The sequence below is a fragment of the Magallana gigas genome, chromosome 9, assembly GCF_963853765.1.
Source record: "Magallana gigas chromosome 9, xbMagGiga1.1, whole genome shotgun sequence".
Lineage (NCBI taxonomy): Eukaryota > Metazoa > Mollusca > Bivalvia > Ostreida > Ostreidae > Magallana > Magallana gigas.
Window position 1 is genome coordinate 2,220,946 of NC_088861.1, and position 72,089 is coordinate 2,293,034.

Genomic DNA, 72,089 nt, shown 5'->3' on the forward strand with positions numbered 1-72,089 from the left:
CACGGGGATCAGCTTTTCCCATTTTTAAATAAAGAGCTCTAAAAGTAAAATTATTGAAGAATTTGGCAAGAATATTTAAAAAAAAAAGCTTTTAACTTAATATCTGCATTTTACATTATATATATATATATATATATATATATATATATATATATATATATATATATATATATATATATATATATATATATATATATATATGAAAATATTTTATTAATGTTTTATTCTTTGCCTCTAAAAAAGTAAAATCCTCCGCTTAAAAGACATCACAGTTGTCTTATAAAAAGGTATCACTTAAGGTTTACAAAAGTAATCAAGGAATTCTTCCATCTCTGCTCCCCCTAATGACTTACCCTTGTTTTGAAATCTTAATCAACAAATATTTATATTTAAATGTTTATTATGGAAACTTTTCTTATTCTGATGTTTGAAAGATTAACTTGTATCAGATTAAAAATACACAAAAACCACATTTTTTCAAATTCTTAACAAATTTTCCTTACATAATGATAAAAAATAAACGAGTTTAAGGATTTTTTTTCCATTAAAAAAAAGAAATCGAAATGAAATTAACAATACTAATATTTGTTACTTATTTGAACATTTTTCGGAAATTTTTACTTTGTTTAACATATTTAATAGTGATTCTTTTCAAACGCATTTAAAAAGAATATTTATCTATACGGTCCAAATTGTCGGAGACACTGCAGATTTTGCAGACCTAAAAAACGTTTATTTTTTTCATGATACCTCCATCCATTATATTCTAAGATATTTATTCGGTATTATTATACCGTTGTATGTAGAATGAAGCATACTTCTGGTGATATAAAGGACACCATATCCACTATCCCTATCATGTTTAATTCTATTAAATTTAGAATTGCATATGTACTTTTTGAAAACTAGAATAACCGGATCTGCAATATGGTAATTCAAAAAGGTTAAGCATGCATTTTTGTGCAAAATTATTTGAAGTGAAGACAATCATTTCTTGCAAAAAAGTATTTTTTGTTATTATTGATTTTTTTCAATTGAAGTTTTTTGTTCCATTTTATTTTTACAAAAAGTCGCTTATTAATTTTGTTTTGAAACATGCGCGATTATCCTAATCGAAATAATACGACCAATACACCCGAGACCTGTTTACATACCAATGTAGCAAAGAAAGATTGATTTAAAATGTTATTGCAACAAAATACTCTTCCTACTTCATGTCAAATTAATATGGAAAATGTGTGAACGATAATTATACAATTTCATATACTACTTTGAGTAAAGATAAATGAAACAAAAATCTATTTATATGTAGATAAAACAAAACCTATTTTCTCTGATACATCATGCCGTTTCCATTGGTTTCTTTATCCAATTCTGAAAATAGAATAAGTATCCATCATTATAGAATCCCTTGGAATTTTAAAATATTTTTTGAAGATTTAAAGTACTTCGTTTTGCATACTTTTGAATACTTTTTTATCTACTATATTTTGACCCGTGCGTGCACGGTTGACATTGCATATGTAATCGGACATTTACGAAATAGATACATCGACACAACGTATTGTTGACATTTACATAACCAAGCTTTAAGCCCACAATAATGCTATTAATTTTACTACACTCTGCTTAGTTAGAATAATCTAACAGTGTCTCGAGACAGGCCCCACCAAAGTTAAAATGGCTCCCATATACCCATAATGTAGTAGCAAAAGAATTGCAGAATCGCTCCAAAACGATTTTTGAAAAAATGAAGCTGCATTGAAAATAACAGTCAATTTATTCAGAACAAAGCATTTTGAGCCTGTAAAGACCTTTCATCTAAAAACTTAATTCAATTATATAAATGAAGAATTCAACACTTTTTCACCTACGTTTTATACTCGCTTCGAATTTACACCCCATGTTGACATTCAGAACTCTCGGGATTTTTCATATAAAATGCACTGAGTTAGAGTTATATCCCGTATTTCCTTTGATGAACAGAATAAATGACAAATTTTCAAGGAAAATTTACATATACATGTATTTGTAATATCGTTTCTGAGATTATCCATGCAAATGTGATATTGTGGAAACATAAACTAAAGAGCCTCTCATGATTTAGCGTGAATATAATGCGCATGCGCAAGATTGTAAAATCCAAATAAACCAGATGATTTCCGGATTTTTAAGGGAATTTTCGTTGATTATCAATTAGCGAAGCTTGATTGAAAAAAATAACAACAAATTGGTAATCTTAAGTAGCAATGATGTTTAAAATATATAAAACAAAAGACAGTACTCTTCCGTTTTTTCGGTATTTATGCCCAAAAAATTTAGTCTATTATTTTTATATAGTAGAATAGATATGGACATACAATGACATTCATTAAAAAGATAATGCCGTTTGTACAATAAGCCTAGAAAATTCATTCAGAAATTAAATTTTATTTTTCAAATTATTCAGGCAAAAAATGTATTTAAACATCATTAGATTGATTGTTTTAATAAAATACCATCCATATATTCTCAGTTATCATTTATGTTAGTTTGTTGGATTTAGGTTAATAGAGACTGGATGCAAAAAACAAGATACTATCTAAAAAAGGCATTGAATGCTTGAATGGCACAAATAGCAGTAAAATGTGTATTGTTTCCACATCCAAGACACGAGGCGAGTTAAAGCTGAAACAAGCGTATACTGACAAATCACAAGTGCACATATTAACAAATATCTACTTTTGAACATATGCATGTTTAGGTCTAGCACAAACAAACACAGAGTGCGATTGCACTGAAAATTTATAAGAAATTATAAGCTGACTTTATCAATGTTAAGACTGATGGGTAGGCGTGTTTATTTTAAAAAGTACAAATTAGGTTATTCTCCCTGCCAGTAATAGCTTTGTGTATGCATAAAAAGGGAAGAAAATATAAAAAGATATATTTTTTTTCGTTTTTTTTTCTTTACTCAGCGTTATAAATCATACACGTATTTACATTTTTTAGATAGATCTAAAGAATAATTTTCTGACCTTCCAGTCTTCGTACAATTAGGAAATAAATACAGGTATCTAACAAACGTTTCAAAGTTTAAAGAACTAAAACACGTTTCTAAAATTTAAAACAAGAAATGAAAAATGTTACCTGTTGTTCCCCCGAAATTGCTGGTTTCTTGTTTTTCTGTCAAAGACGTCACATTTTAAAAAAAAGAACCGGTTCAATCTCAGTGAGATAAACAAGATAGATATTGATTTCTGGCATACAAACCTTTGATATACAATGCAAGAATGACAATAAATGCGGTTATAAGTGCTAACAGCAAACTTCCCATAACAATCATGGTGATCTTGTATTTCCGGGCCAATGGACCATTATTGCTCTGTGCTATAAATAATTCAAACGATAAAACACAGGGGGATAAATACCATATTGCAATTCTTCTTAAACAAGAAATTGATAGTAAAAAAAAATGAAAGATATTTACCACGGCAATATTTTTTTTAATTCTTAAAAATTTATCAAATTTAGAATAAATATTCCACAGAAAAGAATAAAATTTATCAAATTTAAAATAAATATTCCACAGAAAAGAATAAATTTTATCAAATTTGAAATAAATATTTCATAGAAGAGAATACCACAATATTGTTATACCATCTACATTCTCGTTAGAGTTTTCCGTTTGTCCTGACGACATTGTGAGGTTGATCGTTTAACTGTATCTTCACACCCTTAAGCCTCCCAATATTAAATAAATTTGGCAAGAAGCAAATATATAGATATATTGACGAGAGTATATGTAATGCTTGAACTGTATTAAAAATAATGCCTTAAAAGTTAACGTTAGCATATCATATCGAATTTAAAACACAATTTCAAAACATGTAAAAGAATATAAAAAAAACTAATGCACATTTTAATTTACCATACCATGTAACAAGATCCAATATAAAGATTTTATATTGGTGCATTATTTTTCCACTTAGATTTTTAATAAATATAAAAATCTTACCGATTACACATTGTTTGTGATTTGTGAATGTTTCATTACGTAGTTAAACTTATTGATTAAAATATACTAAAATGAGAGGTGATATTATGCTGTTTACATTTGTAACTAACTTAGTAACTAAAACTGAGCACTTGTTAAGAACTGTTAGATTGAAAGAAAAAAAGAAAACCTGGCAATGATCAGGGCTTATTAAATGTTATAAGTTTTGTTTTAAATTTCGATAGATACTTGTACATGTACAAACGTACACAAATACTTAAAACATGCCCGAGTTACAGTTGATTATCGTTTATCTTATCTGAAACAAAATGATAAAACTCTTCAATGCGCTACATATTAAGTAAATCAACAGTTTCAACATAAGAAATACTCTACAGATGTTCATTTCAAACAAAAAAATAAAACTTACATCTTTAATCTTTATTTTATAGTTTTTCTTTTTCTTTTTTTTTTCTTTTTTTTTTTTTTTTTTTAGATTTTTGCAAAATCATTTACAAGGATATTGTTAGATTAAAAAACAAGAAGCCTTTTGACCACATCGGTCGACAGAGCAACATTGACCAAATCCTGATTCAAGTTAGTTAACCCTAGATGAAAAATGACAATAACAAGCTGTAAATCGTCTCAAAAATTCATATACCGAAATACAAGTTCAATGAAGAGCAAACACGATAGAGGTATGATAAATGATAGAGGTGGAATCATGTGATGAGGAGGCGTAAGCACCCCCTTCCGACCGGTCGCACCCGCCGGGTGCTCATCGTCATAATCATGAAAAACGAAAGAAATGTAATCAAAATGAATGCAGAAGTCAAATATAAACATTTCAGCCATTGTTGTTTTTGTGTCAACAATTAAGAATATTGATGTTTTAACACATAGTTACATTAAAATTTGTATCAATGTTGTTTTAATTAATATTTTACACAGTATGAATTAAAAGCGAATCATTTTGATTTGATTTACTATTTTTTATTTCAATAAGCCAACCGTCAATGAGTGCAAATGAAACAACATTTAAACATTATGAAAATATTCCTGCAAACAACTTTCTGCAAAGAGATAGACTATGTTATATTGATAATTCACCAAAATTAAAATATCATCGAACAACATGCTGACTTAACAAAGTGCTCTTCAAAATTTTCTATTTAAGAATGCTATAAGAAAGGAAATTCAAGCTACATATACAAATATAAGGAAAGTCAAACACATATATCAAAACAAAGAAGAATAAGAATTACGTTTAATAAAGGACCACATGTAGGCTTGGTAAAAAAAGTATTTTCATTTAAAATAATGTAGAATCATAACAAAGATCTTAGATAACATGTTCAAGCGTCCCTAGTAAAAAAGAAAAAACGCGAATATATTTATTGTATTGGATCTTTACCTCCGCCTGGCCGAAAGGTGTAATTTGTAGTGTAACTTTTAACAACGTTCGCGTGTGCCTGTGCATATAATATTGTTTATTTAAAAATAACAACCTTTCCTTTCCTATTTCTGATAGAGTTTATCAATGTAAAAATTATATAATTGTTCCCTATTACAGATTCACACAAGCATAAGGTGTCATTTAAAGGAAATAAAGTTAAGAAACGAAATATTTAACTACCGCGCAAGTGAAATACTGATTGATACCTTCATGGAAAATGGAACAAGGCATAGGCAAGGGTAAGAATCATTTTTTTTTAAAGATATAATATTTTATATATTTTTTGTGCCATTCTAAATTGAATTAATATGGAGTTGCCCCCCGCCCCAACTTTTATGGGATCATGTAAGAAATTGAAAATAAGGAAATAATGAGTGAAATTGAAGTTAAAGGTATACTCCCCTTCCCCCCCCCCCCTGGATTAGGATTTTCTGAATTTTTTTTCTTTTAGGTTTGTCAAATTTTATTGGATGAGTCTGCCCCCCCCCCCCCCCCCCGCCACTTTCAAAAACGATGCTACGTGTCTGTCTACATTGTTACATGTGATCAGGATATCATGAAAGAGGGTACAGAGCGGGTTTTGAAGAAAACTTTTGAAATAATAAGAACACTTACAGTTTAATTATCCTTAAATTATGCATTGCAATCAATTAAACTGGCTTTTTAAAAACAACATTTCAACCCATGAATCAATAATACCAATATCACAATTACCCGTAATGCACAAGAGATATTGTGTTTGCATTCACATCTTGATATAAGTAACGCTTTAATAAGGATATAAATTTTCATTTGATTTAATATTCCTTTAACAACAAGATACTTTTTTTTTATAATGCATGCATATAGATGTTCATATTAAGTAATTTTGTTAAACCTATCATATTCTAGGTGGTGTGTGCAGATGCCAACGAAACAAACTGACAGCTGTCCCATATCTAATAGGAGGAACATGTATTTTTGTGATGGTTTTGATATCTTTATCTGTGATAATGGTTGTATGCCTTATAGAGTATAATAGTAAGTATCATCAATATTCCTTGAAAGCCACATATTTGACCGTAATGTCGCTGATTTTTTATTAAAATAAAAAGAAAGATAAGCATATTTGTTTACTGACCAAGCTTAAATATAGTCAAGTACCTAAATTAATATAAATGACTGGGATAAAGACATAGAATCAATCATGAAATCATTTTTAGGAAATGTATAAATGAAAATGAAACATTTTTAAAATTATTTAAAAATGTTGATGTTTGGAAGAAAAAAACCATTTGAATTGTTTTAAAATCACAAAATAAAATTTAAACCCCCCAAAAACTAGAAAAGTTTAAAGAACAATTAACAGAAATCGTAGCTGGAAATAACTTTCAAAGCTGTTTTGATACATGTATGTTATAGCATATACAATGGATTCAGTTTCTTTAATCATACATATTCATGAGAGGTGATGCAGATTGTTAATTGTTTACAAGAGTTGTTCCTTCCTCATACGACCCTGTTATAGTAAAGCATGATGATTCCCAAAGAATTTACAAAAAATTGAATTACAATGTCAAAAAAAGTACAAAAAGTACAAAAATATAACAAGACTTATGATTAATAAAAACTTATATTTCGCCATAGCCTATGTAGCATAAATTCCCGACAACTTGCCAAAACAAGAAACTAATTTAAACATTTGATAAAAATTTTAAAATGTTGTTTGTATCTTTTTCGTTACTTTAGTACATATAACCTTTGTAACATGCTTATATATTTCTTATGAAAATCCTTTTGAAAGCACCATAATCTTTCAAAAAGTACATTTTTGTGAAATCATTCGCGCCTCTTTTGAAAGAATAAATAAGCAGCTATAAAAAATGTATGTTACTTAAAATCTTAAAGTATTGCTGGCGGTTTATGGAGGCATTTAAATTCACCATTTATATCTTTATCAGAAACAAAGATCTGTACCTGTCACGACCCTGATGTGAACATTGGTGGGAACAAAAGTGGTAGGTCTGAAGATATATGTTACATCTCATAATCTGAAGGAAGTAATTGTGTTTAATGAAAGGAAACCAGTACAACTTCATTATATAATTATATGTATCCTTCAACCTGTGAGAAAGTAATTTGAATATAATCGCTCAATATATTTAAAAAAACCAATACCAAACCCTACCGAAACCATTTGGTGTTAAAGGTACATTGTAGTTATCAAAAACTGCAGCTTCATCTCTGCATCAAAATTTATAAAGTAAACTAATATTTTTATAAGTTTAAAAGTAGCGCTGATTTCAATGTTAGACATTTTTCACCTTGAGATTTACTGAAACCATTTTAGCTTTTATGTGTTTTATGTTTATTGTCCTTGAAAATTGACAGCTTAAACCTTATTTTTTTTCAGACAGAGGCGTTATAGATATAAAACATTACAGCTCCAAAGAAGAAGGTAAATAGGAATTTAAAATATCGTCAATTGTACTTTACAGATTGTTTAATAAAGTAAATCAAGAACAGAAGTTATAAAAGTAAGAAAATATTTTTGCAGGATCCAATGGGACGTCCAAAACAGATTGTAAACCTATCTCCTGGATTGACACATGCAAGGCGTGTTTTAGCTTAAAGCAACAGAATGTTTAAATGTTAAAAAAGTTATATGTACTTGTTAATTGAATAATTAATCATAAACCTGGCAAAATAACAGGTAATAGTAATAATTTGTAAATATTTCGATTAATTACAGATATAATGTACATGTACATGAAATCTTCTGCTAGTTTGCTTTATTTATCATATTTTCATCTGTTTAAATTTTGTGTATTTTTGCTTAAATTTCAATGTGCCAGTAGTCAGCAATAACAGTAAAGATCTTGTGAACACAAATCAATCATGTCTAAACATGTTTTGAATAAAACCATTGCTAATATGGTCGTCATATTACAACCTACCTCATATATTTTGAATATCTTTCAAATTGCGATATAATTTGCACTTCTGAATAATAGTTATCTACACAGTGATACCTTTTCTATTAAATGTAATAGAATAGTTCCGTTCAATGCAGAAAAACGAACTATGTCTTGCTGAGTACTCATTCATTTGGGTTTTTTTGATGTGACATAATATGCACGGGCTAAACAATTTATTTTAAATCAACTTTATTGTGATTTTTCTAATATGGAGGGTTTTTTCTGGTAACAAATGATGTTTTATCTACGTTTTCTGTCTCCTTTTCAATGGTTATTAGGTGGATCAGAAGATAAATGTGTAATTATTTTTTTTCAATTTGTGTGTATGTTTACGTTTTGGGTATTTAGCTTTAATAAATTGAAAAGAATTGTCTTTCCTTGTACCACCAAAGCTGAATTGTAAATTATTTTACCTGAAATGTAATCGATTACATAAATAGCTTTTGTCATACAACGATCAAAAAGTGACGTAGTTTTTCTAACTGAAACTAAAAGCAAAATTGTGAAATATCATGTTTTCTTTACTTGAGTTCATTTGCTATCTAAATTTTGTTGACATTTCTTGCATTAAAGCACAGAAATGTTATTTGTATTTCATATATGTTTGCAATAGCGTTTACATGCCGATATTAACAATTGGATTGCATTACCTAAGAAGTGATGGAAAGATAAATATTTTTATCGTTAAAGGACAAGTATCTTGTTTACATTCTGTACATGGCAGTGACAGGTACACTGTCATTTATAAACATGGATAAGTGTAAATGTGCGATTAATAAAAATATATAAAGATACAATCAAAGTTTTATTTTTCATACATGAAGCCAAGATCATTTTATTGTGTTGAACTGTACAATTTTTTGTAGCATCTTGGCTACCAACTTCACCGAAGTAATTCTATCTCTATGTGATTGAACATTAAGTTGCCAACAATATTTTTTTGCTTTGATTTTCATGGTAGATTTAAATTGACACCGGAAATACCTGATTTTGTACAAATATTTTAAAATCATTTGAGCTTCAATTTTCATGAATTTTTTTTTACGAAAATGTTATTTTCTACTAAAGTGACCAAAAATATCATGATTTTTAAATTTCTGTTAGCTATACTTTGTCAGAAAAGTCGTTAAGAAGCGTAAATTGGAGCAGAATTGAATTCTTGTCGTCCTGTACAAAAGTTGAATTTCTATATAATCCTTACAAGAGAAATCTTTTCTTCTGACAAAAATTGAAGATTTTTACAAATCTTATTTTTTCTAAAAGTTTAAGTTACATCAGATTTAGCATACTAGCAGGTTTTTGCGGCAAAATAAAATTCTGAAAAATCCAGCTTATATTGCTTTAATGTTTTCCTGATCAACAAAGATTCATACATAACAGACTTTAAAAATAAATATACATTTAATAAATGACTTAAACAACACAAATTACAGAGTCGAAATTTTCAATTTTTTGTGCTAAAAATGTTTGCTACATAGTACATTTTTAAAGTTCACAATTCTTTTTTCTTTTAATTTTTTAATTGCATGATCATTCAGGAAAGTTTTGAGATGAATATCAGCAGTTTTGAGTCATCTTTTTATGATTAAAAGTTGTTGTTATGATCAATTTTCATTTCCTCATTATCTAACGTAAAAATGTAAATGCTATCAATTAGTTTTGTTGTAAATGTTAAACTGATCGATTTTAACACGAAGAATATTTTGTCGTTTAAAGCTTTTGACTTCTTTATAGAGGGAAATACCTATTTGATAAGGCAGTATATTTTATAAATTATTTTTAAGCGAATCTAACAAAGACAATTTCATGACTGTCTGATTACATGATAAATGTTAATGGAAAAGCCAAAGTAATTTGTAATAGTGTACATCACCATGCAAAGACTTAATTTTAACGGTATTTGAATGCAAACAATACAATTTACATGCCTGACTTCATCTTATACATGACTTTTACTTTACCACAATTATATGCATCTCCCATCAAAATAGTTTATCACGGATTTAATGTGATGCCATTTGGATGACGAATTCACAAATGAATAAAGTATATTTTTTAAAAAGGCTCCGTCGTAATATTTTTATTTGAATTTTTATTGTTTTTTGATATGTTTGGATATTAAATCTCCATTTTTCTTCCATTGAAGTCGGTACAAAATTGCTGTTGAGGTGATTTTAGAAAATTTATTACTAACTGCAAATATGTTAAGTATTTTAATTTATCCAACATCTGTGTCTGGTATAGTTACAATTCCAAAAAACTATCTGCTCGTCCAAATTTGTTTTCCAATTCATGTTCGACAAAGTTGCAATCTAAAAATAGGCTCAGTTCTAAAACATTATATTAATATACATAATGCAGAATATGTCGTGTAGATGATAGCACAGTACAAATGCATTTCTATTTTGACTGTCTATCATAACATGTTCATAAGTAGACTACAAAGTTGTATATTATTTTAAAATAAATAATAGTCTGTATAAGTATGAGTATATAGAATAGTCAACAAGGATTAATGACATAAGTTTATGTTCTTTATAGACGTTTAAAAAAATATGCTTTCAAATTACTACTATGTATAATAATCAAACAATCCAATGGAGAATTAAGAGATATAAATGATGTACAATTTCATTTTCAAACTTTTTTCAAATTAAATAATTACTGTATATGATATAGACTTTAATTATCAGGTTCTTTTCCTGTTCAGTAATATAAAAACAGCACAAAATACAAAGAGGCTTGATATTTTTCTATCTTAACAACTACTTCGTTAAAACGTATTCAATGATGGTATAAAGCGCCATCGGGCATTTTTTAAGGTACGAAGCATGCTTTACTCGTCACAAACCCCGATCATTTTCTTAAATATTGAGAAAAGCAACTTCCCCATTCTTTTTTTTTTATATCTCTGTGCCCACAGCTATGAGGATACATCATTAACATGCCGTGTTAATAGGTAGAGAAAAATAAAGGTCCCTAAAACATATTTTAAAACTGTACAGAAACGTTCTGATCAATTAACGAATTTATTGTCATGTTTATAATAGCTTAAACTGTTAAAATGTAAACTTAATTCGTCTAAGTGATGCAGCCATCATAAATTTATAAAGTTTTTAGTTTGCACTAACTCCACTCGGGATTTATTTAAAAATATTATTAACTTTTATGTACAATAATTTGAGGATCTTTTAAAAATTACAACCCCTATAAATATATAAAGAATATACAAAAAACATAAATAGTATACGCGTCAATTCTCATTCGTAAACTGCCAGTTGAGGAATGATCCATGGCCATTGCAAAAGTAAGTAAAAGTTGATATTTTATTTATTTGGAACAAAAAGAAAAATTGTCTGCGACAAAGAAAAAGGTCGTGAACATAAAGTGCAGTCGTATACATAATATGTTACAGTTTTTTTACTTGCACATAAAATCCAACATGCATTTGTTTATGAATAAAGAATTTATATGTATTCGGATTTCATGCCTTGTTGTAAAAGGACAATTAATGTCACTTAAAATCTTTTAAATATTGTTTGGAAATCCAGCAATGCACTTTAAGCTGAAAAATCGCCTACATATATTTACTTACGAAACTGATAGGTGGAACGAAGGGCGCTGGGACAGATTTGAAGGAGACGTTATCTCTTTCATTGCTTGAATATGTCGCTAATCTGCAATAAACCAAAATCAAAGTCAGTCCAAAATGACAATTCTTCCTCCTAACATTTTGTTTGTTTACCCTATCCCTGTCAAAATTTATTTTCAGCAATACAGGATATAAATATAGTGCATATTTGTAAACATGGACTTAATAAGTAAAAAAAAAACCGACGAAGGTCATGAATTAAAACAATATATTTGGCAGGCATGTAAACAAATAAATCCAATATAAAACGCAAAAAAGATGCATGCCGTTTAAGACGGACTTTAATTAATGTAGACATTTTCATTTTACGTCAGGTTAATATTGTTTGGCCACCTCGCATGAACATGTTCTCATCTACTACGTTTCACAAATACTATGCAACTATGTGGATATAAGTAGATGATCAAATAAACTCATTTTAGTTTTAAAAGACACATCATGCAAGAATTCGTCGGTGTAGATTAATTTTATGACATAAGGTTAATCAATTAAATAATGTTTATTACATATAATCTAAAAGAAGAAGAAAAAATGAAAAATAATAATATGATATAAAATATTGTTTGATATAATCATATCGTCTTATTTTAGATGATGTGTATAATACACACGATTCACGTTTCACTACGGTATGTTAAACTAGAATTATTTAAAATAACTATATGTGTTATGAAACTCCAAATGCCTTCATTTGTGACAGATGTGTTTTTGCATCTGTCATCTCCCTCTATAATATCCAGATTTTAATGATGAACTTTTACGACCTGTACTTCTCTCTGTCGTCGTTTAATGTTACGTTATCTAATGAATGATCATGAAAGAGCGCGCAAAAATATTAAGGAAGATTAGTAGATTTTTTGGAGAGGTAGCAGGTTCAATTTAAGCATTATGGTGATAATTAAAGATTATGTGTGCAAAATCATTAAACTATCGAGCAAATGAGAAGACGATATATGAATATCTGGTGTAAAAAAATTTGTAGATTGCTTCAAATGACTGAGATGGAAATTTGCCGAAACATTATTAGAACGAATTATGTAAAAACACTGTTACTGTTCCCCATTCGGAGCTCTTTTGAACCAAGGTGTTCAACATTCTTAACACTTCTACATATTGTTTTCATTTAATTTCACAGATGTAGCAATCAATCTCTTTATAATAAGAAGTCTATCTTACATGTATATGCTTTGAAATCAGATTTCGAACACATTCGAGGTCATGGCTAGATAGCACACATATTGATCAAATTATACAAAGATGCATTCTTTATATTTGACACATCTAAGTAAAATCGACACCCATCTCGACATCGCCTTACATAGGACCACAATATTTGTATGTAAAAGTTCAGAACCTTTATAGTAAGGGTCGTGGTTACGGCAAACTTGAAAATAAAGTTTCACTCTGATTTCCCAAGCTGTAGCCCTTTGTCCCTTGAATAAAACGTTTTCATTCCAAACATTGCGTGATGAACTTTGAACCCCCATGAGGTCTCCCTACTGACCTCCGGATTAAAAAAAAACTTATGAGGAAGTCAAATGCAAGCATTATAATATTAGTGCCTATATTTAAGCGTTTAGCGCATGCGATAAACGCTTAACGTCATGTAACCAAAACTACTTGGCAACTGAATGCTTATTCAAAGCGCCTACTTGTGATGAATCAAAGGATCGAGGGTACTGAAAGCTGGACCAATTACTGGATATGTGTATATCACATTTCTTTAAACAAGAATGATATATTGTCCAATTCAAAACTTATATAGCAATTGTTCTTCTTGATTTAGAGATGGACAATGAAACTAATAAATTTAATTTAAGAAGTATTTTATTCAAATATATAAATACATTGAAATGGATTGAACAGCAGGCACAATGCCTATTTATGTTCTCTCCTGTAGTCAAGGTATAATATGAGTAATTATATAATTTTATATAAGATATATGTACATATATATTGCAATGGAATTTTGTATAATAGATTAATATTATAAATAGCATTGGAAGGAGGTACAGTGCAAAAAAATAAACATAACAAATAGCTTATGATAGGAAAATGAAAATAAATAAAAATAGAAAAATAATGGTTAATTGCTAAGGTTGAAAATAAAAAAGTATATGTAGTGTAGAGAAAAAATGAGAAAGAAAAGAAAAAAACATGTAATAAAAACAAAACAAAAATTAATAACAGAGTAGAAAAAAATGGAAAGTTTGGGGGGATGGGGTGGGAGGGGGAGGGGGAGAATAAATAAGCAATAAAAAATGAAAAGAAAGGAGTGTAAGGAAAGTCAGTGGTACCCATTTTGATACATTTTTTATACAATGTGTACATTTTTACCTATACATTTACTTAAATCTGTTTGTACTTTTTATGTAAAAATGGATTTTATCAAATAATAGTAAGTTATTTTGAAATGTTAGTTTATCACTTCCAAAAAGTAGATTCTTAATTGTGATTGGTATGGAATTGTCGTTCATATAATCAAATAGAGATTTTCTTTGGGAGGCATATGATGGACAGTGTAAGAAATAATGTTTAGAGTCTTCCACTTCAAGAGAGCACTTCTGACATAGTGGAGAAGCAATAAGGTGGTGTGAGTAAAGGTCAGCATTTAAGTTACTACTGTTATTTCTCAACTGACAATGCCAAATATTTTCTAATCTTTTGCCATGGTTAAATAATTTAGGCATATACAGTTTTTTACTATTAATATTTTTGAGGCTGTTCTTAAATGCTGAAACTGTAGTTATATTTTTTGTATTTTGAGGTAGATTGTTCCACAATATAATTGTAGATGGTATAAAACTATTGAAGTAAGATGTTGTTCTTGCAACAGGAGTGCGATAGATGAAATTGTTTCGAAGATTGTAGGTATTATGTGGGGGGAAACATTCACCAACAATATTAGATAAGTATTCAGGGGTATAATTGTTTAATATTTTGAACAATAATATTAATTTATGGTTATTTCTACGTTTCTTAAGTGTTTCCCAGCCTAATTCCTGATATAGGTATTGTTTAGACGAGTTTCGTCTAAGACCAGTAATTATTCGTGCAGCTTCAATCTGTATACTTTCCAATAAATTACTTTGTTCATCTATACAATTGTCCCAGACTACATCACCATACTCTAACACAGGGCGAATAAATGCAAAGTAAATTTTAATCAATGATTCCCTATTTATTTTATATTTAAGTATGCGTAGCATGTTCAATCTTTGGCATGCTTTTTCGTAGATATTTGATATATGATGTGACCATCCCCCATTTGATTGCAAAGTAAGTCCTAAGTGACAATGATTATTTTTTTGGATTATATTGTTTAAAGTGTTACCAAAAGAGACCTGGGGATGGGTTTTTTTCTTTCTGGAAAAGTTAACATTTATTGTTTTGTTTGGATTAAAATCCACCAGCCATTGATTAGACCACTGTTTGATTTTTTCAAGATCAGCTGTTAATGATTTAGCTGAATTATTATCATTATCATCAACTACTACAAAAAGTGATGTGTCATCTGCAAAGAGTCTTATTTGGTTGCATAAATTTTCAACAATATCATTAATGTAAATAAGAAAGAGGAAGGGTCCTAACACTGACCCCTGGGGTACTCCTGCATTAGTGGTTTCAATTCCTGAGGAATAGCCGTCGATGACAACCTTTTGTGTTCTATCAGTAATATAGTTTTCTATCCATCCAAGGATTTCTCCTCTGATTCCATATTTTTGTAATTTATAGATGAGACCTTTATGCCAGACCTTATCAAAAGCTTTTGATATATCACAAAATATGAACATAATATCTTTACCTTTATCAAGGTTAGATATTATAATATTATAAATTTCAGTAAGCTGATTAATAGTGGAATCAGAGGGCTGAAATCCTGAATGGTTTTTAAATAAAAGATTGTGGTCCTTCATATAATTGTGCAGGGTTTTTAAAAGATTTTTTTCCAGTATCTTACATAAGGTGCATGTGAGTGCAACTGGTCTATAGTTTGAGGGGTCCTCTGGGTTGCCCTTGTTCTTATATACAGGTGTAATATGTGACAATTTCCATATAAAAGGTAATTCTTGATTCTGAAGTGTAAGGTTAAATAATTTAGCGATTGGATGTTTGATTGAAGGTATGATATTTTTAAGAATCTTAGGTGAGATACCGTGTGGGCCTGGAGGTTTGGTGATATTTAGATTTGATAATTGATCAACAACATCTTTGGCTGTGATGTTAATTCTTTCTATGCTGTGAGGGGGCCCTGGGCCCTGAGGTGGAAGCCCGGGTTCATTAGTTGTTTCTATATGTGATATGCTTGCAAAATGTTTGTTAAGTTCTGATGCTTTATCTAGCTACTGGGTGTATATGTATTTTACCATTTGAATTTATTGGAGGTGGTACTTTTTTTTTATTGTTACACTTTGATAATGATTTAACTATTCGCCACCATTTACCAGGAGGAATTGATTTATCTAGTATTTGTGATGTAAGTTTACATAAATAAATTAACTGAATGATTAGATTTAATGAAAATAGTAAAGCAAATAGTCCCACCAACTTATCAACAAGGTTGCTAACCGCTTTCCCGTTTTTTCAGTACTTTGATTTACTTCCTGATAAGAATATTATTTAAAACTCACAAATTATTATAATAATTTCCTCCACCGCCTTAGAATGGACCTTGTCCTTTGACTGTAGAAACTAAAAAGCCCTTCAACTAGAGATAGTGTGTTCCATGTTTGATTGAAACTTGCTCATTGGTTGGGAAGAAGCCGAAAATATGAAAAATAAGTTAGCAGACAAAGGTTGACATGCAAATAGAAAAGATTTAAACCTTCGGTTCAGGTGAGCTAAAAGCTCTGCTGCTTAAAACATTTATATACTCTCCTGTGATGGTACGTTATTTCATTTGAATTATCCTATAAACCAACTATGAATCAAATCATGTCTGACTGTGGTTTACCGCATAGCATGAATTCATCAAATTTGAGAGAGAGAGAGAGAGAGAGAGAGAGAGAGAGAGAGAGAGAGAGAGTCAATATATTGCAATTAAAATACACTAACCAATTAATCTTGACCAATCGATGTTTTTTACCGAATGTATTTATATGTAGGTGATGAGTTGCAGCTATTCTTTCGTTGAACCGATTACAGAAGTTTTACTGCCTCGCCTATGATAATGGAATACTCCTCTGTTACATTAATTTCATTGGTATTCTGGTCACATTGATGTACATGTGTATTTGTTTTCAAATAAGGAAACTATTAACTTGTTTGCTTGTTACAGCCTGAATGTTTTAAAACCACATTCCAGATTATGAAGCGAATAACAGCTAAGTTAATCAGCATAAATCTACAGCAACGACTATCTTATATGAGTCTTGTCTGAGAGATGCTAATATCAGAAATTTGATAATGTAATTCAATTTAATTATTTGTGATACACGTACAGTGAAATTTAATCTACTTTGAAAATAAAATCATGAAACAAAAAGTGAATTGAACCAAGATAAATAAATACTATATAAAAAATAAATAAATAAATACGGTGCTCATGCGTAGCAATTCTTTTTTTTTTTTTATTGCAGAGACTTGTTTTGTGCGGGTTTGTAACCAAAGTTGACCAAAGTGGTTGATGAATTTTCATTTTTCTAATAAAAATATACATTACAGCTTATAGAAATATACATCAATTCAGAAATGCACTAAATTTACATATTTAGTGACACATTTTATGAAAACCCAAATAACAGTTTTAAAAGGTATATCATTTTATCCCTAACTTTCAATTTTTTCTTACTTGTTTTATATTTTGAAAGTGTTGAAATTAATAGTTTTCAAAAAATACTGCAGTAAATTTTCATCATAATTTTTTTTTCTTTTTTATTTCTTTAAACGTCATTCTTTCTATTATGAATATTTTTCATTCTTATATAAAGAGAATAAGACGATTACATATTAGCTAATTCAAAATGAATTTCAGAATTTGCTGAAAAGGAAAATGAATGGATTAATTTCAAAAATATATTTCAATACCTTAAAGTAAGGAATTAAGTAAAGATATAGAAAGTCAGTCAATACGTACACTGTTCGTGAATACATAATAATATCGAAATCACTTGTCGATGTCACCATTAAATAGATTTATATATATTACACACGGACTTCAGATTTTAAAAATTAAAATTGCATTACAGTGATTACACGTAATGTGTAGTTATAGTGTTCCCTTGTATGATATAACCTTACGATTTAACATGATTTCGGAAATATTAATGTAATTATAAATCGCCCATCCTGTCAATATCTTTTATATCGTTGCTTTATTATTATATTTTAGGGAGTGGGCTAAAATAGGCTGTGACTGCTGCCCAATCCCATTCAATATGTTAGATTGAATAAAAATATTGTTTAAATCAAAATATCTTTAATTGAAAGTGGCCACCTGGTGAAAAACACAATTATTTATGAATATAAAAGCATTTTACTGTACAATTTGCAAGTTGCCTTTTTAATGTTTTGTGTGATATTGTACTCGCCCCTTATTACCAGACAATGGTGCATTACTTACAATAATAATGCAATATTATCACAAATTAATATTCCGTTGCACTGCAGAATAAACAAATCAAAATGCTGTTATTACACTAAATTATCATAAAGATAATTCTGATCCGGGTTTCATTTGAAAACATATTTGTCACATAACATAATACATGTATATTATGTATATTATACAGCATTGACATCTACTGATGCAAAGCATAAAACTGTTTTTTCTATTGCATAAAACTTTTTACAGGTTATGGATCTCAGCCAATGAGAGAGCGCGCACTGACGCCTGACTGGCTTGTGCCAATTGTCATGCATGACCACTCGCTCTTTGACCAAGAATCCGCCCTCCCGTCTATATATATTACTTAGTACCAGACCAGGTATAGTCAGGTAATTGAGACGATTTGGCGTTAATGTGTGGTGTTTCGAGCTTTGAGAGAGTGTGACCGCTTTTGTTCTTTACTTATTCGATGGGCCAGTTTAAGGATCCAGAATTAGCCTTGGCGAAGGTGAGATTTTCTAATCATTTAATAAAATATCATAAGCATTAATACTATGCATTGCAGTTTGATTTTTATCAATTCAAAAAAATTGGAAGGAGGGGGTTAAATTTGCATTGTAGATTTTAGTTAGAATACTGGTACATTTTTTTCTTTGCTATATCTAAATGTGTGCAATTCCTCTAAAAATGAAGGAATATCAAATTTTAAACTGTAGTTATTAGTTATAAGAACACCATATTTGGTATCATCTAATGTGTACGTTTTCTGTGAAAATGATACACAAAATATTTATTAAATATATTTTGAAACTATAATTGGTGTGATTACTTTAAATTGGTAGGATACTAATCATTTGGTATCAATATATGGATGTAAAATCATAATTGCGCATTTCAAGAAAATAGGATTAGCAATAAGTGAAAGAAAAGGACCATAATTTTATATTATATATAAATAGCTGATTGTTAATGCACAAATCTTTCAATTTCTGTTCAAATGCATGTAATTATATAATATACACATCCTATTTAAATATTCACACGGAAAACAAATATGAAAGGGCATATAACTAAGACTTCAGTACAAAGAAATGCAGATAGAACAAAGATAAATATATCAATGAATTCAAATAACTACGTGTATATAATTGGTTATATATAATCAATGAAAGATTAATTACTTTGCGCTTTTTCTTTTTTGTGTGTTTCCCTTTTTCAGCTTAATTTAATTTACTTCTGATATTGAATATGTTAAATACATGTAAGGTGTTTGGGCTAATGCGCTTCTTACAAAACTGTTACTTTCTTGCAATTCTTCTATATAGGAAACACAACATGTTTATCCAAAAGAAAAACAGCAACCCTTCACAAGTTATAAAACAACATGAATATCATCATCACAAATAACAAATATTTGCGTTTCAAAATAAAAATCTGCTTAGACGACAGTCCACATCGAGATCATACTTCCGCTTTTACTTTGGAACCCAAGGAAAAAAAATTGTTTTGTGGTCTACGATTTTTTTTGAACACGAAGACAATTTTCTTGTCGACAGAGAAAATCACAACTCTGCTGGCTTGTTGGTGAGAACTCTTTGGTCTTTTTGCGTGGTATTCGATGTGGCACCTTTTGTAACGTCCCTTGTATATGATGCATAACGGTGTTCTGTGGTAAAATTACTTAATTTGTTCACCTGTAAAGCATCCAGGTAACAAAATTCACATCAAAGGTGTGCGCAGACAAGTGCACAACGAAACATTAAGTAAGTGAAGAGATTGGGAAAGGAGAAGATACAGTTGTAGTGGGGGTAATTTATAAGGTGATTAACCGCCATTAACGCTTAATTAACATACCGATTATCTTTGTCAGATTAATCCACAAAACGATCTCGACATAATCACCTTGAATCTGTCTAATTACCTCTAAAATATGACTCGCGATCATCTCTGACAGCTTCAAACAATTAGTTGTTCATTAGCTATCATAAACCTTTACCATTAGAGAAAAAAAAAATACAATTTATGAGGAGGATTCAAGAAAATTTTGATTTCTTTTCCGCAATCTAAATCTTATCCTAATATTAACATACCAAACATTTCAAGCGACAGTAAATATTCAATATCGTGGCCACAGAGAGGTCTAATCTGTAGAAATAAAAAAAGCAATATATCAAAATAATATTAATCAAAAACATGATACGTAACATGTTTTATTCTAAATAAATGTTGATTTATTAGAGAGTGTCATTGTAATACAGGAATTTCATGAAGACTGAGCGTTCATCATAAAAAAAACTGTACGTCTATAATAAATATAAATAAATGAGAACCAAATTTTGTTCTACTTAAAAATACGACCGTTTTTATTTTTCAGGAGGTAATTCTCCAAGCGCAGGCGCAGACGACAAAATGGGTCACGATGACGTTGGTGCTTTCGTGTGTGGGGGTACTCGGGGTGACAGGGATCATGATGGGGGTCTACCTGTCCGGGAACCTTGGGAAGGGAGACGATTCAGATGATTCAGTGAGTAGTTTTCAGTGATATTCAAATTGTTCATTTATATGCAATTTTTCATATTGAATGACTTGGATTACTCTAACTCAAAACTTAATCTAAAGTATATTTGTAATATTGTTAATGTCACATCAAAATGTTTCCAATTAAAAGTACTAATTTTCTTTTCTTTTTTATAATCTACAACATTGTGTTTATTATGCCTTCGCCTATAATTGTATTTGTCATATGCATATCGCAGATATGAAAATGAGATGCGTAATTGTACAAACTTGTGTCACAAAACAAGAGACAATGCTCGATGAGACTTTAAACAAACAAATATGAAAACGGCAAACGGTCATTGGTTAAGAATAACCTATAGATATTTCTAGCCTATACAAAGAAAACCTATGGTCAAGCAAAAACCTATATATATGTATCGATCAGGAAGCTATCACCTGTGTCTAGCACGACCAATCAAAGATGTGGTGGTTTCACGTCTGTTGTAGGACATCAATACACACAGACAGGGCCATATTGCCACGAAATCGGTCTTTATTTGTCCTTGATGATTTACAAAGATATTGATGAGTAATATATTATATCGGGATCACGGTGATTGGTTTATTCGCAATGAAGACCCAAAATGCATTGTGGATTTAGCATGAATCAATACGATTTGGTAGATCTTTAAAAAAAAGCATGCAGAAAACCAAGTAAGATTAAGATTCGAAATATGCTTAAGATATTTTTATATATGAGTCAATTACACGTTCTTGTTCAAAATGCTTACTCAAAATAAAAAAGGTGTAAACGTTACAGTATAGAACAAACACATTTATATATGCCAATTTGATCGAGAAGAGTTAAACTTTTTACATTTGCACGAAAATTCACTATATATCGCGGCCAAAGTCAGCAACAAAAAAATAAGCTGGGGGTGGGGGTGTCAAAGTTTAATGAATGCTGCTGCGTGCTACCTAATAAAGAATAGGAACTGTGCTGCTTCATTGTGGATTCTAGCAGTAATTTGACAAACACGATTTATCCTGTCTGACGTTGTTTTCTGGGTTCTGTTTGCATAAAGTAAAGGTCATTACCTTATCATTACCAAATTAGGCATTTAATTAGTTTCTGTTTACCGAAATAAATGCAGCGACTTGCAGTGATAGACGTGTCAAGATTGCTTAATCATTTCTATATGACAAAATATGACAACAAGAGAAATAAATATTATTTTTCATCATTCTCATTACTCATAAATAATGCAGAAGAAAATCATTTTGATTTCAATTTAAGCAGGAGGAGACACAAATTTATTTTTAATCTTGTTAAAAATTATCATTATGGCAATGAGTTTAACAGATCTGATATTAAAAAATATATAGAGTAATATTCTGATTCGTTTTGACCCGAATTACTAATTATAAATACTGCATATATAGATACATAAACAATAACACAGGGGCTTAGAGCGAGATAAGTAAGTGTCCCTCGAGGTTTCACCAGACATGGTTGTATGCACCGAGAGGCGTCGCCTTTACCACCCCCACAATACACACCGACAAGATTTATCAATCCCGACTAATTAAGCCATTACCTAGGTTGATATTTTTCGTGCATTTAAAACGCAGACGTGTTCATGTTCGACAAGCAATATGAATTAAATGCCTCAATGTGTTACCTATCGGTATAATAGTAAAATACACTTATTTTGAAAACTACTTCAGCTATGGTGAACGTTCATTTGTTTGATATAACGCTAGTTGTAAAATGTTGTCTTCTAATTGCATACGATCATGGTTATATCTAAAGTCACTCTAGTGACCCGCTAGCTCGCCACGCTGTGTGCCTGTTCTCACAATCTTGTGTCTACTAAATATAAACATGACAACTACATGCACGGTGATGAACGCTTTATTCCTCTCATTAGTCGGTCATATTGGATTTTTCTGTGATTGTTTCGCTGAAAACGGTTTTGCCTTTGAAATACTTATAGTCTTATTATGTATTCATTCTTAATGAAAAGTATCAGAACGAACACCTTTATTGTTATTAAAGGGTATGAATATACATGTAAATACATCTAAACATATAACATGATCAAAAATGAAGGAGTGACGGGAAATTTGAATCTGAATTATGTTTGATTTTGACTAGGGCTTGACTATCCGACATTTAAGAAAGTTAAATTATTATATCATAAACCATTCCAAATTTATCCTAAAGGGAATTTCAATGACATTTAGATTCTGTTTCTTTACAGGTCAATCTTCCCGTATTATCACAAGCCATGAAAGGAGCCAATTTGGAGAGCGACGTATCACAGAATCACTTGGATCTCAGTTTATCAGACCCTGTAAGCTGAATATGTCATTGAATTGTCATTTGTATTAAAATCGATGAATAGAAAAGACTGCATACTCTACTTCAAAGGATATCATAATTTGATAATGCAATTATGCAAGCCAATAAGAATTGTTCTTAAAATTTGTCTTACAGATTAAAGCACCCAATCCATTGCATTCCACAACGCCTCATTCTGATGATGACGACGACCAACATTCGCTTTCCAGTTTGAATAAGCTGGATGCAAAACAGGATGACAAAGGTTTTCTAGCTAGTCAACTGAATCACTTGAACATGATAGGAAAAGAAATGCTAATGCTTCCGCATTTAACCCGAAAACCAAACGCAAAACCAATTATTTTACCACCACCTGCAACAAAAGAAGATATAACGACATCACTTCCCGTGGAAAAACTTACAGTTCCCGCAAATACAGCGCCGATGCCGAATGCTGTTACCTTTGACACAACGATAAGGGACTTCACCATCTCCTCGAACATTAACTCAATCACGAACAATTTTCTTGGTGATGTTCGGGACACGCTTCACGAGAGTTTCTTTCAGCAACTTTCTCCAAATAATTATGACGATAATAGCTATGAATTCAACAGTCAAGAAAAGACAAAGATATCAGGAGAAGATTCGGACCAAGAGGTATCGGTAGAAGACAACACATCGGAAGAGACTTCAATTAGGGAAACACCTGGCACAGTCAAGGATGAGAGCAGTTCGAAAGAGCAAGTCAACTCTGGGGTAATTTCGTCCGAAACTCAAATTGATGAGCAATCGTCAACGGAAAATGCAGACGATAAATCATCTTCAGAGGAACAAACTGCAGATGATTCAACTGGAGAGGATACCGTTGTAAATAACATATTGGCTACAGATTCTAAATCATCGGAAAATCAAAGCAACGACGAACAATCAGAAGCAAGCAAAGAAAAAGATTCGTCATCAGAGGAGGATAGCAATGAAAAACAAATATCAAAAGAAACTGACGATAACAGTGATATGTATGAAGGCAAGGACATATCCACACAAGATAATGGCAGTTCAAACGAAGTAGAAATAATAAAACAAGTAGAACTAGATTATGATGACAGTTATGAATTTGAAAACATTCTCACTGATGAGAAATTTAAATCATTTGTAGCTACATCTTTAACCTTACCTGAGAAGATAAAATCCACAGAAACATCAGAGAGTAGTGCTTTATCTGTTGAAAATGACAAAATTTCTAGTCACGACAGTTATGACTCAGCTGAACGAAATTCGGCAGGAAGAATTGAAATTGAGGGCAAAGACGCAAATGCAGACACATCAAATAGCTATGAGTTTAATTCTGCTGAGGCATCAAATAGTGGTGATCATTCTCCCGAAATAGCAATTGAAGTTTTAGAGAATAGAAACTCTAAACAGAGAGACAGTGAAACCATAGACAGCGAAAATGTCTCAGATAAAGTAAAATTATCTCTAGGCAATAAACATGGAAGATACAGTTATGAAGAAATAAGTTCAAAGTCTGCTAGTGATGAATCAGTTGCCACTGATCAAACAAATGATAAAAACCAACATGATAGTGCAGAATCCACTATCGAAAATAAATCTGATGAAAGCGAGAACTCATCAGAAGAACTTAAAGTCAATAGCAAAGAAAACGACAAGCAGGAGTCTGGAATAATTCAAGACGACACTTCCAGTGAAAGCAATGAAGATTCTGATTCCATGGAAAATGCGTCCAAGAAAGAAAGCATTGAAACTGTTTCTAACAGCAAATCAGAGAAAAGTTCTGAAACAGTGGAAAACAAGGAAAGTAATGAAGTTTCAACTCTTACAGAAACCTCAAAAAGTGACGAAGATTCTTCGATCGAAGTTAATTCGAATGAAAATAGCATCGCAAAATCTGACATTTCACATGATGAACATTCAGACAGTGCTGATAAGTCATCTTTGATAAACTCTGAGTCGGAAGAAAGCAAGGAAGATTCGGAGCAAGACAGCAAAGAAAACAGTAGAGATAATGTTGATAACTCAAGCAATGACCACTCATCGGACGACAGTAACAACGATGAACAAACAGAAGAATCGTCTCAACATTTCGAGCAGACATCAAAGCAGAGTGAATCTGTCGACAGCTCCTTGCTTAACATGGGCATGAAAGGTACCGATGATTCATCTGAAGAGAACAGCAGCAACAAAAAAAGCACTGAAGATATTGATGACAATTCAAAAGCTGGAGGAACATCAACTGAAAGTCTTGGCAAAGACGTAATAGAATCTGAGACAAGTGGAAGCTCAAACAACGATGATACTTCTACCGAAAGTGGTGAAGATTCTATGATCAATATGATTCTAAATATTGAAAACAAATCAAGCAATGATAAATCACAACTTGATGATTCGAACGAAAATGATAATAATGTTGATAGCGAGAGTAAAGAGAGCGTTTCGTCTGAGCTTACCGCTACGGTGCAACAGACTCAGTCCTCTTTCCTAGAATCAAAAGAAAAAGGCAATGAAGGTTCTTCTGAAGAAAGTACCGTGATCAGTGGCAGTCAAAACTTTAAACTCAGCTCAAATGAATTCAGTACTAACCAGTCTGAAAAAGACGAAAGTGAAGAATCTGAAGACAGTGAAGAGAAAAGTAATGAGAAGAGCGAATCAGTAAACGATGAACACTCAGAACAAGATGACTCAAGTCAACACTCAAATAAAGATGACTCAAATCAACACTCAGATCAAGATGAATCTAGTCAACACTCAGAACAAGATGACACAAGTAAACACTCAGAACAAGATGAGTCAAGTCAACACTCAAATAAAGATGACTCAAGTCAACACTCGGATCAAGATGACACAAGTAAACACTCAGAACAAGATGAGTCAAGTCAACACTCAGAACAAGATTACTCAAGTCAACACTCAGAACAAGATGACTCAAGTCAACACTCAGAACAAGATGACTCAAGTCAACATTCAGAACAAGATGAATCAAGTCACCACTTAGACCAAGATAACTTGAGTCAACGATCAGAACAAGATGACTCAAGTCAACACTCAGAACAAGATGACTCAAGTCAACACTTAGAACAAGATGAGTCAAGTCAACACTCAAATCAAGATGACTCAAGTCAACACTCAGAACACAATGAATCAAGTCAAAATTCAGATCAAAAAGCTTCAAATCAACTCGTAACACATGATAAATCAAATCAACACTCAGAACAAAATGACTCAAGTCAAGATTCCGAACAAGGTGAATCTAGCGAAGGCGGTGCAAAATCAACCGAAAACATGGCTTCCAACCTCCAAGAATCGAGCGAACATAAGGAAAAAGACGAATCGTCGAAAGAAAAAACAGATGAAGGGAAAGAAGATGATTTATCAAATGAAACATCAGATGAGTCAAACAATTCAAAGAATCCAGATCGTTCTGTTTCGAAAGAAAATAAAAAGATTTCATCACGGGACACAACAGAAAGCGACGAGTCGACGGAGGAAACCAGATCGCAAAATGCCGCCAGTGCCTTAGAAAATAACTTTGATCATGTTGATTACAACTACCTTAATCCTTTCACATCACAATATTCTGATCTTTACAGTTCTTTATATTACGATTCTTATTATGATGATTTACTTAAAAGTGGAAATGATCATAAAAATTCTCAAGAGACCACCGATTCCGATGATACCAAGGTATCGGCTAAAGTTAGTTCTAAACAAGATGAATCTGGTGAAAAATCAAGAGAGTCTAAAGAATCAAAAGATCCGTCAACACAAAATGAGGTCAGGCGACCCGGTAAAAAACAAAGTAGTGATGAGATTATAGAAGAGGCAGCAGGAGTACCATTGAGTAATGCAGGGGACAACTACTACGATGATAATATGTATTTTGATTTACTTGGTGGGCTTCTCGAAAAAAGCAGAATGAAAAGCAATTACCAGCAAATGTCTAGTACTGTCTCTAACGATGAACATCAGTCATCTGACGAAAGAATGGAAAACATAAACAAGGATGACAGCCAAGAAGACGTTCCGATTCGTGCAGATAGCCGAGATGACAGCTCAGAGACACAAGATTCAAATGGTGCAATTTACACCAATCCTTGGGCAACAGTGCAGCATAACCAGAGAGAAGAACCAGAAGATGCTATGTCACAATTCTTTAATTTTGCTGCCACACGAAATCCAATGGAAAATGGTGTCATCCATGGAATCACCAATGGATTTGATGGTGTTATGACTACAACAAGGCCAATCGTTCCTGCAGCTGATTACTACGACGATGATGAAGATTCTCAACGTGGAAGATCTTTAGGTTTCGTCGGCGCCTCAGATGATCAACATGGTGGTATTTCTTCGTTGCATAACGGGCATGTTCAAGACAATACTTATACGCATAACCAGCACTTTTCGTTGAATAATGGCAATGCACATTCAGGGAATATTGGAGGTGGCATGTTTTCAGGAAATCAAAATTTCGGACTTTTCGATCATTTTGAAAAAACTCTAACGAATATCCAACAAAATATTCCATCTTTAAATAATGACCAATCTTTTTCATTTTCCGGTTTTAACCAACAAACAGAAAATGGGGGTTCAAATAATGGCCATTCACAAGATTTTGTACGTCATATAGATGGTTCAGTATACAACAATGGAAATTTTAATGATAACCAATGGCCGATGCAAGAAAACAATTTCCAAGGAGAATTGAATCAAAACTTGCATCAAATTGAACCTCATCAGTGGAACCCACACCACACAAGAAACGAACAATCTCTAACAGAAAGTATTCCAGCCACAGAAAACAGTCTACAGACAAATTCCTTATCTGCCACAGGATTCGATCTCTTATCAAGTTCTCCATCCGCCACAGGAAGTGGCCTTTCGCCAAGTATTTCGTCCCACACATCAAATGAACATTTGCCAAGTTCTTCATTCACCCCTCAAAACTCGGGGAGCGAGCATTGGTCAACGGGTGATATGCAAGCCTCACCAATGGAAGCCAGTCGACAAGACAGAAACATATTTCTGGATCCACAAACTAATTACTTCAGTAACAGTGTGCACAGAAGCGCATTTGTAGCTCCAAACGACCAGTTAGACTTTAATATAAACGTCAATAATGGAAACAACCAGATGATTGCAAATCAACCTACAATCAACAATCAGCCTGTTTCGCACGACCAACAATTTTACCACGATAACAACCAATTTTCCGTTCAGAGTGGTAACGGTGCGTCTTTTGGAATGGTTCAAAACATCCCTGCTTCATCCCAGCAGATGCACATCACTAACGAAGATAGCGAGGAAAGAAATGATGAATCATTTTCAGGTTCACACAGATCATCTTTATCATCAAATGTTCAGCCTTCAAATGTCTATAGAAATCCGTATGCTGATGATAATTTCGATGATGACCATCATGAAAGTCATCAGTACGCTAACCATAATCAGGAAAGAACAAATAACCATAATGGTGATGAAAACGATGACAGCAGTGAGAACAATAATGAAAATGACGACGACACAGATCGATGAAAATAATTATGCTGACGTTCGAAATGCATATATTCGCGATTTTGGCGTTTTCTCGTATACAAGTTAAAGTTGTAAAAACGTCAAATGAGGAACTGAGATAAAGTGCAATCAAATGTACATATAGCGCCAAGTCGCGTTCTGGACTTCCAAGCTGTCATGTCCTCCAAGACATTTCTATGTTGACCTACCACGATTTGAATTTATACCAGAAAATTTTTGCAAGTGAAGTATACTAGTAGTACAACATTATGCCCTATTTCTACGCACTCATTTGAAACCTGGTAAAAAAAAATATGACTAAAAATAGCACTTTTTGGTTAAATTAAATTTAACGAAATGTACAGTGGATGTCCAAAAATTATCTTATCGAATCAACTGCTTCTTTGATGACAATCATTGCACGAGTTTTCATATTAACTTTGATTTTGCTGCGTTTTGTTCATGTCTCTTATTTTCAACGACATGAATTGGCGGGATATTTAATTGAGTCAGAATTATGTAAACATTTCTATTGGTTAGAGATATGACATTTGTGATCCTGTTATTATGCGCAGTATATTAATTTTTGTATACTTTTCTGATTTGTGACCAACATATTTGTTTTTACATGAACTTAGTTCCTGTACATTTAAATCATCCAGTTTGCCATACAGAACTCGTCCTCATAATCTATGTACATTTATTTGACTGCTAAATATGGATGAGTGTCTACGAGTGGACGAGTCGCTGATTTATAATTAACATTTGCCTTAATTAACTTTTATTTGTTTGGGACTTAATTTCCGCAAGATTTATGCGTACATTGATGACATTCAGCATCAATAAAATGTTTTATGATACGGTCAACTACGAAGAGAAAAAGAGTCTTAGTTTACCATTGTGTGCTTGAGAGAATGCATGTTATTTTTTATTATTGCCTCTTTCATTATTTACTGTGCTGGACACAAATTCCGTGGGTAAAATGAGCTGGTTTTGTTTTATCTACAAAGTTGTTATATTTATTTAAACATTAGATAAATAAAAATTTATACCTAATCTGTTTTGTCATTGTGCTTTTCATTGCCTATATATCAATATTCTCATCTTACATGAATCAGATGCAAAAATAAATGTTTTGAGTGATTTTAGTCATAAAAATGTTACCGTCCAATCAATTTACTTTAGTTTGCTTCTAGAAGTACATCCATCAACTCAACCAGGTGAAAAACTCGTTTAACCAATAAACGCAGACGAAAAGAGCATTATAAGCTGAAAGTGATTACTCAATAAAACTTTATTGAACTGTGGTCGCATTCAACATAAATATTTTAAGTTTATCAATTCCACGTAAAGTGCATGCAGAATATTTAAAGTTCAATTTCATTTTTATAGCCCCCCCCCCCTAAAAAATGTATTTATAGATGGAGTTCACATAACCCTGTGTGTTAAGAGTGTATAAATAATTAGAAAGAGTTTGAATTTTTTGAAAAGGAAATAATTATATAGTTTACATTCATAAACCACAAAAAGATTTATGGGTCAAAAAAATATTCAAAAATTTTAAAATATTCATTTATGACAGAAATTGTTATCTTTCGCTTATGTAATTATTTTTCACAAGACAGTAATTGCAGCAAGTATCCTGAACAGAATATAGATGTAAAAGCAACTAAAGACGCAAATTAAAGGTGTCGTAGGCTTGAATTGATTTTTCATGTTTCATTTAAGCAACATTAAAAATATCTTTTTCTGCATTTACTTTGCTTAAAACAAGTGGAAAGATTATTACAACAACTTATATCTCTTTATTAAATACACCTAAAATATATGTGTGTGTGACTGCGGTTAGGGTTGGGGGTGCTGACCTGAACTGCTTGCTGTTCCCGCATCATTTGTTTCAATAACATGCACTCTGTATTCTTCATTAAAAATATCTGTAAACGAGGCTTCAAAATATTTTTAAATAATAAATATTACATGTCTTCAAAGGCTTATAATCACAATATAACGAAATCCTTTTAAACCCGTTCCTGCTTTAATTTGGTACTTACAAAAAAATGTTTTAAAATTTTTGAAAAGGTAAAACTTATAGAAGGCCCGGCGGGATTCGAACTCATGACTTACAGATCCGTAGATAACACTCTATCCTAATGCTCTACACTGTTAGATAACAAAAAAAATTATGAAATACTTGATTTTATTGTCTGTTTTAATAGTAAGTACATCATAATATGCTACTTTAATTACGTCTCATATTACTAAAGCTACATGTAGTTTGCAAACTTATATGAAAGACAAGAGTGTATGCCCACTACTAATGCATGTACAAATGTTATCTTATCCACCTTCTGTAAGTAATTTTGATAAATACACATTTTTAAAAAGATATAAGGAAGATATATGGAAATAAATTCACTTAAGGACTGCGTATACCATAAAATTCTTTAAACAATATTCAAAATATTGCTGATCTAGAAATCCATGAGACAGTATTTCACATTTCACTATTTAAATACATGTACTAGTGAGTGTACACAATAAATACATGTACTAGTGAGTGTACACAATAAATACATGTACTAGTGAGTGTACACAATAAATACAATGAACAAATTTCGAATCAAAAGCCTACAGCTTGTCATTGCACATTGGATTAAGTTATTGATTTTAGAATACATTATACTCTATCTTCATAAGGCTTCTAATAAACTTGAGAAAATCCTTCATAATGGATACACGTATACTACTACTGAGCTGCATTTTAAAGTCACCAAATCTGTAGTATATTCCCATCGATACATATATTCAATGAAACAAAATCTGGCAGTGTCAAAATAAACAATATTTGGCACATCATTTGTCAACAAAATAACAAATTCTATAAAAAAAAATCCTAGCTAAATACATTCTGCATCAGGAACGTTTTGCGTTGATTTTTGAGGAGGTCTGAAGGATTCGGACCTGTTTGGCACTGCTAGCATAGTACACCTGACCCCGGGGGAACCCCTGCTGGACAGGTCCTTCCTGGTCGGGGGATATGTCATCTAGGGAACCCGACTTCCTGTTGTCTTCTGATTTCTTTAGCATATCTTGATTAGAAATGAAAATAAACTCTCTTAGAAGTGTACATAAAGAATTTTTTTTACATGAACCACAGAAATTTCAATATATGATATATATATGTAAAAGGTACTCTACCCAATAAAGAAAAGAGGGTTTTTTAATTTTTGTTCGTTTAGAATTTGAGGACATCAGAGATTTCAAGGCTTACTTAATATATATTTAATTAAATTCATGTTTGGACACTGCTATTACTACACAAAGAAACAGTCAAAATGAAAACTCTACACATCCTTCACATTAAATAGTTGTTTTAAGAAAATTGAAATGATTCCAAGATGAGTTTCAATTTTTGCATTAAAAAAAAATATATTGTATGTAATTCTAGTTTAAAGGGAAATAACTCAGACTCTTAGACTTGTGATCCGGATATACCGTGGTTTAACAAATAAAGCCTCTATTCACTCAACTTTATCTACAATTAAAATAGTAAACTAATTCTTCATATCAAATATTAACTAGGCAATTTTTGATAAAATTAGATAAGATGAATTAAAGGACATTCAATGACAGTACAGTTGAATCAACTCCTATTATTGTAGTTCAACTGAGTTGGAAATGAAGTTGCCCCCCCCCCCCACCTCTCCTCTCCACCACTACAAGCTTACCTTTACTAGGTCTAAATAGGGTCACCTTTGGAACATGCACAAGGCCTGGTACTAGTGGAATGACAGTTAATGAGATCTCACATTTCCCCTCTGCAATATCTAACAGCCCTAAAAATACATGTAATGTTTAAAAAAATTATTTAACATTAACTTTTTTTTTACCTAAGGAATTATTTACTTAAGGTCTAACTTATTTGTTATCAAGTATTACAAATCAATTGCATATTAATAATAAAAAAAAATACCAGTATAATACAAGTAGCTATTTCATCAACAACTGAATGTCACTGGCATCTCATTTACTTTCCACTTACATATGATGGTATCAGACACAGTGATATAAATACATGCGTAGTTGCGGATACACAGATACCTGAGCTATTGCCAGTGACTGCCCACACGTCCGGTTTGTCCTCTATTTTATAAAATACAGGTGTCTTGAGATTACATCCAGGGGATCGGATGACCCTAAGGGTGAGGTTTGCACCACTACCCACCCTGCAGTCTTTGCTGTCCCCCTCTGGCTTCACATCCACTTTTACAGTGTACAGAGTCTAATCAAAGAAAGATAAGGATCGGTTAATAAACATGTAAAATAAAGATAAATAATTAACATAAAGATGTAAGCTTTTAAATTAAAGCATATCTGCCCTTTTTAAAGTGTACCTGTAAATCATTTTCACCATTGTAAAGTATAGAGTATATTTTGCATATTTTCCCAATGTTACAACCCAGTACATGTTAAATTAATATACTTTCATGTTTAATACTGAAATCTGATTGTTTTAGATGCAGTTTATAATTCATTCTATTACCCTCAGCGTTAGCAACACACTTGGCTTTGCGTTCATTGACAATGTTTTTCTCAAGGTGTCAATTCCAACTGTTACCCTCCCAAAAAGGCACTATTTATATAACGTTACCTGGAAGTCTGAGATGGAGAAGCCGTAAGACAGTTTGTGGGTCGTCTGACTGACGTCCAGCCGACTACCGTACAGGACGCTGTACACCAGCCGCAGGTCTGTGACCTCTGAACTGTTACACTTCAGCTGCCACACATAGGACACTGTCTGGTGACGACTCACACTCTGTAAGTAAGTAATTTATTTATTATAGTGACACATGCATATTATGTACAATTGTGCCATATGATACAGTAAAACACGCTTATAACGAAGTCCCAGGGACGGGCAATTTAACTTCGTTATAAGCGTAATTCGTTATATCCGTCAAGTTTACACCATGAAATAGAGTCTTGGGGAATGAAAATCACTTCGCTGTAAGCGTCAATTCATTATAAGCGTGTTCGCTATAACCGTGTTTTACTGTACAAATTTTAATCAATTACTTGTACATTAATATTGGGCACCCAGCCCATTGGGCCCATAGGTCACCTTTGATTATATTAACAATTATAGTTCATCACGAGTTACACAAGTGTATTAAATTATATTGGGGTAAGGTAATATTAAAATATAATTTCATATCAAAGCAAATATCAACTGAAAAAAATTATCTATAAAGAAATTGTATACAAATTCGGAATGCTTTTAAAACAAGTTATGATGACTGTCAAGATTTACAGCTTACTAAAGATGTAATCACATATTGTCTATCTCTGTAAATAATCAGGCATCCTTTGTCACCCATTTACTATTTGTTATGAACTGACCAGGCCCCAAAAGTTGAGAACGGAATAATGCATACATGTGTGCACATTTCCAACACAGATATATATGTGTATTCTAATAATTACCAAGAAACACTTAACTTTGTATAGATGTACAGTGTACATACATAATATGTATTTGTACATGTGCTAAAAGGCTTAGGAGGATTGCCACAAAACACTAAACTTTGCACTTGAAAGAGATAGATAAGTATTTTGAAATATATAGTGTAAAATAGAAATCTATCTTCTTACTAGTTCTAGTCCAGGTTTATTCATTGGGAAAATTTCTACATCAGGGTTCTCACATCTTAACAGGGCCTCTGTCAACAGGAACTTCTCTTTAGTGCTGCCATCTAGTGAGATCTGGATATATTTCCTTCAATGAAAACAAACAAATTTTCATCATAAAGATAAAGCTGATAGCATTTATACATACATTAATCAATTAATCAAAGAACTCTCCTGAACAAAAAAACATTCACACTATCACTTGCCACATGTCATCACTATTGCCTATCACGAAAAATGCTTCTATCTGATGATACAGTACCGATCAGACCCAACCTAACACCAGAGTAAACCCCAACTAAACCCTGGGTTTACTTTTGGGGTTTACTCCGGGTTTACTTTTTGAAAATTTAAATTGGGTCCACTTGGGCTTTACTTTGGGTTTACTCAGGTTTACTTTGAAATTGCTATTGAGGTCAAATTTATGCATTGAAGTGTGAAACAGACCTGTCTTCTATCTTACCATCCCACTGCCTGTAATTCCTGCCTCTTGTATATTCTTAATACACAATTAGCATCTGATTTCAGGGGTATACTTCTGACTGGGTTTACTCTCTGTTTCCACTCTGGGTTTACTTTGGGTTTACTCTGGGTCCACTCTAGTAGACCCAAGGAAAACCCCGAGTAAACCCAGAAAGTAAACCCAGGGTTTAGTTTGGGTTTACTTTCTGTTAGGTTGGGTCTGATCGGTACTGTATGTGATTCACTCATAACGTAGGAGAGATAACTCCTTCTATTGTTTCCACTCCTATTAAGCTAAATCTGTGTAAAATTATTGTTGGACGGAGATGAATTTGCTTTGTAATCGGCTTTCCCATTTGATCTTAAATTAGTTGTAGATGGAATACACATCAACACACTCAAAAGTTTACCTGTCTCCAGCAGTCAGAACTTTGTGTGTGACCCAAAATGGAGAATTAAATGTCAGATTCATTTTCACTGGTAAGGCAAAACTATGACTTATTACAATCATCTGAAAAAGAAGAATCTTCATTTAAAACATGCATCAAGAATGCACAATATTTATAAATCTACAGGGTCTGTTACTCTGTATGAACTTAAAATGTAAGGTTTACATATTCTTCAAAATAGAAAATGTAAATGACTTATCAAAATGCAATCTAGTAAGTTGGTAGTTTAAGGATTCCTCTTACTTGTGCTTCTGATGTCATGGAATTCTCCCTCTCATGGAAAAGATGAACTTTGAACTCATATGGTTGTCCATCTTCAGTTTCCTTGACAACCAGCATGTTGTGATCATTCTCCGTGGTAACAGTGAGGCTATCGGAGGTTTCAAGCGAAAGTTTGTCCCCTGGATTTAAGCGGAAACTCCCTGGTGAAATACTCAGGTAGGCTAACTGTGTTATACCTGATAGGAGGTAATCTAAACAGACAAAAAAAAGGTAAACTACATGTACATATTTAGTATAATACACACAAGTTCTACACATCAGTGCATGTATTGGTACATTACATGTAAATGTCCTGAAATTTTGTTTGTGAGATTCAAACCAAGCTCAAAATAGTGGAACTTTTATATGTAAGGAGTATTGCTTCCTTAACAAACTTTCTTATAATTCAGTAAATCTCTCTCTCTCTCTCTCTCTCTCTCTCTCTCTCTCTCTCTCTCACCTCCTTCAGCTGGTTTAAGTACACACACAGGTTCCTCATGAGACACACTAAAATATTCCTCCGTCTCTAAAGTCTTCAGAAAATCCAGCCCTCCTATCTTAAGCAGCAGCTGGCCTGGTTTGTATCCTCCAGTGTTCTTCATCTGCAAAAGAGTATACAAGTACATGTACCACTGAAATTTGAAAAATGGTAAAAAAAAAAAAAAAAAAAGACTGGTACTTGTACTAGTAGAGGTCATTCTTTCAATGTAATATACTGCTTCACAACAAACATAATATTTACCAGTTGCCACAAAAAAAAACCCTCAGGTCTTTATGTAATTTGTTTACAGTTACCACTCTCTTTATTCTTTACAGAATTTTAAGTCAGACATGAATAATGCTTTTTAATATCAACTGAGATTATCACAGTTAAAGGGAGATAACTCCATAAGCTCTACAACTCTGGATATTTGATGTGTAATCAAAATGTGTATTTAAACATAAAAATAGGACAAAATTTCACCTCTTTGGAGAAACTGAGTACATTTTTCCCTGGAGTAAGTTCAACCTTCTCAAGCCTCAGGGCCTCATTGAAATCCTCCTTAATCTGCTGAGATTCCCGGCGGTAGTTCTTTGTGCTGTCCATTCTCCGTAGTAAATCCTGGGAGTTTACGCAGACAATTCCACACGACGACGACTCCATACTGGCCTTGACCTCAATATGACTAGGAACAGGTTTTTTAACAGGGTTAAAGTTCGGAACTTGTTCTCTCAAGAAGCCCCCACTGTCTGCCTTACAGAGAAGCTTTTTCCCTGAGACGTTTGGTTTTGTGACGTTATGGGGACGAACAGACAGACTGACAAAGTCAAACTGAACTGTGTCGGGAATGTCACACTTAATGTGTATGTCTATAGACACAGACTGATCACAGATAATGGAATGTTCTTGTACGACGATGTCTTCCACAACAAACATTGGGGCAGCTTTCAACAGATAATTACTCCCTGCAACACAAGTTTTACAATCATACGTGTAAAGATATTCAAAATACATGTACATGGTCTGGTTTTTAGTTTTAAAAAAAATTAAAATAAATCATTTATTATAAATATCAAAACTTTAGGAGGTTTTCAGAGAGATAAATTTTGGATATAATATAAGGATGGTTTAAAATATAAACTTACAAGATATAAACAAGTGAAAGGTCAGCTTATGTGTAAACTATGTGCAAAATATTAAGTAAAGTGAGCTGATAGTTTATCTGTTTACTGAGCCCAAATTTTGGTTGTACATGTATGTCCAAATAAACCCTGACATTGTATATAGGTTTATATAGAAAAAATGGGGTTATCATTTTCAATTTAATTTGTAAAAAATGTAAAAATTTTCAGCGATGGGGCTAAAACATGAGTTGTCCTTTTGTCAAATTAAAACAAAATTGATCGGATAGTATTTATGTTATCCCCCTCATATTTTGGTGCTATAAACGTATCTTGCCAGCCATTTTACGTAAATAGAATTGTATAGAATAAAAGGATGTTTACAAATCAAATTTGATTTTATTTGTAATAGATAAAAAAACCTTTTCACTGTGATTCACACAGAACATGAAAGGATTGCGCACAATTTAAATTTCTTTTCTTTTTTTTTTTTGCAAATTATATTTTGAATTTTAATTATTGGCGCTTCAATAAAAAAATGCATGACATTTATTTTTGCTAATTGTTTCGTCAAAGTTTCAACTGACGTCATTGTAAGACGTTGATTCTGACGTGGATAACGTCGATTTTGAAGAGGTGGCAACATGATTTAAATATTCTAAACATTATTCTAACAATTCATTTCACGAAGAATAATTTTTATGATTATTGATTTTTAAAAAAAAATAAAAACGTTACATGATAACCTGTATATCTTAACAATTTTCTCTGTATTTGCGTTTTACCATAGTAATGTGAGATACCCTGCGCAGGGGGCTCAAAATTTTAAACCCATAATCGACCTTAAGTTTCGCCATGACCATGACAAAAACAAACCTGCACACTCATTGCCAATCTCCAATATCTCCGCCTGGAATGACTGCCGCACCTCTTTGGAGAGTGTTGCACTACTGACCACTTGGCATACAGTTTTAAGATACGTTAACAGGTTAAGGGAACAATAGGCTTTCAAAAACAATACTGTGATTTGAATTAGAAAAATTCTTGTTCAAAGAAGAAGTTCTACGTATTACAAACCCAAAGTTGTACATATTTACATTTATGAGGTGCTTGCCTTCAGATTTATTTTGTAGATAGATAAAACCAAGCCTGTAACTTATATATATATACCGGTAATCTGTATGAGATTTAAACACCCAAAATCTTGATTAATATTCTCAAGTAAAGAAACTTTTCTTAATATCCTTGATAAAATTAAATGTAAATAGAAAGCAATAATAAGGATATTTGAGCCTGTTTCCCAACAGTTTCTGGCATTTAGCCAGCTCCAGCTTCATGTCGTCTGCTAAATGATGCCAGCCTTCCTGGTGGAAACTCTTCATGGCATCCATCAGAAAGTTCTCGGCTTTTTCTGGTTCACCTTGCAGTCTTACAAACAAAATAATGCAAACTAGTTTTTTCTCTGTGCAAAGTCAAGGCTTAAAAAAAATCATAATGTGTACATACAATGTGATTATATCTAAAGAAACATTTTAACTTTAAATACCCATTTTCATGTGTTTTTTAAAACTTCATATTATTATTAAATAAAGATTCATTATCTTTTTCAATATGTTCAAATATTTAATCTTATAAACAGGTTAATGGATTGTATTGAGCATCAGATAGATCTTATTTTGAGTTTATATAGATAAGAATTCTGTTTGAATCTTACATGTAGAAGTTTGCGAGGTCCTTTCCAATCTGCCGGGCTGATCTGAATCTGCTGATGTGTTTAAACGTCCCCATAGCAAGCTCAGATAACTCCTGTTGAGAGGAAAATCAATGTTTGAAAAATGAGCTCAGAATACAAGCATTTTTATATAAATTTATCAGTATCCTAATTATCATAAATATAAGTATAGGCCTAATCTAATTTTTTTATATTTCAAATACTCTCTTGAAACAAACCAAAATACCACTACTGAATTTAAAAAAAAAATAGAGATAATACCAGGTAAGTTCGTGTAAATGCTTCTTTTGATGACAGTGCTTCTCTTAATTTTTCTGGAGGCTGCATAGTTTTGTCTTCCTTATCTAAAATCAAACAACAACAAATTAGGTAAAAAGGCTCTTTTTTACCAACAGACTAGGAGAAAACACATACATGTACATGCAACATTGATTTTTCAAAATTTTGAAGTCTAGGGCACTTTATTGCAGTTATATATCATGCTTTTTTTGATACCTTGAACTCATTAAAATATTCAAGATACTGTTATAAATGAAGAGATTAATTACAAGTGCCCTCCCTCTTTTTTTTCTAACTTAATAGTACCTTTAAATGGCTTTTAACTTGTCTGTCTTATTAAGAGAATCACACATAGAAATGTTTTTAAATACCATCATCATCCCTGGATTTTAAACCAGATATAAGGTTGAGAACCAGGGTGAGTTGGTCAGAAGTTGGTTCAATTTCCGGTTCTGGTCTTAATCCACATAACTCTCCAAGAAATCTCAACTAGAAAAACATAAAAGCAATCTTTAAGCAAAACGAGCAGTAATCTGTCTTGAAAAAATAAATCTTGATTCAATGATTCATTGCCTTTTACACAGATTTGCATTATCATGTTACACTTATGAGAGATTGTAAACATATCAGAACAAATCAATTTGTGATACAATTTACTAAACATTAATAATAGAATAAGTAACATGTATTAAAACAAGAGAAGAAAACAACCTATTTCGGGTACATACATTATATTTTTAAAAATTAACGTTTTTTATGTCCATAGCCATTCCTCAACTAACAAAAAACCTAAACCATTCAGTAAATGCCGAAAGGCGAATGAATTACAGAGATATGCCAGTCACCATTCAGGTGATTGAATGGCAGAGTTTCATCCTGTGTATTTTTTCTGACCTTCTTTCTGGCGTAGTCCCACAAACTGGCAGTGTACAGGGAGTAGCTCTTTATGGGATCAGACCCAGAGAACTTCTCACATTTGTTCAGGACCTCCAGACAGCTCAGGAAAACCCAGCAGTCAATGGTGCCCACAGGCATCTCCACCTGTCAGAGCAGAGAGGAAACCATTAAAAACGAGTGCCTCTATTCCCCATATAGATATAATGCATCTATTTTAACGCTGCCCAACTTACTTGTATACAATATGACATCATGATTGGTTTTAATGTAAAGAAATGCATTTTGAAATCCAGTTTACCAGGAATGTATTGGAATGTTTGGGTGTTATGAAGTTCTTGGCAAGACTGATGATTGAAGATTTGAATATACATCGGAACAAAGAAACTGTTAATTTCTCCATTTGCAAGCTCTAGCAATCAGACTTATTCACTTTGTCCAGAAACAAAGACCGTGAAAGGAAATAGTTGTTACTCATACTGTTGCCTCAGGCACAAAAAGCATGGCCTTGTCAAGCTGTATAACAACACATACACATTTACTATGTCTACAGAGGAATTCATACATAGTAAAACCTGCCTCAATTGACATCTGCATATTCAAATTCACTAGATGTAATGTTCTAGGCAAATGCAATTTTGAGTTCCATTTGAAACAATCTTCCTTCACTTAATCACTATATTAAGTTATGCAATATATTCTGATCATTTTGTAAACATATTTTTTTGTGTGTAAAATTTTGAGTTTGTTAATAAGAGCCATTCAAGAATATTCCCATTCTGGAAAAGCAAATATCTTGTTTTATTACATCCTGATCACTAAACAACCAGACTCCAATTAATAAACTTTTTTTGGTCTTTTTTATTCATCCCTGTATTTAGTCCCACCTTTAACTTGCGGACTTCCTGTACTGTGTTGTGTAGGAATTCCATGGCTCGCTTCGGAACTTCCAGCGGCATGTTCAGGAGGAACAACAGAGCACACTGTCTGGAGAAGAGATAGCTCCGGAAATCCAACAGGCTGTCCAGATTATCCTTGATCAGGTCGCGGATGTCACGGTTGATTGGTTTCCTGAGGGACAGTCCGGACCATTTAGTACATTCATTTGTGTACTTCATCATCCAATCAACAGGGTCTGAAATGAAATTTTCTTCATTATTCAAATTTCTAAATATTCAACTCAGGGTATAAGTATAAAGTTTTGATTAAATAAAACACAATTATGTGATAAATTATTTATACATACAACAAAAAATATAACAGTTGTTTCTTTAATGTTTAATTCTATTTGTTTAAATCAAAACTTTTCAATTTCACAAAAAAAATTATACATCAATTACCGGTGAACAGATACATTGAAAAAACTTTCCTCTTATGAACAGTCAAATATTTCATTGATACTGTGCTTTTAAGGTGGCATGGGACACTTGTCAATATTAATGTGGATTTTAATTCAAATACTTTCATGGGTTTAAAATTAATTTTCAAATTTTAAAATATTTGACCATAAAACATGTTTTAAAACTTTTTGGATAGGCAAAAATTAGTAAAAGCCACCGCTGGATTCGAACTCATGACTACCATATTTGTAGTAATTTAATGCTCTAATCCATTGTGCTATGCTGTTAGGAAACAATTTTTGGAAAAAAAATAGTGAATATTTCTTGCCACAAACAAGTACATGTATTTGTGAAATACTTGTTTGTGGTGAGAAATATTCACGACAATGAGGCTCTTGCCAACTTTGCAAAAATTTCTTGCACAAAATAAAAGTTGGTTTACAGTATGTAACACCTGATGAGTTATATGTAATACAAATGTAATATAAATGTAATACATACTTCCTGCAGCAAAGAAGAGGATGTACTGTGTGAACAAAGCATCCAGCTCATCATACTGAATCAGGGCATCCTCAAACAGGCCCAGCATCTCATACATAAATGCCAGCTCTTCCTGTAACACACAAATCAAAGGTTGTAGATTCACAATTTCAGCAAATCAATCTTTTTTATTTCACAAGACAACACTTGTTTCAAATTTGCACACATTTGGGTTTTTTTAAAAGGTCAATCAAGGCATGTAACATTCAATTGCAATATGACTAATGTAAATTTTATGGATTTAAATTTCTTGAGCCATTAATATGTAAAAGTATTAATCATACCCATATTTCATATGCTAAGTGACTACACAACTGTTATATTATCCCTTTTTTTTATGAATCTTCATGCACTATTTTTCATATGCTATATCTTTATATCATTGAACTTGAAAGTTTTTTATCTAATATTCATCTAATCATATATATATATCATATAAATGTGTATCATACAGACATATCTTTCTCTCCTTAAATTTAATTTGTAATTTTATAAATCAACAGTCAACAAAGACAATATACATATATGCTCAAGATTTCATTTGAGCCTTTTTGATTAAAAAAATCCTAAAGTGCACAGCAAGTAAACAGGATTATTTATCTCACCTGTACAAGGAAGAAATTGGTGAACTGCCATCCTGGTTCGTTTCTTTTCTCACGTAAATTTCTCATTCCGTCCTCATACTTCACGAGGTGTTTATTGAAAGCTTGCAGTAACAGAGTACGGAGTCGCTGAAGCATAACTTGCAAGGATTCGTTAGACTTCTGATCCTGCTTTAATGGGTCATTGACTACCACACACCTGCATTACAAATTGCATGTAAAAAATTACAGATAGTTGTTTTACAGAAAATATGCCTCACAAATTATATAGCACTCTTTTATTAGGTATTCAGTTTTACTGATTTGTCATTAATTACCAAACACTTACATAACAATTTAAAAATGTTGTTTTATATTGTTAGGAGAAAAAAAAAACTCTTACATTTTTGACAAACTATTTTCATATGACACTCTTAGATTCAATGAAATTCATGACGGCAGGTTTTGTAGAAATAAGGATTCGTATAAATTTTTCAACATGTTAAAAGCATTTTAATCCTGTGATGAACTAACCTGTCTGGTGTCTTGTTACAGAAATCGCTTTTGATTTTGTCAAACACTGAGGACCTGGGTAACAGTTTGGACTTGAGTTTGCTTTCATCAGTGGACACCACCACTATCAACCAATCAGGGATGTTCTTTCTCTTCAGTGCAGAGGTCCATTCTACAAGCTCCTCACGAGTTGTTTGTTTGTAAGTGTCCAAATCCTGAATATATATTACAGATTGAGTAAAAATAATTTTGCTTTTTTTTTCAATGGCGGTAGTGAAATGTAGGTTTCATCTTTTTTTTCGAATATTTTATGTCAAATATGTACCAAAAATACATGTAAATAAATTTTGTCTTGATTCAGAAATTTAATCAGAAAATAAGATTATTATTACCAGGTAACTTAAGATATGTTTGACTCATGATGGAAGCATTTTGTTTGTTTTCTACTTTGCATTTAAAAAAGTCAAACTACATGGAAATAAACTAATCATGAAATCTTCTATAAAACCACTGCTTTACAACAATATTCAACCCTAATTGCCACATTTGAAGGCTATGAAGCCTTCAGTTTAGCAAACTACATGTACTACATAAAGACTGCATCCAATTCAACGTGTGGATATCTTACACAGGAGGTCCAGAATATGTGGAAGAATGGTCGACTGACTAGAGTTTTATCTGTGTCTGATGGCAAGATATCCTCATCATATGGAACAAAACTGGCCTCCAGAAATACCGTTTTGGGAGCTCTGCTGTACGACCTAAAACAGGAGATGATAATACTGAATTTTCAACAGATACAATAACTTATCAACTCAATATACATGTACCTACATGTATTTATTTGTCATTTTTATTATAACTCTGACTTTTTATTTTAAAGTTTGCTGATGAACATGTTTTTCATGAGTCGTTCATTTTGGTAAATGGTGGATAAAAATCATCTTTCATAATCTTTAAAGTTAAAAAGTTAACATTTACAAATCATTTTTGCCCTAACTAGCATTTAAAACTTCATTGTACTAAATCAACAATCATTCTTAACATGGGGTTGAAAATTGTCAATCATAATCTTAAACATTTAAGAGTCTATATTGAATCATTTATTGACCTAGCAAATACAAGTAAGACTATACTAAATGGACAGACCTCCTCCATTCTATAGCCTCCTGTGGGAGCCACTGTAGCAGGGATGGGTGTAGGGACGAGAACAGGGACTGGTCCCCGTGACCTGAAACATTAAAACAAGAGATAAGTGTACTTGTAAACATAGAACTATATACATGTTATAATACTTGATAATATATAGCTTTATTCTCAAATAATTTGAATTTAAAACTTGCAATATCGCATGGCCTTCCACTAGTTTTAGAGCTGTTTAGGGATTTTTTTTTCAACAACTACATAGACATTGTTTTAGGTAAACACAAGAGACAAAGCTAAAATATGGTTTTGACAAATCTTATTTCCTCGTAAAATACAAAGAACAGATATTAATTTATACAGACATTATTCAGATGTTCTTATATATTTATTGGAAACACCAAGGACACAGAAACTGTTTGATCCTGTGTTTGTTTATCTGTGAGAGCAATTTTACATTAAAATAAAAAGTACAATGTCACATAAATATGTACATTCGCACGATAATGAGTAACTTACAGGTAACAATGGGTTTTGTTTCCATTGTGCATCTAAACAATCAACTGTCAAAGATTAAACTTGACAGAGCCACGAAAAAAAAATCACCTGCATCTGTTTTGGGTTTGGATTAATTTAACATCGAGCCCGACCTTATTTAAAGGGGGCGTTTCCCTTTGCTTTATATTTTCAGTCAATTAATAATTTCGAATTGATTGAACAAAATTTTAACACAAGTGCTAGGTTTCGTTCTCTAAATGTGATAAAGTCACAACATTTTTAACTGATAATATTCAAATAAATTCAGAAGAGTATGTTTCATTATTACATGTAGGCCTATATATATATAGCGGCCCAAACCACGAAGCATGCATGCAAAGTATAGAAAACTCACTTGTAACAACTGGTTTGGTCTCCATTCGGAACAGAGGAGACGTGCTTTACTAAATCAAAAGAAGAAATTCCTGTGCTTGTAATATGTTAATCCAAAATTAAGTTATTCATGAACAACCGCTATTTAATTGCACGGATCATCTGTTTGCCTGATAGCATGGCCGAAGCGTGTTATCAAGAATTACATGGTGCACGATATATCATAGACTACATACACATGAAGAAGTATATACCCCGATACCTGCTAATCATAATACATTGTAACATGAAACGCCCTGGGCTTGATCCATGAATTCCCGTACGTACATGAAATTATAGACATACTACAGTACATAGTTCCAGGTTTTCTACCTTGTTGCATCAATTGCAAATTAGAATTCATAATAAATGCAACAGCGACGGGGTATCTGAATGATTGACATCCGTTTCTTCTTAAGAATAAGTTTTACAAGTTAACGAAATGCACTTGGTTTAAAAATACGTTCGCGTCTGAAATTCCCTGATTACACATTTACAGGATGTCCGCTTTAAAAAAAAAAAAAAGGATGTGATATGGAAATATCATAAGGAGGAATCTTGGGTTTTTATTTATTGTCATATTTGTATTGAAATTAGGTATTACATAATAACGACAACCACTTCATAACTTTAAAATATGTGGGATAAGAAACAGTTGAATTTATAGTTTGTACATGTCACGTGTAAATACCAAACACAAAATATCAAAATTTTTAATAAAGAATTTTTACATTAGTAATTTTTTTAGTTTTAAACGCAATAAATAATGTTTTATGCGTCGTCCATTTGTTAATGAATATATGAATTCCTTAAGTAAAGATATAACAGTTAAACTTAAATACAAGTACGTGTGAAAAATCTTAAAGACCGGTTAAAAGCTTTAAAACTCTCGACGTTACCTCATCTACCAGGAAGGAGTATTTTTAAAACACATGTTAATTGCCATTTGAACTAATTGCACATGCAATGTTTGGTTAGTTTAGTGCCGAATTTGAATAAATGTATACAAAAAAAAAGAAAGAAAGGATTTATGGGAAATTAAAACAAGTCTGGAGATTGGTGGACACACAGCTAGAAATCTTCTAAGCATTTTTTGTGATATTTTGAGACACACGTATCAAATGATGATTTTTTCCCCTTGATTCAGTAATGTTTCTCTGAGAGCGGGATCGAAGTATAATTTTGTTAGCCGTGAAAGGGGGAAAGGCTTATTTTGGTAACATTCTTTTGCGATTTTTTAGTTATAATTATCCGAGGTGGGGGGGGGGGGTTTCCTGTCTCTTACAGTCACCAAATTAGTTCCACGCATTTTCACCGTATATTTAATTTGTATTATCATATGAATGGACAGGGGTTGAGAATGTAGTTCTTCATTTATGCATGTGGTGTGTGTTTATTATTATCACTTGAGATCTTTTAAGTTTTGTGGAAATGTTTTTATAATCTACTAGAGGTCATATATATGTTTGTTAAAATTAGGTGAACATTATTAGTTCTTGAATGGAACTGTCACATACTTTGGGAGGGAACTGTGGTTTTTTAAGACTTATAAGTAATGAGGCATAAGAATGTTAAGGGAGATGTCCATCTTGTACCTATGAGGACCCCCCCAAAAAAACAATTGACATGTTTATGCCAAAACTGTTGTTAAGAGATAAAAAAAAAAAGCAATATAAATGTGAGGTTTCATATTTTGTTTTGTATGTTAATTGCTCACACAAATGCAGAACAATGGGGTTTTTTTGGGGTCGGTTTTTGGCATAAACAATCAGTTCAAGAATTTACATGTATGCCCTACTAAAAGATCGAATGACATCCCGCTTAAATCCTGAAGGTGGCATTTTTTTTATTGTACATGTTCATACAATTACTTTTCATTGCAACATTAATTATAATAAATTGTGAAAATTGTTATGCACAATTTTAGAGTTTCCATTAACAAAGTTGATTGCATGCGTAATAAATCATGACCTTGAACTTTAGGTTTTCCAATTGTGTGTTAAATTTGTATGGATCCCGGAAAAATTTGTTTCTATTTATAATTCATCGGGTTTTTTCAGGGGGTATAAATGAAAATACAAGGAAATATTAAAAGAAGGTCCTCTTATTCCTCTGTATTATTATATAATGCATAAATTCAGCTAGCAGGGTAATTTGCATGTCAATCAATGGCTTGTAAAAGAGACAGTTGACCTACTTCTTTCGGTTGTCATATACTGGAGTTCTTAAATGTTTGTTCAGTCACGAAGACAGATATGATTAAAGTTGGTATTCATATGTGTTTTTCTGTGTATTGCAATAAAACATTCCGTGAAAATCTCTGTTTTAATCATGTTAAAAAAGTTTATCAAGTGTACTTTAAACAAGAACTTGAATCCACTTTTTATCATTGAAATGGTCAGACTATCGACCCACTATCCGTCTGACAACCGAGCCCCTATGCTTATTTTTGTTTACGTTATGTGAAGGTACTTTGAACAAATTCTAGAATGGATAAACAATAAAAAAATTTCAGAATTTGGTTTTTTTTTAACTTTTGGAAACATACATATAGTTTATTATTTCAAACATTTTTAATATATGAAGACAAGATTCGTGTTCATCAAAGGAGTGCAAGCTTATGCTCTACATACATATATTTTTAAACCTCATTAAACCTTGAGTTTTGATTGAGTCATTTGATCCATGTATATATTTACATCTACCAAGTATTATTCCCTCTATTTCTTACGGAAACTTAAAGTTAATTCATAGCTCTATAGAAACAGCCAGACTGAAATCTACACGCCCCATTTATTGATTGGTCGAAATCCAAAGCTCCTGAAACTGACAAGAAAGTGACATGACTGAAATTGACACACCATACTGCAGTACTCATCGATTGGTCGAAACCTACAGCGACCTAGGAAAAATCACGGACTGCATGAAATAATCATGATGATATCAGACTCAAAATCTTACAAGGGACGATTTGGCTGTTTCTTTTAAATAGCTAACGTACTTATGTACATTAATAGTAATTTGGTGAATTCTACTAACTTTTCATAATTAATTTATTAATTACTTAAAAGAAAGATGATAATATAAACAATAAAATGCTTTCTTTGATTATTTATGCAGGTTATGAAGGGAGCGATCATTGCAGAAAAAATTTACACAACCCGCTAACGCGGGTTAAAAATTATGTATTTTTTCTGCAATGTCGCTACCTTCATATCCCGAATGAATCACCAAAGAAAGCATTTTATTGTTTAAATACATGCATACGATTGAACCATTTTAACAAGAACTTGGACTTTGAGTAGTAACTGTTGTGTCGAACAGCATCTGTTTCATTGCTGGCCACTCAGCTATGGCTCACTGACAAGATTTGTCGGACTCTTTGGCCTGCACCTACGTATTTCGCTTAAAACCAGCTAGTGTTATTTTTAACTTGTAACTTGTTTTGATGCAACAGTCAGTTTGAACTTCCTACTGCATGTACATGTAAAAGTCGAAGGTTCTATTTGGCATATTCTCCAAATTACAAGGGTAAACACAAGGTCAATTGATGTAAAATTTATTCACATAGAGCTACGTAAAACAGATACCAAACTATATTTTTAAATAACATACTTTTATCATAACGTATATATTATGTATATCATATATTATAATCGTGTTATAATCACAAGTATTTAGCTGCCGTACGGGTGATATGTAACTATGCAGGTTAAATTAATTTAAATCAAAATTGCCAAGTACTTCAAGCTGCCTTTTTTATTATGCATATTCCTTATAAATGTAAAAAAAAAAAACCAACATTATATACATAAATATCCGCCCAGCGTAATATTGTAAGAAAAAAATCTGAACGCTATAAACATGGCAGTCTTTATATGTTCTTTGAAAACATCAATTTTTACGACATAAATGCCCTGACAGTTCCTTTTACCAGCTTTCGGCATATGGGACAATTGCGCATAGCTGGTGCACATTCTGCACACGTGACAATATGACCGCAAGGAAGAAATACAATGCTAACTTTTTCTGCCATACAAACTTTGCAAATTGTCAAGTCTTGCAGTTCTTGATATTCTTTTTGCACACTTTGTAAATCTGAAATTAAAGTAAAATGCAATTAAGCAAAAAAAAATTCAATTTCTTTATATTTTATGTAAAAATCAAGCATATAAACGAATTCATTAAAATCACAATAAAACTGCATTTTTTGTTATGTTATAAATACCTGATAAATCTGTCTGGTTAAGTTCACGGTCGAGTGACTCCAAAGAGCTAAACTGGTTCTCGGTCAAGGACTCTATTCGACCTTGACCGGGAGGTACACCATCAGATGACACTGTAGATGTTGAATCTTCCTGTAGGAGGATGGTATCCACTAAGTCCTCCGCCCTTATTAGATAACAAGTAGGTTTTTGCGCTCTCAAACAATCAAACGCTGCACGTGCCTGTTCTTGCATGTAGCCCATCTCCAGAACACTGCACAATGCTATCGAATCTATCTCATCTAACCCATTGCATACGTTTTGGCCTGTAGTAATTTCCTTCTGTTTTAAAAACAAAAATAGTTATTGTAAGCACAAAATCTCGTTTAATATATAAAAAAAAATCATTGGATTCTTTATAAAATATATGTAAAATAAATTATAAATAAACACCGAGCTTTTGAAAATATATATATTAATTTATTTATTTTTTTTGGGGGGGGGGGGGTTGTTTGGTTGAATTTATTTGTTTTAATGATATTTACTTCTATAAATTTTCATTTTATTTATTCATTTTATGTTTTATTACTTCATTTTTATTTTTTTAATTTATTTTATTATGAAAAACACTAAAGCAAAATATTTTACCTGCTCATCATCAGCTTTTTTGAGAAGTTGGATCTGCTGCACAAATTCCTCGCCTTTGTTTTGGATAACAAACGTACATTCCGGAAACCAGTACGCATGCTCTACCCATGGATCATCATTAGGACGCCATTCTGACAAATTCCCTCCGCAACTGAAGCAGCAGACGCAATCAGAATACCCTGAATAAAAAAAAATAACCATAACAATTAGCGTCTATCTTTTCAGTATAATTTTTTGATAAATTTATTTTGGGTTTTCATTCCATTTCAATTCAACCTTATTTTTAATTCATTATTGTTTTTCCTGTTTTGTTTTCGTTTCTTTTGATTTTTTTTTTATTCATAATATATCTTAAAATTTAATTAATCTTGTTATTCAGTATTTTATGCAATGAACATGCAAATCATTTGTTAAGTAAAAACTAATATTTAATTTCAGGAATACATGCACTGGCATAATGATTTTAAATCTTTAGGATAAAGTTTCCACGCACCTTTGTAAAAGAATCCTGCCATTGCCATTTCGGAGGGTGGTTTGTGAAATACAGCATTTGCTGAAGTGAAACTTTGCACTCTGTTAACTAAAACAGCATAGGACGGGAACTTTGCACGATTGCTGTCAATATAAATCCCTAAATCTTGAAAAACAGATTTTGCTGATGCTCGATTTGACACATTGTTCGATGCACGTGGTTTCTGATTTCCATTACCACTTTTTGGAGAAAGAGTCATTTTTGGGCAAACATCAGTCGAAGAAGTCCCGGCCGCGTTTGCATCTTTTGATATTGCTTCTCGTTTGCAATTATTTAGTGAATCTACGCCTGGTGCATTTTTGCGATTCTGCTGCACGAACTGGCACTTTGGAGCATGCTCTGCATGTTGCACGAACAAGTCGCCCACATCCGTCCAACTGTTGGATTTGAACCCGCAACTTTCACATTGCAGAGCATCGTCATATCCTTGATAAGCAAAACCGGCCTTCGACAATTTGCAGAGAAATACATTTTTCTCGTTTTTGTAGCTTGCAAAAGTCGCCAGTCTTAACATTGTGGGCTAAGTAACAATCTGTCGGCAGGCTTTATATATTGACAATCAAAAACCGGAAACTCTATTTATAGACCTCTATCTATTTATAGTTTTTGGGATTTTTCATTACTTAATCTATCGCTGTTAAATTCTGCCTATTTCAGCACAAAAATATCTATTTCATCTATATCTATATTATGTAAATGCACTTATCTAAATATAGTAGGTAAACAATCATGTAGACTTCCCTATTCCTTCCTCTGCTGTTTTAATTAATTGCACATGGATTCATGAGGGGAAAACCGACCTGTAAGTTATATAATAGGATATTTATAAAAAAAAATGATTCAAAATGATTATTATTTTCTACACAGCGAAAACCCCAAAGTGATTTCAATTGCATGAAAAAAATGTTATGCAGTGTATACATTTATTTATTGTTTTTCATTAAAAAAAGAAGACAATGTACATTTATGTAAACAATTAATTATATCAAATTTCAGGTTACGCATGGTTAAATGTTTAAAAAGAGGTAAACTAAGCTTAGATCGATATCTAAATTTTGTTTTAGTGAAGGTTGTTTTCATAAAATAAAATCAATCGATGTATATACATAATAAATACATGTAGAACTTGAAATAAAGAGGTAAAGCGCACTTAATATACGATTTGGCCTCAAATATAGCCTTTGGTAAACATCAGACATTTTCAAAATTATACAATATTTAGTGTAAATATATTCAAAGAAACGCAAATTACACAATCACCATGCTCTAAGAGTCTTATTTATCTCACACGACATCATTAAAATATTCAGGTTTTGTTAGGGTTATATATAGGAAAGTAGTTAGTATACGATAAAAAAAAATTGGATATTTGACTATTTGAACCATTCTAAACCAAAGACATCCGATTAAAATTATGTTCTACAGGTATTGTAGTACCCGTTTACATTGAATTAGTTATGGTTTAACGTGGTCTTTGTACTGAAAACTAGACAAATATTTCAATTAGTGTCTTTTCTAATACAATCATGTTTATAGCCGTATATATTGAAAATGCATAGATCTGCTTAACATGTTAGATGCGGCCTAGTGGTAACGTGGAGGTCCTTTTGATTTTGTGGTCGCTGGATCCACTAAGTAGTATTTTTTTTCATTTAAATTAAAACAAGAGCAGAATATAGAGGTTAAGTTACATGTATCTATTTTTCTGTTTTTAAAAAAAAAAAATTTATCTTGTTTCATTCAGTCTGAGTATGAGCACACCCAATATATATGGATCTATTCATTAACACTATACTTGTACTCTATTTACACTTAGATCCTTTGCATTTTGCTTGAACTGATCACGGTTCAGAATATCAACTACTGTTAAACACAGAGTTTCCCGAATTTATGACAAATCAGTTGTTACCTAAAGCTATTTTTAGTAACATGCAGGTACTTTCCGTCCAAACACAGGTGAAGGCAAAATAATGGGAAAAGGCGCTAAACCTCTTTGTAGTTTATTCATTAAGAAAGCAAAATCAGCGCAGTTTTGGACTATTCTGTAAGTATCTTTAAATCGTTCATCGGGGTTCACGTTTGATTGTTAATGTTTTCGGACAAAACAATGGATAAAACGTATCAGTGTACATGTATAATTATATTTATTTACCACGTGTACCTGGCGTTAAAATAAAAACCATTTCTTTTTATAGATAGATAGAATTCAATTATAGTACAGGAAATTATTTAACTATTTAAAGAAATATTTTTAGTGTCAGGAGCGTGACAGCATGATCGTCATATCTTTTTTTTTTGTGGGGGGGGGGGGGGGGGGTTGTTCGTGGAAACATTGTCTCTAGCTCATATCATAATGAAACATAAACTGCAAGGAGACATTCGCCCTTAGGAATTTCCTTAGGTAATAATAAGTTTTCTTCTAAAAATTGCTATTAAAGTACATTACTTCAGGTCGGGGTCTTACATAATAATTGTAACGGCGTTGTTAATTTAGGACATGTTAATTATGCATGAAATCTATGTCTGCTTTATGATACGACGATTATGATGAGAGGGGATTTTCTAATTTGTTAGAAACAAATCCCAATTTCAATTTTATCTTTCCGAGTTTAGTTTAATTTTAGCAACTATAGAAGACTGCAATCTGTAGAAATTCAAAATGTTCAGAAAATATTACAGATTATAAATGGTCCGATACTAGTGCTCCATGGGATTGTCTATAGAGATGACAGAAAGATCACCATTGATGAGGTGCATACACTCACAGTATTTGACGTATCAATGTACTAAATGAATAAAAATTGTTTAAAAATCTAGGTTTGTTTTAATTTTATCGCCCTCCCTCGTAGGTTTTGTACATGCAGGTATCTTTACACGTAGAATTAACTTAGGGCTGCCTAATTTGGCAGAGGTATACTTGCACATCATACCAAAATTATACCTCGTTTGTCTGTGAGATGTCTACGAGTAGAGAAGAAAATTCATCAATCCTTTTATAAAAGGATAGTTTTTCAGCATAATCATATGCATAGATTTTCACAACTGATTGTGTTTTGACCGGTCTCCTACTGTCCTGATATAAAAAAGTTTTAGCAGTAAAAATAAACATTGTTAAGTACGTTTGTACGATGTATAGTTAAATTGTTAAAATTAAATTATGTATGACATACGGCACTTCATGTTCTCAGACAAGTTTGGCTCCGTTGTTTTCATGCAGACAAGAAGTTAAGAAGGACAACTATAAGTCACAATGGTGTAAATTACACGATTTACACTCGAAAAAACATGTCTTGTATTTTTTACAACTCTGGAAACTTTGGAAGAAAACATTTGTACACTTTATTAATAACTCGAAATCATTGCTCATTATTGCTATAAATGGTACACATTGTTTTCATTTGGACACCGTGTTTCATTGTTAATTAAGCATGTACATGTAAATAAATGAATATAACATAACTAAATATTATATAACATTATTTTGAATTCTTTTTTGTGACTTGTCTTTTTGAACTAGCAATTCTCTTCAGTTCATACTCCAAGTGCTGCTCCTCGCTGCTCTTCCGGTTCCTGCGCACGGATTTCGTGGCTTCCGGATCCCCAATCCAATGGAGGTCCTCTAGCGAAGAAATGGCGGACGAAGAGGAACCGTCACTATGGTCACTAGACTTTAGCCGGGTCCTTGAGCCCCCCAAGCTTGTTGAGCTTCTCTGTAGCCTGGGGGACGATATTTTGTCCAAACTACTGGATTTGACACGTGAGTGCGACGAGAGGACTCTTTTGGCGACATTGAATGGCTGTTTTAACGATCCCGTTCTTGTGTCCATGTTCAAGTCTTCGAACTCTTTAGACTGGCGCCGCCCTCTTCGCTGAGCATACAGGCGTCCTGAAGTGAAAAAAATATATTTACATTATCCAGTGTCTTTGCCTGTGATAACACTACGTATCGGTTTTGTAATATATAACCCATAATACAAATGACGCCAAATTGAGGCGCCAGCGGGGTTTGTTTATTTATATTTGAATATTTAATCGTACGATGGTCTAAAATTATATAAATATAAGTAATAAGGAATCTTTCTTTGAATATTATGAGGTGATCATTTCGGTCGGGGCGTGATCAAATCTATCATAAAGCCCTTCGGGCTTTATTGGATTTGATCACGCCCCGACCAAAATTATCACCCCATAATACTCTAAGAATGATTCCTTATTCCTTATATATATATCAAAGAAACTTAATTCGGTCGATCTTTCTTTTGCTTTGTTCTGTTGAGACCTCAATTGAGACAATGTAGATACTAAATCATTCTGAAAAAGCCATAAAATGATTTTCTTTAATTCTAGCTTAGACTTGTAATTTTCCAATTTAAAAAAAATATATAAAATTCTAGGATATTCAAACAACGGAAATCATTTTTGAACATAGGTATATAATTTTTTAAAAATTTTTGTACGGATTTAATTTTGGTAAAATATTAAATAGTTTTATACCTTTTGTTTCATGGTCGTCTCTTCTTTTCTGTGGCGGACTGTAAAGAAGGGGAGTTAACCTGTACGTGTTGGGGTCATAGGGATCTGTGACGTCATCGTGGTCGTCGACAAGATCTTCCAATTCTTCCTCTTGTTCCAATGAATTGTCTAGAAGACGTAAATAAGCAATTTAGACTTATCGAATTTCATAAAATGTCAAAAGGTTTCACCAGTGTAAGGGTTCCTTTCCTCTTGCGTCACAATTCGGGCACGCAAAATACTATATTTTTTAAATTGTAAACACATACTGCTATGCAGATGTTTCTTTAATACAACGCAATAGATGTCCGATTTAGGTCAAATTTTGGTTGAGTGCATGAATATGTAGGGACTCAATTAAATAGCCGTACTGTACATTGCCACAGAACTATCCAGCTGTGAACAGCCCGTAAAGTAAATAAAGTGAAAGTAGAGAGTGGGCCCACAAAAACGTGACAGGTACTCGAGATCTCATTTCTGATTTGAGTAACACAGGGGAGAAGTTCCTGGTAGACCGATAAGTTTCTCTTAAAGGACCTATATGTTGACACCATAATTACTATCACTTGTCACTACTTTATTATAAGATGAAGATCAGAGCACCGTTGAATAAAGTGATATTGATGAACTAAGGAGACACATTTCTTAGGGGAGTTTGTTTTGATATATGAGGTTAACCATGATTTTGCCTTTACATGTCCATCTGACATCTGATGTTTAACCTCATATCATGTTTCAAGACCGTAACGTGGACTTTTAACTAGTTATAAATTTTGAAATAATTAAACTGATACTTCAGATAAATATTTTTTTCGTTTTTATTTCTTTGAACTGAGATAACCATGTAAAATACAAGACTGGTGTGAATTGAAAAAAATGTTCCAGAACATCCTTTTTTCAATTGATTATAATTTCAGTAGATGACATTTGAGCCTGGTTACTTTTTAAACTAAAAAAAAAAACCCCATTTGAAAAGCAGAATGAAAATGCATGATTGAATTACAAAACTTTTATCGAAACGCGAATGGGTTAATCATTAGCAAGTCCTCAATAACCATTGGTTTGAATTAAACTGTTTGTCGGAAGGTCGCGGGGTTTACCTTCGAAATATTTGACCACTAGTGACCAGTTGACTTTGACCGATTTTTAGAAAATAAGATAAAATATTTACCAATTTAGACCCTATAGTAAGTAAGGCGAAGTGTATATATGGGAGAGGAGTAGGGGTGTTTGACCATGGTTTGTCAACAAGCTAGAAGGGGCCCTCTTAAATCTGCCCCTGAAGAGGCCGACGAGGCCGTAAGTACTTTTAAATATACAACAATCTCCTAATATACTCTTCTATAAATTAAGATGCCATCACTAGATGTCACAAATACGACCATGCCCCTTCTCTTTGGATATTCTCACGAACATTCATTCCCTTCTTTTTCCAAATCTGCTTTTGCAGATTTATAACTATCTATATTTGCGCGTTGTTATGCTGAAGAAGATTCTTCCTTAGTTAGTATGTTTGATGTTTTCACAATAAAAAGTTAAAAGCCGGAATAATTGATTTACACTGCGTGATAATTCTAAAGATAAAGCGACGTATGTTGACACATAAATCGAGGTTGTTTTTGATTTTTCACTCACGTAATCCATGTGCCAACAATGGTTGAGAACAACGCAAATTTTGAAGATGAATGCAGACCAATATAAATCGACACTGTCTTTGCCTTTCTCTGATCTTATTCGGTTATTATATATCTCTCTTTAATCATGGCACAATCTCATTACCAAAAAAGCAATGCAATTTTATTCGTATGCTAACAACAACGGCGGTATTTCACTTTTTTCGCGATTTAAAATCCAGTTTGTCAAAGTCGGCGTAAGACAGGGCATGTCCAATTAGAGATTAATTTTCCCCTATGCAGTTTTTCAGATAACAGTGTTATTGTGTGTGAGAAGGTCAAGAAGGCAAGAAACTTTTACGTTTACATTGTTTATATGCACAGATCTAGACGGGGGTGGAGGGTGGGGTGGGGGGGGGGGTTAATATACAAGATTAAAATTACAAAGCTAGGCCTTTGACCCCTAACTCCATCCTACCTCATCCCCCTCCCCCCATGAAAAAAATCCACCGGTGGACTCTGTTCCCTCCCTGCCCTTGGAAATCTGCTCCTATTTTATTGGTCTTCATCTAGTCTAATTAAGAAGTATATCAGGAGGGGACGGGGAAGGATTTGTTAGAGATGAACATAAACGAGAAAGAGTTGCATATGAAAGCAATAAACATTGTTGTTCATTTAGTAACACTGGAGACAAAATGTGCATGTAATTGAGAGAGAGAGAGAGAGAGAGAGAGAGAGAGAGAGAGAGAGAGAGAGAGAGAGAGAGAGATTTGTTCTCCATGTCCACCTATCGATCAGTGTATTAAATGAATACAAAATTCGTACGAATTATTAATAAGGCAAACAAAAAGAATTTGGGAACAAGAACATATTGTTTAACGATCGATTTTATTTTGTTAATATGCGTTTACTCAAATCGTGGGACGGTTTCACTGACACAGCAGTATGTATATACCAGTGGGATTAACAGAAACAGAACCATGGTACAATCAATGGCCAATTATATTTCAAAGTATTCAGTAAACAATTATATTAACATTCTGGTACTGGAAGTCAGCAATTTCGATAATAGCCATCATTGTTTCTTTGTTTTTTAGAAAGGAAATCCCAAATGCGAAACTCAAAACATTTGGACAAACAATGCCAGGTTTTACCAAACACTTTTAAATTAAATCAATAGTTCATTCAACATGTAAAATTCCTTTTTAGCGAATTCAAAAATCTTGACTGTTAAAATTTATCAAACCAATTACCGTTTTTGACTAAATGTAATGTTTATCACAATCTGTGATTCCGCTTTATGATAATGTTAATGCACGACTTTTTAAGTTACAAGACATTTTAAAACCATTTTGTTCCTGCTGAAATTTAATTGAGCTTCAATTCTTTTGCGATCAATGCAAACTCACCTCTCATTTTCTTGACCAGATAGTTCTTCATCTTGTCTATATGCATCTGTTTGAGGTGCTCCCTGAGATGTTTTTCTTCCCGGCTAATTTCGGACTGAGCCAAGCGTTTCTCTGACTCTATCCCCAAAGTCTTTTTCTGCAGAGAATTTCTCCGCGCTGAATTCTTAATGCGGCAATTTTTATAACTTTTGCTGCTCTCCCGTAAATATCTATCAACGTCTGCTTCTTGCATCGTTTTAACTTTTTTTATCACAAGTCTAAGTAAAGTTTTCACTTTTACTCTCTCCAAATTAATCTGCACTGCCCCAGACCAAGACACCTGCAGAAGGTACAGTAGTTATAAAGGTATGGAATGGTTCCGACCTTCACATCATTTTCACACCTTTGCAGTACTAGTCACTTTCCAGCAACACTTTCCCACCTCCTCTGAGTTCCTCGCCTTTGTTTCTGCTGTCAGATGCGTGTTTTCGCCAGCGACTCGGGTCCTTTAAAACACCGGACCTTCTTAATCAATAGATAACCCACGATAACGCAATCTCACTTCAAACGACCAGTCTGGATCTAGGTAAGTAAATCACCAACACTTTATGGCCTGCATCTGTGCAGGGACAGTGAAGACAACACTTTGGTATCGCGAAACGGGTACTAGCTACGAAAGGGGTATCTGGAAGGGTTATCTGCTACTTAGTCAGCAGACGTGTCTTGGAACCCTTATATACCTTGTTCTTCCTTGGATGCCGGTCCTTTTATTGTTTGAATGTCAAACAGACTTTCTGTAATGCATATAGACACACACCGAGGAACGTGGAAGTGTTTATAATGTTGTAGTGTTTACTCGAGTTTGGAGAGTTCATTGCGAAGTTTAAATTTCAATTAGACAATAATATGTACATTGACTTGCACGACTAATTCTTTCGTTATTTCTTTATCTTTGTATCTTTGGCTTTCACGGCGGCACACGATCAAGGCTCTTCTTGCTTTAACTGTCAAGGTTTTTAAATGGGTAATGAGTACTTGTTGAAGGACCATTCCTTCCAAAATATTTACTGTTCCTCGTCATGTGTCTTGTTAAATCCTTTGTTACTTCCAAATGACGCAAATTGGAAACAGCGGTTTTCATTGCAAAATAACCTTCGCTTAAACGAAAAACACTTGAAAAATAAAAAACGACTTTCTAGAAAAATTTAAATAGGAAAACATATTTAAATTTGCTTTTGAAATAATTTGCAAATCAGTGGCACTGACAAATTTGACATGAGTTAGGAAGCAATAACACTAGTTGATGTCGTAAATGTTTTCTATGGACTTACAAAAATGCTGACACCAATTTTTACTTTATACAATAAGTATAACTAGTAGACGTTTAAAAACAAGCGATAGGTGATCATGTGTGCGTGTAGTTTAGCGGTATTGCTTAGTAAACAAAAAAAAATAACAACAAAAAACCTAAACAAACAAAAACAAATCTTGTAACAAATATTTTATCTCTTTTTTATCAAACATACTTCTTATAATTAGAAATTCATGAAATTTTCACACAGTCAAACAAAACAGATCACACTGCAAAATGAAAGTATCAGTTTAATCAAATTTGACCATCTTGTTTTCGCATCAAGGTCATGTCAAGGTCATTATGTTTTTTTTTCAACTTAAAGGGTGATGAAAATAGATGAAGTTATCTGTGGTTAAGTATAGACATCTATTTAATATATGAAGTTTCTATTCTTCCCTGAAATAATAAAATATCACCATGTCTATCAGTATACTACTAAATTTAAATAATTATCTACACTACAGGCACGTAGCATCGATTTTCAAATTGGGGGGGGGGGGGGCAGACTCATCCAAAAAATCTTGACAGGGAAAATTTAAATAGTTTTCCAAAAAAATACAACTTCCCAAAAGTCATGAAAATCCGAATCCGTGAAAGAGATTGTGGGGGGGGGGTGTATAATACCTTTACCTTTAACAACTGTTTAACTTCACTGTTAATTTCCTTTTTTTTACTTTCATTTTTTACATGGTCTCAAAAAGGTTGGAAGGGGGTGGGGGAGGCAACTCCTTAAAAAGTCAATTTTTTATAAGTAAATGTAAGAAAAATGTTTGCAGCGAGAAAAAAAGTGCCCTCCCCCATGTTACATGTGCGTGCCTGCACTAAAATTGACATTGCTTATCCCGCATTTCCTATATATATATATATATATATATATATATATATATATATATATATATATATATATATATATATATATATATATATATATATATATATATACAATAATTGGAATATATATATATATATATATATATATATATACAATAATTGGAATAATTTTAATATATATATATATATATATATATATATATATATATATATATATATATATATATATATATATATATATATATATATATATATATATATTAAAATTATTCCAATTATTGTTCAAATTATTTAAATACTGAAATATTCCCCTCTTTTTATTTTTTTTTTTACATATTATGATGATTTTATATAAAGAAATAAATTGACAGACTAGTTAATATATTGACCTTTTAGTAAGACAGAAAATCCTGTTTAAGTGATCTTTTTTATACACAAAGTGAATTATTTATAGAATTGCGCTTGAAAAATTTAAAACAAATGTAATTTGGCTGGAAATTCATATTTTAAAAACACATTCTAAAACCGAAGTCCTGCATTAAAGTTATTGTTTTCAATTGCATAATAAGCTCATAAATCTGCTGTATTCCTGAATTACAAAATCATTATTTGAATATTTTCCTACGCCAGTGTTCAAACAAAAATATTGTCCTTGTTAGTTTCTAAATTTTGATTACTATTTCTATGCCAAGTTGTATAATAGTAACTGTAAGAAAGAAATAAAATGTGATCTTTTAAATTCATTTCATTTGGATTTATTGAGCATTTAATCAATCCCACTTTTGATATTTTAAAAAGTCAAAAACCAGACAAGACTATTGCATTAAGCTAAATATACAACAACACACTCTCAGCATTCAGCATTTATATCTTCATACCACACCGTTTAATACATTAAAGGGACATGGTAACGATTTTGGTCAACTTTTATTTTTCTGTTTTCATTATTTACAATGCTTTAGGAATGCATTTCTAATGATCAAATGAAATTTGGGTGCCGGTTTTAAGCAAGATACAGGACTCACAATTCTTCGTCATGTAAACAAGGCTCGTGCCCTGTTTTTGTTTACATAGGTTCAATATACCAGTAAAAAAATCTTTTTTCAAGCTGATTTTTCTATCTTCTTATTCATTTTATGCATAACGAAACAGTTCCTAACGATTAACACATTCATTTGAGGTCTAAAACTGGAATTTTTACTTCAACATTCGAAATGTAAACAAAGGCTTTGTTTACATAGCGAAGAAATGTAAGCCCTGCTGTAACTCGCTTGTAACTCAACAAATGACACTTTAATTTTGGTTGCCTATAAATTATGCCTTACTGAAGCATTGTAAACAATAAAATCAGAAAATTATTTTTTGACCAAAATCGTGACCATGCCCCTTTAATTACCTGGTATAAAATAAATCGTGGAAAATTGTACACACCTTATAGGGTATGGTTAACTTAATTTCAACGTACACCAATACTTTACGATTTATAGCATTTCAAAATAAGGAATACAATGAAATAGAAGACCTTTAAAAACTTGTTAAATAATCATGCCAAATACAGCTAATACTGAAGGAACAACAAAACCAATTGATTTACATACAAGAGAACAAATTCACTTTTGACAAGAACATTCGAAATGAGTTGGGTATTTTTGGATAAAATAATCGTACAAGCCTTTGTGATTTGGTTTCAAAAAATTCACAAATGTTGTTTCCACTCTCTCCGGTTTAAAAGACATGAGATGCTTGAACAATTTCCTCCACAAAATGTCTTGATGGCCTCGACCATCACTGCATTTGTTTACGTCTATGTAGAGTCGTTTAGGAAGAAACCACTCTTTTTTCAACTTACTACGCGGCCGAATCCGGGCCGACTTGTAATTATCGTGTGACGATTTCAGAGCACTTGCAATATGATCAAACTTGCATTTGCAAAGGAGCTCGAGAACATAAAGAAAACCCTAAAAAAGTCTTCTAATTTATCAGCAAAATAATGTGCTTGGTTTTCTCGTTCCAGTTGTTTCAAATCATTCAAATCATGCTCGAAAAAAAACTCACAATTTTGGAGCTCATCTAGTAGGTTTGATCCGGATATTAAAATGTCTTTTTCTATCAACTCAGTATTCTGTTGTACGGATTTATACACTGCAGATTTATCTGAAACAGGTACAATAAAAAAAGAAAACCAGGGAGTATAAACATAATTGTTTATATAGATAGATAGATAGATAGATAGATAGATAGATAGATAGATAGATAGATAGATAGATAGATAGATAGATAGATAAAGCACTAAAATGATTAAATAACTATAATACCTCTACGTGTGGGATTATTAGGCAAACATTCTAAGAAAGTGTTGATTCAAAATTGTTAAAATGTCAACCCCGGACCATTTCTTTGGCCCAAAGATGGGTTCAAAGTTTAACATGCATTTTAGGATTACATAGGATAATTGTTTAAAAAGATGGGTAAATAAGGCGTGTAAAATGCCTACATGAGGAATGATTAGATACTGCAAAATTAAAATACCATTAAATCTGATAATTTAAAAAAATAATTAAAAACAGTGTATATTTAACGTAACATTGGTTTGTAACCCTTAAATATTTTAAATACCTGTAATAGGTCGATTTTAACTGGTGTATGCGTGTCAAAACCTCCAGACAGTGTCATATTTATAACCTCAATGCCTTTTCTCTTATAGAGTGGGTCTGAGTCCATATTTTTGTCATAGTCTAAATGCGGTTTAATGGAATTTAAACCGATTTTAATCAACAAAAATATGGAGAGATGGCCCACTATACTTTAAACTTGTCATGTTGTAGCTCAACAATTGAACGTTTTAGTAAAATAATACAAGTCCGTAAATTTGTGGCCAATGCCTCATATAGCATTTAAACAACGCATTTCGTTGTGAATGAAATGGCGCAGTGGTCAGAGATGACAGAGAACCAGACATTAGGTTACTTTATAGCATTTGGGCTTTGTGTTCGATACCACCAAAACAATCTTTTTATTTTTTTATTGAAAAAAATGTTTCATTTGAAATTGTATTTGACGACTAAACCAAATGGGCAGTTGCGCCATCTTATCCCCCCATCTTCTTTTCTCAAGAAAATACAAAACTATTTTTAGTTTTTTTAACTCGTGACATTTTAGCAGCATTAATATAAAAGGATTTATAAGATGAAAGAAGAGTCAATAAACATACATGTAAACAGAAGTCAGTTTAAAGATTATCTGTCCATCACTGATTGTGCCTCAGGTGAGATTAAGGCTGCACGGAATTTAAACGTTTTTAAATCAGTTGTTGAAATAAAGGAAAAGATTTGTAATTATTTGTGTAATAATTAACATAAAGTCCGAAAAATTTAATTTACACAATAATTAAAAATTGTCCGAAAGATTGAATGTTACACCGTGATAATCCTATATCTTAGGATGTCCAAAAAAGTAGTCGTTTATGTTTTGTTTAAAATATTTTCAAATCTTGGAAAATGGTGGGGAGGGGGGGTTACACTATTTTAAAAATGTTTTGTATTTAGAGTAGAGAAATGAAAACAAGAACTATTGTTCAAGCGAGCGATGTAGCCGATGGGCGTCTTGTTCAATGATAATTTCCTCTGCTAAAAGTGTCATGTCTTTTCCTTCAGCAACCCAGAACAATCTTAAAGACCCAGGCAAAATTAATCCAAACCAGAAATGATATCCAGTAAAGGACCATGTCTCGTTTCGCAAGCGGTCAAGATCGCTACATCATTCTTAACAACTTGAGATACGGGTGGATATTAGTGACCTCAACGGCAAGACAAACGAACGCTTTCCGTGGTCAGCGGTGTTATTTTAACTTTTTGGGGGTGCTTTCTTAATTTGAGGGTGTGTCAAATGAGGGAAATTTTGCATTAAAGCCATATGAGGCACTTAACCGATTTTTAAATCAATATCTAATAGACATGTGTATCATTAATCAAGGCTTTGCGTAAAGATTATTTCATATTGTCTTAATATTTTGGGTTAATACTTTGAAATCTGGTCCTGTGCATAGTAAAACTTAGTAAAGCTCATACACCCAAAATGATTCTTAACTCTTCTTTGATATTAATTTAAATAGGAATACAATATAACATCTGAAATATGTGCTTTAATTTTCCTCTCTTCTTCCGGAAATCTTTTGTAGAAGGCCCAAATGGTCTTGCTTTCCATGCTTTTTCTGTTGGTGTTGTTTATTCTCAGAATTTCTTCCGAATTTAATATTGACGGTTGTTTCTGTGAAAGTAATTTTTTTTATTCTAAAAACCAAAACTTAAACAACTGACGTTATCTATAATTAAATTTTCATTCTAAACGGCCATTACATTCACAAAAGATTTGCCAAGAGATCATGGCAAGAAAAATTTTAAATTGTACGTTATTATTTCCTTCTTTAATGCTTGTGAATCAACATAATTGTAAAGTCATTCCTACATGCAAGAAATCTTGAAAGAGAATTGAACTTTATATATATATATATATATATATATATATATATATATATATATATATATATATATATATATATATATATATATATATATATATATATATATATATATATATATATATATATATATATATATATATATATATGCTTTTTACCTTCATTATGGTCATTAGGGCTGTTGGATTGATGAAATGCTCTTACTTCAATTGCAAATAGTCTTTTTCGTTTTATTCCACATTTCAACCCCAATACTACTAAAATCTGTAAACCGTGAAAGGAATTGGGCACGATTTGAGTCCAAAATATTTATTTTTTGCTTTTTTTGTACCAATTTGTTTACTTGTGCATTTTGAATGATTGACCAAAATTTGGATGTTTGAAGTCAAGTCTTTAGAGAAACACAGAGGTAAAAGTATTTGTTATGTAAACAAAGCTCGAGTCTTATTTTGCTTACAAATAATGGTAAGTAATGAATTATGATTTATTTGACAAAATGACCCGTGGCAAACAAAATAAACTGATTCAATGTGTTCATAAATAATATTAACAACAGAGAAAAGCAACATTTGATTGGAACTTATACCAGTTTAACCCATTACGAGGCTCAGGCTTTATTTACAAAACAAATAAATTTAAACTTTGTATCTTGCTTTTAACTCAATATTTGACTTTCAAGTTTTGACAAAGCATTAATATTTATACCCATAATAACCATTCTAAACAATAAGAATCGAAGATCAAATTTTAAATTTTAAGCTAAATCGTGTCCAAGTCCGTTGAAAAAAAATTAGGACGTGCACGTAAACAAGTTAATTTCATTTTGAAAGTTATAACGTCAAAATTTCCTAAATTTAATTATTTTTATTTATTTACTTTTAAGTTTTTATTTCAAATAGATTTCAGAATTTTATCTTCATTTTTTATTTACTTATATAATTTCAGTTTCCGACTACTTATGAAAATAAACCTACCATTCCAAAAAAGAACAGGTAATAAAGGCAGCCATTCTTCATGAAACTTTGAAGTTCTTTTATAGTCTAAAAAACAAAGTTTGAATGATTTTCAAACTATTGCAGCGCCACACTGTACAGAAAACTTTACGAAGAAAAATGATATTTTCTACCATCAAGAACAGGATCATGAAGCATTTTTAGACTAAAGTCCAAATTTCAAGTATTCATAAAACGAATATTTATCAAAACGTTAAGCTTGGAATATTAAAGTACCAAAGAAATAAAGAGACACATTTTAATAGCATTTCATTCTTCGAAGACAAAGAAGACAGTATGCAACTTTTGACTAAAGTCTAAGATTGCTTCATGATTCCAGGACCAGGGGTTTGACATTCCTACTAACTTTGGCAAGTAAGATTCATTAATTTCTCATATGGATTTCATAAAACGTATTCTTTAAAGGAAATTATTCAAAATAATGTAACTCCTCGTAATGAGATTATGTCTGAAATGAAGAGAGAAGTGTTATAGTAAAAAAAATGAACATAGCAACCATATTTACCGTATAAACGTCGTGGCAAATGGACTTGAGTTTATCTAAAGATATCAAAGTCTGTCAAAATAGAAAAATAGATAAACCCTCAAAAATTCACCAGGAAGTAGACCAAAATAAATATTGGTGTGATAATTCTATAGTCCATGATAAATCTTCTCTAGTAAGCTTACAAACATGCATAACAACAAACTAATTGCAACGTTATTTTAGGTCCCTTGTTACCACATGACCTTATCTTTTATGACATTACGTCATAGCATGGCGATTTCAACCCAATATGTGAAAACAAGCTATATCTGTATTTCAATAGGTATAGCTTCGGACAACTGACCCGCAAGTCCCGAGTTCGAATACAGCAGGGTTTTTTTAAAAAAAATTTATGATCATGAATGGCGATTGATTAAAAGTTTATATTCCTACCCAAAAAAATGTTTTTCAGTTACAACTGATGCTAGAATTTCATATCTCTAAAGAATATAGATGTTTGGGCTTGTATGCTAAACTTTTTAAAAAATTTAGTCATAATAAAATGCAAAATGAGCACATACAACTTGATTTCTTTTATCATTAAATGTAGTTCTTCCAAAACTTTGTGAGTAGAAGTGATGTTTTCTATTTTTCGACTTGGTACCCCAACCACTGACCTGACAAGTATATGTACCGTCGTAAACGAAAAAGTTCTTCTCCTTAAAAAACAAATCTTCTCCATAAATAAACGGGGGGGGGGGTCAACATGGCCAAGTTTATTTTTTTAGGCGTTAAGTCTCTTTATCATTGTTTAACTCTTTAAACTCTTTATCATCATTGTCTTACCACATGACACTGATGTACGTGATAAAAAATTAAAAAATATCCATTTTCGTGAAATTTTTGGATGATATATTCTATATCATAGGATTACTTGCTTTAACATAGCAATTTCTTAAATACATCGCCGAAATCACCTGTTTATTTAGTTTAATTTGAAAATATAAGTCGGTTACATTAAGTTATGATCATGACTATCAGCTTGGTCCCATCGTCATTTTATTTTGTCTGTGTGCGTATGTGTGTGTTTTGGTATTATTTACAAAATGGTTTGCGTAAAACATATTTATGAAATAAAGCTGGATTTTTTTTTACAAGTAGAGACAAACTTCAACGTTTTTAGTCAGACAAGCAAACTAGAGATAATTACCAGTTCTAGCGCCTCAATAACAGCATTTTTTATCGCATCTGAAAAATTAAAAGTATGATCGAATTTTAATACCTTTTTTATTTGTTTGTGTTTTAAGGGTTAGGGATTTTGTATTAACAATTCAAGAGGGCTGGATGGTTGTGGCAAATTGTAGACTATATAGATCTCCTTTAGGAAAGAAGATTCGTATAAAGATAAAGAATAAAGTTTTAAAACTAAAGTATTTTATTTTACTTATCAAAATACAGTTATGGCTTTGGAATCATATCTAAAATTTAAAGGAAGAGTTAAAGGTTAATTTTTTGACCATCAAGTTCATACATTTTATAGGGTATTGAATACTTACCTCATAAATCATAAACATGATATCTAAAGTCGAACTCACCTGAATTATTCAAACGAAAAATGAAAATAAATCAGCATTTATATTGTCATGTAGGTATTGTATTGTACCCAGTTTATATATTTCAAGATGTAGACCACTGTGAAATTTTCGTTGATTGTCATGATGTTACAGGTTCATAGCACGTTATTTTGTGGAGTTTATAATGAATAATTTAAAAATCAAGTGCGAACAGTACCCAAAACATTCACGCACGAAAATACAGCCACTTATTATATATCAAAGATTAAAAAATAATAGTAGTATCAGCGGGATTAGTTTTGCTAGGAGGTGGGGATTGTCGGGTAATCATAATGAGTTAAACTTAATTGTGTCGTTTTTAGTTCTTTGTTACTTATTGTCTTACTAAGAAAAGATATGCAGTGCTTAAGAAGAATAGATGTAAGTGGCATTGGTTGGGTTCAATAGCAGGCGAAAGGACAACACGAGGAAAATTTATGTAGAAAGGCTAATATAGAATACAGGTAAATCAAAGATGTAAAACATGTAAGGAGAAAATTAGACATAAGGTTTACATACTTTATTCTACATTTACCATTAAGTATCAAGTTTTGTCTAATAACACGAACCTGAACATATATGGAAGTTGTTGTTGAAAGCCCCAAATGTTTGCAAGGCTCTAACATGTGTTTTTAATGTACATGTAAATATAGAAAAAAAACTTACTATTTTCAAGAAGTCTGTGAATACCAGTAGGATAAAAATTATCCCCATAGACATAAGTGTGCCTTTCATCTTGAAAAATGCCATTAATCTAAAACAGAAAAGACGTATTTTAAAAAAACATACCTTGGCTAGTAAAATTGTACCTAACAATACATTATACATGAGCTTGAATATTGTATTTTTTTATTTTACCTTTAGCTACCTTTAAAGTTGCTATACATGTAGGTATTTTGTAATCATCACCATCTGAATTGGTTAAATTCAGAAAATGATCTAGGTCATTATACAGTAAAACTCTGTTATAGCGAAGTCCTAGGAACCAAAGGATTTACTTCGTTATATCTGCAATTCGTTATATCCGTATAACGAATTCGTACTTATAACTATAGCGAATTCACTATATACATGTTGCTTTCACAAGACTATAATGTTTACTAATTGAGGCTTAAAATAAGAATATATTACTTTGATACCTATAATGATCGGACTGTGGGTAAAACATTTATATGAAAATAGATTTATTCAAACTATTATGTTGAATAGTAGTGCAAACTTTATTAAACTGAGAGAAATGCGTTATAAAAGTGTTAAATCTCGTTATTATTAACTTCTACGGGACTTAAAATCAGTTCGCTATATCCGTAAATTCGTTATATCCGAATGTGTTATAGCCGTAAAATTTTGCAAAAGTTTGTTGAGAATTTTACCTAGGACTTCAAAAAACTTCGCTATATCCGAAAATTCGCTATATCCGTGTTTGTACTAAACGAGTTTTACTGTATCCTCAACTGACAGAGAGACAAACAGAAAGTACAATCTTTTAAATTTGTTAAGAAAAACAACACATAACAGGCATTTTTTTAAGGAGGTTGAGTGGTGAACAAATTCACAACCCGATTTCACCTTTAATTTTTAGACATGATTTTTAAAGCTGCATTAATTCATAAAGGCGCATTATTTCCCTTGTATCATGACCAGTTTTCGATTTCTATTGTTCTGCTCATCACACACTATATAAGGCCGAGTTCACTATTCATGCTTCACAGCATTCAGGTATTTCATTCACTCGAACACGTTATATTGGTCGGAAAAATAATTTAAAAAAACCCCAGCGTTTTTAAGAAAATATGACAACCACTGCACTAGTAAGAAATATTTAATAAACTAGATACGATCTCGTTACGAGTAACGAGTAGGTCTTCCGTTCAATTTTTTAAACGATTCGATTAAAATATCAATGAAATTTCAGAATTCTCCCTCAACCACCTCCTTTTAGATAATGTATACGATTGTCAATATCCTTTAAAATGCTTAACAAAGAGTTTTGCTTTTTCACATACAGCACATTAAAGATTTAAGATTTTAGTCCCCTAAAATCTCTAATTACGTTATCAATGGGTTTGAAAATGAGTTTTACAAACAGATATTGCTGCTATCAACAACTTTGCTTCTATAATGAATTATAAAAATCTTGATCATTTTTAAGGTATGAGTAATAGAGTTTAGGAGTCTATTGGCCCCTAATTTAAGGGGCCAGCCCCTTTTTCTTGATTTTATACGAAAGGTCTCATGAATACTAACATTTTTTGTTGAGATACAAATGACTGAATATTTTAGGGGCCAGCCCTCTAGATCCTTAATGGGGACAGAAATTTGTGTTTTGATAAGGGGAATCAATTTAAATCATTTTTTCAAACATTTTCTCTTCTATGATGTCTAACAAAATATGTATACATCTCTAGTTATATTGCGTCCAAGTTTAAGTACTTTGGCCCCTAAAAATCCCTTATTACGTAATAAATGGGCTTGGCAATGATTTTTTCAAATAGATATTGGTACGATCAACAACTTTGCTTCTATAATGCATTACAAAATCTTTATTGTTTTTAAGATACTTGTAATAGAGTTTACGGAGGCCTTGGCCCCTAAAAAAAGGGGCCAGCCCCTTTTTCTTGATTTGTTTGAAAAGGTCTTAAGAATACAAATATTTTTTGTTCTTACACCCATGTAAAATTGTTGATCATTTTTGAGATACAAATGATTGAATATTTTAGGGGCCAGCCCTCTAGATTCTTATTGGGGACAGAAAATCGTGTTTTGATTGATGGAATCGATTTAAATCATTTATTCACACATTTTCTCTTCTATGATGTCTAACAAAATATGTATACTTCTCTAGTTATTTTTCGTCAAAGTTTATGTACTTTGGCCCCTAAAAATCCCTAATTACGTAATAAATGGGCGTGGCAATGATTTTTTCTAATAGATATTGGTACAATGAACAACTTTGCCTCTATAATGCTTTACAAAATCTTTATCGTTTTTGAGTTATTTGTAATAGAGTTTATGACTGTCTTGGCCCCTAATTTAAGGGGCCAGCCCCTATTTCTTGATTTTGTTGAAAAGAACTTTTGATTATCTACCACTTTTGTTATATATGTTTTAACAAAATATCAACTCTTAAAAAGATACAGATCAAAACGTATGAAAAATTTGATTCGAAATTCGTACCCAATTTTCGAGCCTAGGCGAGCTCATAGAAATGGCGCCATTGGCGCCAAAAAACTACATTGTGCACAACTTCAACCTATAGTCTACCTATCCTGAATATTTCATATTTCTATCTCTGATAGTCTCTGAGTTTATGTCTGCACAAAATTAGTCAAAAAAACTTACAAAATCGGCCGTAAATCGGAACAGGAAGTGCCAATTTCAAAATTTCAAAAAACTTCTAGAATTATGACCACTGGCAATCATCTGAGAAAAAATGGTCGAAATCGGCCGAATAGTTTTCGAGAAATCGCGTGCACAAAATTTGTGGAAAAAAAAATAATAATAACTAGATACGATCTCGTTACGAGTAACGAGGAGGTCTTTCGTTCAATTTTTAAACGATACGATTAAAATATCAATGACATTTTAGAATTCCACCTCAAACACTCCCTTTCAGATAATGTATACGATTGTCAATATCCTTTAAAATGCGTAACAAAGTGTTTGCTTTTTCACAGTTTGCATATTAAAGATTTAAGAGTTTAGTCCCCTAAAATCAATAATTAAGTCATCACTCGGTGTGGCAATGCGTTTTACAAACTGATTTTGTTATGATTAACAACTTTGTTTCTGTAATGCATTACAAAATCTTGATTGTTTTAAGGTATGTGAAAAAGACTTTACGAGTGGCTTAGCCCCTAATGTAAGAGGCCAGCCCCTTTTTCTTGAGTTCATTCAAAAGGTCCCACAAATACTAACATTTTTGTTCTTACACGTATCTGAAATTGTTGTTCATTTCTTTTTAATACAGATGATTGAATATTTTACGGGCCAGTCCTCTTGATCCTTAATGGGGACAGACATTGGTGTTTTGATTGATGGAATCGATTAGAATTTTTACTGCAAGCATTTTCTCCTATACAAGCTT

General features: G+C 32.1%; 5 protein-coding genes and 2 long non-coding RNA genes across 8 annotated transcripts in view; 2 read left to right on the plus strand and 5 right to left on the minus strand.

Moving 5' to 3' along the window:
- Positions 1-5,445: 5,445 nt before the first annotated feature.
- LOC105348042 (uncharacterized) lies at positions 5,446-8,489 on the plus strand. Its single transcript, XM_011457299.4, has 5 exons — positions 5,446-5,671; positions 6,324-6,452; positions 7,373-7,429; positions 7,825-7,869; positions 7,969-8,489. The coding sequence occupies exons 1-5, from the start codon at positions 5,650-5,652 to the stop codon at positions 8,058-8,060; spliced, it is 345 nt and encodes a 114-aa protein (XP_011455601.3). The 5' UTR covers positions 5,446-5,649; the 3' UTR covers positions 8,061-8,489.
- A 10,477-nt stretch (positions 8,490-18,966) lies between these two features.
- Positions 18,967-29,968, plus strand: LOC105348041 (uncharacterized protein DDB_G0283357). The gene is made up of 4 exons (XM_011457298.4): positions 18,967-19,096; positions 20,963-21,112; positions 23,352-23,444; positions 23,588-29,968. Exons 1-4 carry the CDS (start codon positions 19,058-19,060, stop codon positions 28,976-28,978), a joined length of 5,673 nt encoding a protein of 1,890 aa, XP_011455600.3. The 5' UTR covers positions 18,967-19,057; the 3' UTR covers positions 28,979-29,968.
- A 1,182-nt stretch (positions 29,969-31,150) lies between these two features.
- On the minus strand, positions 31,151-45,780 carry LOC117690974 (trafficking protein particle complex subunit 10). 2 transcript variants are annotated; one of them, XM_066071035.1, is made up of 23 exons: positions 45,574-45,780; positions 45,334-45,382; positions 44,448-44,529; positions 43,927-44,059; positions 43,320-43,513; positions 42,810-43,005; positions 42,166-42,277; positions 41,212-41,459; positions 40,325-40,471; positions 39,802-39,919; positions 39,413-39,495; positions 39,134-39,225; positions 38,707-38,847; positions 38,296-38,399; positions 36,782-37,263; positions 36,278-36,419; positions 35,800-36,029; positions 35,518-35,618; positions 34,610-34,733; positions 33,609-33,773; positions 33,059-33,239; positions 32,686-32,793; positions 31,151-32,046 (listed from the first exon to the last, which is right to left on the minus strand). In XM_066071035.1, the coding sequence occupies exons 2-23, from the start codon at positions 45,356-45,358 to the stop codon at positions 31,871-31,873; spliced, it is 3,384 nt and encodes a 1,127-aa protein (XP_065927107.1). In that variant the 5' UTR covers positions 45,359-45,382; positions 45,574-45,780; the 3' UTR covers positions 31,151-31,870. The 2 variants fall into 2 exon arrangements, with proteins under 2 accessions (XP_065927107.1, XP_034331786.2); XM_034475895.2 differs by lacking the exons at positions 45,334-45,382; positions 45,574-45,780 and adding an exon at positions 44,961-45,106.
- Positions 45,781-48,893: 3,113 nt separating this feature from the next.
- Positions 48,894-51,286, minus strand: LOC105348033 (baculoviral IAP repeat-containing protein 8). Its single transcript, XM_011457290.4, has 4 exons — positions 50,697-51,286; positions 50,204-50,382; positions 49,579-49,897; positions 48,894-49,448 (listed from the first exon to the last, which is right to left on the minus strand). The coding sequence occupies exons 1-4, from the start codon at positions 51,247-51,249 to the stop codon at positions 49,252-49,254; spliced, it is 1,248 nt and encodes a 415-aa protein (XP_011455592.3). The 5' UTR covers positions 51,250-51,286; the 3' UTR covers positions 48,894-49,251.
- A 2,792-nt stretch (positions 51,287-54,078) lies between these two features.
- On the minus strand, positions 54,079-59,253 carry LOC105348032 (myosin-2 heavy chain). The gene is made up of 3 exons (XM_011457289.4): positions 58,270-59,253; positions 55,230-55,376; positions 54,079-54,621 (listed from the first exon to the last, which is right to left on the minus strand). Exons 1-3 carry the CDS (start codon positions 58,499-58,501, stop codon positions 54,212-54,214), a joined length of 789 nt encoding a protein of 262 aa, XP_011455591.1. The 5' UTR covers positions 58,502-59,253; the 3' UTR covers positions 54,079-54,211.
- A 3,072-nt stretch (positions 59,254-62,325) lies between these two features.
- LOC136271519 (uncharacterized) lies at positions 62,326-67,676 on the minus strand. Its single transcript, XR_010709414.1, has 5 exons — positions 67,600-67,676; positions 66,429-66,479; positions 65,885-65,950; positions 65,069-65,174; positions 62,326-64,699 (listed from the first exon to the last, which is right to left on the minus strand). It is a non-coding gene; the product is annotated as an uncharacterized lncRNA (long non-coding RNA).
- Positions 67,677-67,894: 218 nt separating this feature from the next.
- The window catches only part of LOC136271135 (uncharacterized), a 13,265-nt gene continuing 9,070 nt past the window's right edge, over positions 67,895-72,089 (minus strand). Inside the window, exons 3-4 of the long non-coding RNA XR_010708976.1 lie at positions 68,669-68,756; positions 67,895-67,984 (exon numbers count right to left, since the gene is read on the minus strand). This is a non-coding gene — a long non-coding RNA (uncharacterized lncRNA). The remainder of the gene's footprint in view (positions 67,985-68,668; positions 68,757-72,089) is intronic.

Excerpts from the sequence above, each read along its gene's own strand:
- LOC117690974 (XM_066071035.1), bottom strand. The coding sequence starts at position 45,358 with ATGGAGACCAAACCAGTTGTTACAA. Across the intron at positions 40,472-41,211 it reads AGGAAGTCCGCAAGTTAAAG|GTGGAGATGCCTGTGGGCAC; the intron begins GTGGGACTAAAT and ends CTGCTCTGACAG. Across the intron at positions 37,264-38,295 it reads GATTGGCAATGAGTGTGCAG|GGAGTAATTATCTGTTGAAA; the intron begins GTTTGTTTTTGT and ends CTTGTGTTGCAG.
- LOC105348041 (XM_011457298.4), top strand. The coding sequence starts at position 19,058 with ATGGGCCAGTTTAAGGATCCAGAATTAGCCTTGGCGAAG. Across the intron at positions 19,097-20,962 it reads CAGAATTAGCCTTGGCGAAG|GAGGTAATTCTCCAAGCGCA; the intron begins GTGAGATTTTCT and ends TTTATTTTTCAG. Across the intron at positions 23,445-23,587 it reads ATCTCAGTTTATCAGACCCT|ATTAAAGCACCCAATCCATT; the intron begins GTAAGCTGAATA and ends TTTGTCTTACAG.
- LOC105348042 (XM_011457299.4), top strand. The coding sequence starts at position 5,650 with ATGGAACAAGGCATAGGCAAGG. Across the intron at positions 7,430-7,824 it reads CATTGGTGGGAACAAAAGTG|ACAGAGGCGTTATAGATATA; the intron begins GTAGGTCTGAAG and ends ATTTTTTTTCAG. Across the intron at positions 7,870-7,968 it reads TTACAGCTCCAAAGAAGAAG|GATCCAATGGGACGTCCAAA; the intron begins GTAAATAGGAAT and ends ATATTTTTGCAG.
- LOC105348033 (XM_011457290.4), bottom strand. The coding sequence starts at position 51,249 with ATGTTAAGACTGGCGACTTTTGCAAGCTACAAAAACGAGAAAAATGTA. Across the intron at positions 49,898-50,203 it reads AAAAAGCTGATGATGAGCAG|AAGGAAATTACTACAGGCCA; the intron begins GTAAAATATTTT and ends TTTTTAAAACAG. Across the intron at positions 49,449-49,578 it reads TAACCAGACAGATTTATCAG|ATTTACAAAGTGTGCAAAAA; the intron begins GTATTTATAACA and ends CTTTAATTTCAG.
- LOC105348032 (XM_011457289.4), bottom strand. The coding sequence starts at position 58,501 with ATGCAAGAAGCAGACGTTGATAGATATTTACGGGAGAGCAGCAAAAGT. Across the intron at positions 55,377-58,269 it reads TCTGGTCAAGAAAATGAGAG|ACAATTCATTGGAACAAGAG; the intron begins GTGAGTTTGCAT and ends TACGTCTTCTAG. Across the intron at positions 54,622-55,229 it reads AGACGACCATGAAACAAAAG|GACGCCTGTATGCTCAGCGA; the intron begins GTATAAAACTAT and ends TTTTCACTTCAG.